General features: G+C 43.0%; 1 protein-coding gene across 3 annotated transcripts; it reads left to right on the top strand.

Moving 5' to 3' along the window:
• The first annotated feature begins 12,078 nt into the window (after positions 1 to 12,078).
• On the top strand, positions 12,079 to 40,945 carry LOC116947668 (amphiphysin-like). 3 transcript variants are annotated; one of them, XM_032963677.2, is made up of 21 exons: positions 12,079 to 12,221; positions 15,564 to 15,644; positions 16,559 to 16,613; positions 16,849 to 16,943; positions 17,166 to 17,261; positions 18,829 to 18,936; positions 20,535 to 20,620; positions 21,463 to 21,538; positions 22,965 to 23,047; positions 23,875 to 24,016; positions 24,116 to 24,235; positions 24,833 to 24,934; positions 30,096 to 30,122; positions 30,749 to 30,877; positions 31,194 to 32,009; positions 35,172 to 35,201; positions 36,842 to 36,871; positions 37,444 to 37,590; positions 37,761 to 37,886; positions 38,323 to 38,424; positions 38,709 to 40,945. In XM_032963677.2, the coding sequence occupies exons 1-21, from the start codon at positions 12,144 to 12,146 to the stop codon at positions 38,814 to 38,816; spliced, it is 2,637 nt and encodes an 878-aa protein (XP_032819568.1). In that variant the 5' UTR covers positions 12,079 to 12,143; the 3' UTR covers positions 38,817 to 40,945. The 3 variants fall into 3 exon arrangements, with proteins under 3 accessions (XP_032819568.1, XP_032819560.1, XP_032819576.1); XM_032963669.2 differs by having other exon boundaries at positions 31,194 to 32,819; XM_032963685.2 differs by lacking the exon at positions 31,194 to 32,009.
• Positions 40,946 to 63,575: the final 22,630 nt, after the last annotated feature.

Raw genomic sequence — 63,575 nt, 5'->3', positions numbered from 1 at the left:
TCTTTTGTTTGCATTTTGACTGCTTGTGTTGTGGTTATTGCAAACATGATGCCTTGAATAAAGGTGTCAATTTTTGTGCCATTTAAAAGGGTAAAACCTATTACTAAACCTCCCGGTTTGCAAGGTATTGTGTTAAATTTCCAATTAGTCATTCCAGGATCTATCATTAGTTCATGTTCAAATGTAATTTCTCACCCCCTCAATTAGGCCGTTCGTTTTCCAAGATAATTTGAGCTGGTTTTAGATGCATTTGGTTTGCGTACTTATTTTGGTTGAAAAATCCGCGTTTGCATTGTGTAGGGTCCGAATTCCCTTTAAATAATTTCTGGTTCCATTCAGATTGTCCCCGGCATTCCCTCATAGTACCCATTTTTGCAGAAAAAGGTGGCGATTTCAATGATTGTCACGAAATGTTTCACGTAAATATTCACACAATACGCGAACCCCGGTCATCGCCGCAGCAGCTTTTGGCTGGCCATCAAAGACCGTCACGCGCTCTCAGATGCGCTTCTGCGGCAATCTGGCTTCCTCGTATCGGAAGGAAGAGCGTTGCACTGGGAGCTATGTACTTTTAAAATCTAGATTGAAAACACATTTGAGAATGGCTTCGTATTGTTTGTAGTCCTACACACGCACTTTCAATTAGCATAGTTGGCTACGTATGATGCAAAAGTTCAAAATGCATACATAATTCGCCTCCCGCCACTGCATCTCAATGACATAAAAAGCCACAATCTCAAAAACTTAAGGCTCCGTGCAAAATCCAAAATAAAAACAAGACACCACTTCTAAAAACAAGTTGAGACTATCACAACCATTGTACGACAAGCAATCAAACCCAATTATCGCACATCATTTTAAATCAGATGCACACTTACCATTCAAAACACTCAAGGCATCGATGAAAACATATCAGAGCGCATGTACACATTGCACCATACCATTTCCTTTGGCAAAAATGTTTACTCTAATTTTCTCATGGTCCGGTAATACATCTCGCGGGATGCACCAATCTGTTTAAACCACAAGATGAAATGCAATCACTTCAGAAATTCTCAACTTACTGCAAACAAAAAAGACTATCACCTGTGTAGCTGGTATATGGTGTCAGGGGAAGTGCGGTTCGCAATAAAATGCATTAACTCAGAAGAAGCAATGCTTTGGCAAGGAGATTTATTCAAAGCATGTTTGTGATCGCCACAGCATACGGTGAGTGGCGATGTCAGCATGCCTGGGCATCCCAATGCACAACCATCAGTCACACAACCAAATGGCAGAATTTAAAAAACCCATAGCACTTTTGCCAAATTAGGTGCCCCAATGCATGTACACAAAACATACCGGACACTACTCATTGTTTTTTCGGTAAAGTCACATATGTAGAAATACAATAAAATTATATTAAAAGAAAAAACAATCACGACGTTTCGATCACAACGCAAGCAATCTTCATCAGGTGTCAAGAACAAATCACGGAGGTAAATACAAGAAAAAGATGAGAGACGAGAATTCAACAAACCTGTTGTATTTACCTCCGTGATTTGTTCTTGACACCTGATGAAGATCACTTGCGCTGTGATCGAAACGTCGTGAATGTTTTTTTCTTTTAATATAATTTTATTGTATTTCTACATTCGTGACTTTACCGAAAAAAGCAATGAGTATTTTTTTGCAGTCACGAAAGCTTTAATACTTTATTATACCGGACACTAACCAATGCCATCAGTTGCACAACAGCGCAGTGACCCCTAGGAAAAGGCAGTAAAATTAGTACCATTGTAGTGAGTCCAACTGAGTTGCTGTTCTGCCTCACGGCAGGTGTGAGGGTGTGTACACAGGAATTTCCTGTTTTGATGTTGAGTTTGGTTACATGACCAGGAAGTTACGATTTAAGATTCTCTCAGCCACGCGGCAGGGTGTCAGCCATTACACAGAGTACAAAATGGTGGCACAAATAGCGTCTCAGTGAAGACAAGTGCATCTGTTCATTGTGGGATTTTAAGAAGCATTGTCTGTAAGTTATTTTATGTTCTTATAATACTCGGAATGCTGTTATAATGTTAGAATGGCCGTTATAATGCTGTAAATGCCTTTATAATGCTGTTAAATTGTTATAAATATGAGGCCTAGTTAACAACGAAGCCTGCCACTTGCCTTATTGTGAATATTACTTGTAATTGAATAAGTCGAGTCAGACTTGTACCCATGTAAACTTATTGCGATCTTGAGAGCAAGGATGACGAAATGTCATCCAAAGTTCAGTGTTATGTGTCGTGCTGTACATTTAGGCTGCAGTATGGTGATTACACGATGTGCCCTTATTTAACACAGTAGCTTATTCTCTTGTATAGCTATTCAGTACTAATGTAGGTGCCTGGTCCATCCAGGATCTATTGTTGAGTTTAATGCTATCTAAGACAATGTTATGATGTTGTAGTGTTCATTCATTGTATTGATATTTCCAAGTATTAACAGATGCTGTATTTGTGCTGTGTTTTTCCATCAGTTTTACCTCGTTCAATTCATTAAATACGTTTGGAGTCGGATTTTTCACCCTGGCTCTGAAGATTGATTGAACCAGAGGTTATCTACTCGGATAGTGGTGCAACCCAGCGCACAGCGAGGCCGAGACAGTCACAGACATTGTCTTCGGAGCAACACTATTTATTCAATAAATCAACATAACATAACACAACCTACACTTGGGTGTTGAATGCTCATCTAGCCACGTTACGGCAGAACTAGACACGGTTCGCTATCCCGGCCTGGACCACAAGCTGGGTCCCGGACCGCGTGGCTTCTTTTACCTGACGTGGATCTTCATCACCAGCAACACGAAGAACCCCGAGCCCCTCACGGGGGCCCGTTATATCGGCCTGGGCTGGGGCTGGCTCCGCCCCTCACCCCGCCCACCTTCTAGATCTCTCGAGCTCTTTTCCGAAGGCTCCCCGAGAGCTCTTTAATACCACGTGACCGCCCAGCGGCCCCCAAACCCCGCTAGGGCTGGTACTACGCCCAATAAGCGGGCTACACATAATGCCAACACATTATCTGCCGGGCGAGAGAAGATGGCGGCGGCGTGCGTAGCAGCGGCGGCGTGTGTAGCAGCGTGTGAGTTCTGCGTGAGTGTAAAGTGTGCGTGAGAATGTGTGAGAATGTGAGTGAGAATGAGCTGTGTGTGAGCTGCGTGTGAGTGTGTGCGAGTGAGCCGTGTGTTTGAGTGAGCCGTGTGTGTGAGGGTGAACCGTGTGTGAGGGTGAGCCGTGTGAGAGTGAGACGTGTGAGCCATGTAAGAGAGACGTGATTATAATACTTGTGTAGTGGAGTAAACGATACGTATAGGAATTGGCCACATACAGTACATACAGACAGACAAGGAGAACGGGTCACATGAGGTCGAACAGGTGGTCGAGTCACGGGTGGCGTAAACAACCCGAAGTAATTAAGGGAGTCGTGGCACGAGGGCTGTGATTGGTCGAGAGGCTGTTAGTGTTAAGTGGTGGCGTCTCGAAGTCTGACGAAGGGGACAGGTGCGAGCTGGCGGGAAACGGCCAGCGAGCCACGTGGCAATTAATTAAGGCTAATGCGAGAGGGGATAAAACGCGAGGTGATTTGAACGGAGAGAGAGTTGTTGCTGGGGAGTTGTTGGCGAGAGGTGGAGAGATACGAAGAGGACAGTTGGAAATGTAAGGGAAGAATAGCTAGAGAGCCGAACCCAAGAGACAGTAAATAGCGATAGGGAGAGTTAGCGTTAGCGGAGACAGATAGAGTCACTGTGTGTGAATAGATAGATAGAGTCACTGTGTGTAAATAGGTAGATAGAGTCACTGTGTGTGAATAGACAGACAGGATACTGTGTGTGAGGAGATCGAAGAAGAACCACTGTGTGTGGAAGGGAAGTCACTGCGTGTGAAGAGATAGCGACGATACTGTGTGTGAGGAGATAGAAGAAGAACCACTGTGTGTGGAAGGGAAGTCACTGTGTGTGAAGAGATAGCGGCGACACTGTGTGTGAGGAGAGAGAGGAAGAACCACTGTGTGTGGAAGAGGATGTACGAACGATGCTGAGGTGAATCGGAGTGTCCGAGTTGGCGGAGTGTGAAAAGAAGAATTACTGTGTGTACGGAATGATGGAATAAAAGTGACGGTGGAAGAAAGACGGTTGTCATCCGAGTGAATTCACGGCACTACATTTGGTGTCAGAAAAAGTACGGAACACGCCACGATGTCAAGGAAGCGGCAAAGAAAAGAAATGTGCCAGTGGATTCGGGCGGCGACAGCGACAACGACGATTTGCAACCCGGCCAGATGGCCGGCAGTACTCCGGACGGTGACAGCGGTTCGGGTGGTGCTGAAGGCCCGGGATCGCCGGAGGATTGGCGAGTCCTCATGACCCAGTTGGAGGCCAGGATGGAGAAGTTGTTGGAGGAATTCCAGAACTTCTTGGCGGAGAACCGCATTCAACTACCCGTACCGGGTCCACTGCTGGAGGTTGCCACTCAGCCGGAGTGGTTGGAAGATTCTGACGACGAAGACGACCAGTCGGAGGGACCGCCACGATGGCTACACGTACAACGATTTGAGGCCAAAGTGGGAGATTGGACGGCGTTCATACGAAGATTCCGTGCGGCTTACGAGTCCCTGAATTGGACGGAGAGTGCCGCGTTACGAGCACTGCCGACGGCATTGGATGATGACTCCTTGGCGACTTTTAACGGACTCCCTGCCGCTGTCAGAAAAACATTGGACGGTGCTATTGCGGCAATGAGGAAGGTCTACGAGCCGTGGTCGGTCGCCAAACGTCGATTTCAACAGAGGAAACGGGAGGCCACGGAGTCCCCCCTGGCATTCCGCAGCGCCTTGCTGGCCCTCGCCCAGGTTGCGTACCCGGCGATGGACGAGGAGGGCTGGGACTCCCTGCTGCAAGAGAAGATGTTACAGCTGGCGAAGGAACTGAAAGTCGTCTTGTCGCTCCCGGACAAGGATGATGACGACGACGTGTCATCGTTGCTGATCGCCAGGAACATACAAGTCAACCTTGACATACGAGACGAACCAGCGGCGGCAGTGGCGCAGCCGTCGCTGACGACCCCTGCCGGGGCTGCGAGCATGGTGGCGGTGGTGGTAGACGAGACGCCGCCGATGGCAGCGGCGGCCGGGGTGTCGACCGGAGAACGACGGCGTCATCCTGGGGTATATGGAGACGGCGTGCATCGGACATGCTACGAGTGCGGCGGAGGGGTCATCTCGCCCGCGACTGCTGGAGACGGAGAGGTGGTCCTCCGTGGGCGCCGAACAACTACAGCGGGCGGTTCCCCCAAGACCAAGGATCCCGGGTGAGTCGAGATGCATTCAATACACGGCCGCTCTGTCCACATAACTCATCCGCGTCATCTCAATCGTATTCATCGGGTTCGGATAGTACGCATGGCCGGGATACGTGGGGCGCGTTGGTACATCGTGTGTTGGGGGCCGCGCCGGGATCGTCGGATGTGATGGCATGTATTTAAGGTGTTATGGTACGGGTTATTGTAGATACCAGGGTGTCGGCAACTCTCATTTCGTTGCAAACTTTTCGGTCGCTGCCGACGTTGCCTGGATCGTTAACGCCAGTGGAAGGGCCATGTGTAGAGGCGAACGGGGGTAGTTTGGGCATTATGAGCTGCGTGGTTGCGACAATTCAAATTGGGGAGGTTATTGTGACAGGAAGTGTTTTGGTCTCAACGGCCTTGGCGGTACCGTGTTTGTTGGGCACGGATTTCTTGCAAAAAATGCCAGTTAAGATTTCAGTGGAAAAAGGTTGTTTGGAATTACCGTCGGGGAGGTGTATGAAATTTTTGGGGACGCCTTCAAAATTTGCGGTGGCGAACGCTGTGGTGCAGGCCGTGGTGAGCCGCACCGTGCGCGTCCCGCCTGCATCGCAAATATTGGTACCGCTACGGTTAAAGAAGGAATTGCCTTGGGATGAGCTACAGGAGGGAGTGCTGTTGACACCCTCAAATGCTGTGTCGAGAATGCCCACCGTGGTAGGAGTTTTGACCATAATACCAACATATTGTGATCCCTTCATTCAAATTGTAAACGTGTGGCACGAAGAGGTTGTTATTCAAGGGGGCACTACGTTGGCGCACACAACGGGTGCGCCGAGTCCAGAAACAAAAACATGTTTTGCTACGGGACAGGATGAAATGTTGTCAAGGGAGGAGTACGATCCGGAATGGTTGAGGGATCTGTACAAACAAAACCCAGATTTATCGCCTGTGCAATGGTCGCTGCAGCGGGTTCGGGGGTGCCAGGGATAATCCCTGGAGCAGAAATTGGATTGTTGGGGTTGTCATTGAAGCAGTGGAAGCAACTGCAGGTGGAAGATTCCTCGCTGACCAGGATGAGGCTGCGTGCCTCTCGTTCAAGGGGATCGCCCATTTTTGATGTTAACGGAGGGGTTGCTTGTTCGCTGGGATGTGAAAGCACAAAAATTTTGTATTTTTGTCCCGAGGGTGTTGCGGGGGAAACTGATTAACGAGATACATGAGAAATTGATGCATCTGGGGGAGAAAAAGACCGCGTTGACGGTGGGGAGTGAATTTTACTGGCCGGGAATGTTTAACGATGTGAAACAGCATGTAAAAGCGTGCCAGGAATGTGCACGGAGGAAAGCACCAGCATGGCCATATCGTGTCCCTTTGCAATCGATTCAAGTTTCGAGAGTGAACGAAATTGTGGCACTAGATATTTTGGGTCCGTTCCCCGTCACCCCCTGAGGGCACAGATATTTACTCGTAGGGGTGGAATACTTAACTCGTTGGCCGATGGCATGGCCGCTAGTGGACCAGTCAGCGATGTCGATCGCTGAGGCTTTCTTGAAAAGATACGTATTAGATAAGGGGCCCCCGGAATATTTGCTTACTGATCAAGGCAGAAATTTTTCATCTAAATTGATTAAAGACGTGTGTGACTCGCTGGGGACCAAAAAGATCCGGACGTCCCTGTACCACCCGCATACTGACGGGATGGTCGAGCGGCTGCATAGGACGCTGACGTCCATGCTTTGTCACCAAGTAAACGCCGCTCAAGATGATTGGGATCTGCATTTTGCAGCGACGCTGGCCGCGTATAGATTGGCCCCGCATGCCTCAACGGGGTACTCGCCATTTTTTCTGATGTACGGACGGGAACCGGAAGCGCCGGCTATTGTAAAATTGGGGATTCGGAAACGGGAAAAATCTACGACGGTGCCTGCTCCGATGCAGGTGGCTTTGGACCGTCTAAGGGAAGCCCGAGAAGCTGCATTGCAAAATACGGCACGACGACAAGCCGCTAACGAATGATTGTTCGGCAGGCAGCGGCCACGAGAGCCGTGGAGTGTTGGAGATAAAGCCTGGTTGCACTGCCCCATGGTGCCGGTGGGAACGTCCCCGAAGTTTCACCGCCCCTGGCAGGGGCCCGTTGATATTGTGGAGGTTTTACGAGATCAGAGTGTGCGAATAAAATTCGGTCGTCGGACATGGTTTGTTCACCCGTCGCGCCTGAAAAAATTTGTGTTACCATATGATGCGTCATCCCCCATCCGAGAGCGGCCTGTATTGGATGTGTCCGACGAACCTGTGGGGAGGTCACAAGTGCGCGTGTCCCAGAGATCTGCCCCCCGTGTGCCTGCAGGATCGCTCTTTTTGGGCAAGGTTACCGACCGGACGCCGATTGAACGGCCACAGGTCCGGACTAATGACCGTTCCGACCGTGAATGACGGACAGCCCCGCCAGCTGAGTGTCACTGGGACAGGGATGGGCGCAGGGTTCATTGGCAGGATGAGCGAGGCCCTCCCTTACCGCAGGGTATCCCGTGCAGGGGAGATGGACCGGCAGCGGGAACCCGTTCCAGGAGGAATACAATACATTGACTTTGGGGGTTGGGAATTCTGTATAAAGGTGTTGTGTGCGTGTCATTGTGTGGTTGTACAAAATGGTTGTGTATTGCAAATGTGTTATGTATATATGTTTTCATCGTTCCGTCCGCTTCACTCCACTACTCCAATTCGAGTATATCGTAGCCGGGGACGGCTAGGTCCCGCCAAGACAGGAGGCTGTACCTCCTTAGGTTAGCAAGAGATCTGTGTGTAGGTCCCAGCCGGAGGACTCTAGGATAGCGGTAGACGTGTAAGTCCCGCCAAGACAGGAGGCTGCACCTCCCTAGAGTATCTGAGAAGTGTGTGTTAGCTAGAGTTAGTCAGTGGTCACCACCCTATGCATAATGTAAGAGTTAACTGTTGTGTTTATTAATAAATAAGTGTTGCCTCCCAAGAAGTTGTGTGTGTACCTAATTCGAATCCACTACAAATGCAACACCAATATCACCGTTTCCCAGTCTCCAATACTTGTGTAGTGTACGACTCCGGAGACAATAACTGTCGAGGCACTTTCTTATTTATTTATCATAACTTTACACTGTTACACTCGCTGGCACATAACACAACACTGGACGCCTAGCAACGACAGTGCTGACTGACTAGATAGCTGGCTAACTATCTAGCAGTGGCAACGTCGAGCGATGACAAGGATGGCAGCGATGACAGTGATGACGAGGACAGCCGCAACGACGAGAAGACCCCGATTCCCACGGACAGCCTCGAGCTCCCTCTCTCGCCCCCTTTTATCCTTCCAGCGGGGTCCAGCCATGCCCTGGCCGCGACCCTTGCTCCAAATCTTGCCTTTGGGTGGATATACCTGTAATTGCTACCCCTGGTCACCAGTCGGCGCTGTTACACTACACTTGTGTGACGAAAGCCTCGGAAAACGTGCCTGCTGGATTGTGTTTTGTTCATTAGACCCTGTAATTAGCCTTATTAGGCTCTGCAATGAAGTCCACTGTTAAAAGTGTATTGTTGTTACCGTCGACTGTACATACTCAATAAGTTATCTTGCTGAATATTTGTAAGTCATGTGCACGCTCCTTTTGAAAGATGACTAGACATGGCCAGGTGCTGTCTGTGTCCTGCAGAGGAAAGAGGAGAATGTGCAATATTACAGATATTGATGTTATTTATAAACATGCCAATCAAATGTCAGCATATTACACTCGAATGAGTGGGTCTGCTATTTTTGCAGTGGAAGTATTGGGACTGACAAGAGTAAGTCTTACAATCATGTTGTGTGTACCTCTAATTTTAACAAAGGCACATTGTCCCCAGAGCCAATTGCAATTTTTGCTCGAATTAGGAGGCAATTTCAAATTACCCTCCAGCTTTAGTCCTGAATTGAGTTAATTCCTATACTATATAATTATATTAAAATAATTTGTATATATTTATTATGTTAAGGGCTCGTTTTTTGTCTGAAATCCTGCGTCCTTTCACTGGAAAAACCACCTCTGCGGTACAAAATTCTACTCACCTGGTATCGACAATCAAGGGTATTTCCCTGTCCCCAGACGACCTGCTTGTCAGTTTTGATGTAGTTCCTTATTCACAAAGGTTCCTGTACCTGACACCATCGCAATCATTGAATACTTGGTTCATCAAGGACTAAACACTGAGGTAACCCCCCTGGTGAGACACTGTTTAACCAATACATACTTCACTTGGAATGGAACTTTCTACAAACAAACAGAGGGCACCCCAATGGGCTCCCCCTATCTCCGGTTATAGCTAACATTTTCATGGAAAATTTTGAGACTGACGCCATCCAGACTGCCACTCTGCGCCCAACCTTATGGAAGAGGTACGTGGATGACACTTTTGTCATCTGGCCACATGGCCGGCCTGCTCTAGACCAATTCTTCGACCACATCAATTCCATACACGCAGCCATCAGATTTACCATGGAAGTCGAAAAAGATGGCAAGCTACCTTTTTTGGATGTCCTAATCAAAAAGAAACCTGATGGTTCAATGAGCCACTCTGTCTACAGGAAAGCTACCCATACGGATGCTTATCTGAAACCGGATTCCCACCACCATCCATCACAGAAGAATTCTCTCATCAAGACTCTTTATCATAGAGCCCAATGCATATCCGACCAGGAACACATAGGCAGTGAACTCAAGCACGTACACCAAGCTCTTAAGGCTAATGGTTACTCCGACTATACATTCCGCAAAGCTATCACTCAAACCATGAAAAAGGACCCTCTTGAGGAGCCTTTCAAAACCATCACTTTACCCTACATTGCGGGGATCACAAAAAAGATCTCCAAAATCTTGAATAAACACAAGATCCAGATCCGTTTCAATACATTACATAAAATCCGTGGTCTGGTTCCGTCTGTAAATGATGTGATTCTGGACATACAGTACCCTGGTGTCTACAAACTAAGTTGCCTCTGTGGTAGTAGTTACATTGGAGAAACCAAACGCCATGTCTCGGACCGCATTGGTGAACACAAAGCAGACCTTAAACACGGTAGGACCAACACCTCGGCCATGGCAGATCATTGTTATAATTCAGTAGGCTCACATCACATTGACTTTTCCAAGACAGAGGTTCTTTGTAAGCCATCTGGCTACCATGAGAGATTCGTTCATGAGGCTATCCACATATACAAGCACAGAGACAATTTCAACCGAGAAGATGGATTATGGTTTAGCAATCATTGGAAAGATTTGATAAACTATTTCAGGTCTTAATTGATTGTTCACGCTTACAGTGGCTTTCAGACAGCATACATTACTTTTTCGTCTCCCCCCTCCTCTTTTCAGAACATAGATGGACTAGTCCTTCTAAATAAACTGCTAAATCGCTGCGCGTGGCGCCGACGTTTTTTTTATATATAAATAAATAAAGACACCGTTTAAAAATAAATTAATGCAAACCGACACACCTGATGACGACCGTTTGTGTTATGGTCGAAACGTCGTGAGAATTTGTATTGTTTTATATATATTTTATTGTTTTATTGTTTCCCTTCAACGTGACTTTACCGAAAGAGCTAAGAATATGAATAAGTTATTTTTTATTAGTCTTATTCTGTACCGCATGAATGTGTAGTGTAGCACAAGTCAGAGACGAGGTAGTTGCTGGAGGCACCTTCTTTATTCAGATCAAACACAGCATACAACTTCAATAGGTTCGCTCTCATGCACTCCCTAGTCGTCTAGCCTAGCCGAGACACAACCCTGACCGTGTTCCACTGACGGCATCGACCGAGACAGCCAACAACTATCCGGCCACGCAATGATCTAATGAAGGCGGGGCCTGGCTCCGCCCTGGCCGCGCCTCCCTTCTCGAACCCACTAGCGGGTTCCAGGGGCTTCCAGATGAGGTCTTCCGTGTCCCTCGCGCCAGTTCCTCCGCCCTGCCGGCACACCTGTGTATATGCCCAATGGCGTGAGTGCGCTAACTGTCCACCGCAGTTGCCGCTGCTGGACAGCAGTCGGCGCTCTGTCACTACAAATGTATTTTTATTTTGTAAGGTGTCCGTAAATTGGTCACCATTGCACAAGGCACAACACTTTATGTCTCAGTGGGTTTATCTCGTGGTTAAATAAAGGATTCACCAACGCATGTATATACCAAACTAAATACGGAGATACTGTATATAAATGGAGGCATTCTATTTTTGTCTGGGAAAAAACATGGAAATGATCGCCAAACTTGTCACAGCTCCCCCTTGCGATATAGTTAAACCCTGTCGAGGGAAATACATACCTCTAGACAATGAACACAACCTCGTGTATTTACGCAATTCTAAAATTATCCCACATGTCATAGATTAAAAGCCCCTTTCACGTGAAAAAGAACACGCTATTGAAAATTACTTTAAGAGTCACTTGGCAAATTTCTGCAAGGGCAGTTTAAGCTGAACGGCTGAAATGACAACACAGTACCCAGTTAAACTAATATTCGCTCTCTAAAGCACATTAAACGTTCGCATGTGTCTTAGCCTTAAGTGAAATACGAAAAAAACCCCTTTATTATAGACGAGCACAACGTTAGAACATGTTGTATTTGCGAAACGAAACATCGAAACCTGGGCAAGAAACGCAGCCCCCTGGTAAGCCTCCCGAAATTCGACTCTCGATTCCGCTCACACAAAACAAACACGCCGTCGATTCCCGCAACCTCCCTGCGGTGTATCGTTGTGCAGGAGAAGGGAATCGGTGCTCGCTTCTCTAACGCTGGATCGATTCTGGGCACGCGTGCGTGGGCGTCATGGCGGACGTGGGGAAGGTCAGCTCAGGCATTTTCGCCAAAAACGCCAAGAAACGGATCACCAGGGCCCAGGAGAAGGTAGGGCTGTCAGAGAACACCTCGCTACCGTCGTCATCATCATTACCACCGCTAACTGCTGGCTTTGAGGGAACGGAGACGGGGCAAAGGCGTGCTGGTGCTGATGCAGATGCCCGTTGTCGGTGGATGCGGCAAGCTGCTGTGGTTTGGAAATAAATCAAAGAGACGAGGGGTGGTGATGGGACAACGGGGCGCTGCCTTGCCTGCTTGCGACAATACACGGCCTCCATCGGTTATCGCATCACAACATTAATATCCCCCCCCCCATCGCATCAGTGTCACATTCTCATCACCAGACACTGCGTTAATCATCCACGTCACCTGTCATTCTAACGTCACAAGTGCAGCAGATCATCCTGTGACAATCACCCTTGCGCAGCAGCAGCAGCAGCATCGTATTCGCATTGTCACATCATCATCCTCGCATCGTGATGAGCCTCACATTTTTACATCTTCCCCACATCCGATCATATGCTTATTGTAGCTCAAGGAGTATTGATAATATACTACGGGACGGGATACCACTCACCGTACAGTGTAGATATTCTTGGTGTGTGTGCTGGGGGTGCCCAATGAAATCGTTCTTAAGCGTTTAAAAGCGAAGTGCAAATGTTGTTCTCTCTCTCATAGGTTAAATTAAAGATGGTGTCTATTGTTTATCAGAGCCTATTTTTCATGCTGTTTTTTTCATTGGTTGTTACCTTGTCAAGCACCATGCATTTGTTATGCGTTTTTAAATGTATGCCAGCTGTATACAATGATCTTCATTCATCATGACACTCCACTTTATTCCTCCTTCCCTACTCCTGCAACATCCCAGCCCCTGACCCTCCATCCTTTCCGTCACATCCCTTTCTAACAGCCGCTCCACCCCACCCGTTGCTCCCCTTTTTCCCTTTGTGTACTGCCGTTGGCTTGCGTTGTAAAGTGCCCTGCAAAGGGCGCTGTTATATGCATCCTAAATAGAATATAATTCAAGGTCCGTGCTGAAGACACGATCAATGATGTCGCGGTGCTTGGCTTGGCCCCCCATGTGCCAAAAGCACGGCCGCTGAATCGTTATAATTGTTTTTTTTATTTAAAGCTTTCGTGACTGCAAGGATTCATATTCTTGGTTCTTTCGGTAAAGTCACCACGTAGAAGGGAAACAATAAAATAATAAAAATATAAAACAATACAATTCTGACGACGTTTCGACTGCAGCACAATCAATCATCAGTTGTGAAAACCACAGCTAGAAAATTTGAAAAAAGTGGCGTTTTTTCTTAACGTTAGCACCACGGACAGCGATTTGGCAGTTGTTCAGATGGACGAGTCCATCTATGTTCGGAAAAGAGGAGGGGGGAGAGGTAGAGACTGGAATGCTGTCTGAAAGTCACCGTAAGCGTGAACACAAGACCCGAAATGGTTTATCAAATCCTTCCAATGATTGCTAAGCCAGAATCCATCTTCTCGGTTGAAATTGTCTCTGTGTTTGTATATGTGGATAGCCTCATGAACGAATCTCTCATGGTAGCCAGATGGCTTGCAAGGAGCCTCTGTCTTGGAGAAGTCAATGTCATGTGAGCCTACTGAATTATAACAGTGATCTGCCACGGCCGAGGTGTTGGTCCTACCGTGTTTTAGGTCTGCTTTGTGTTCACGGATGCGGTCCGAGACATGTCGTTTGGTTTCTACTACCACAGAGGCAACTCAGTTTGTAGATACCAGGGTACTGTATGTCCGGAATCGCATCTTTTACAGATAGAACCAGATCACGGATTTTATGTAATGTGTTGAATCGGACCTGGATCTTGTGTTTATTCAAGATTTTGGAGATCTTTTTTTGTGATCCCCGCAATGTAGGGTAAAGTGATGGTTTTGAATGGCTCCTCAAGAGGGTCCTTCTTCATGGTTGGAGTGATGGTTTTGCGGATTGTGTAGTCGGAGTAACCATTAGCCTTAAGAGCTTTGTGTACGTCCTTGAGTTCACTGGCAATGTGACTTACGGTGATTTTCAGACAGCATTCCATTCTCTTCCTCGCCCCCCTCCTCTTTTCGGAACATAGATGAACTCGTCCATCTGAGCAACTGCCAAATCGCTGTCCGTGGTTCTAACGTAAAAAAAAAACGCCACTTTTTTCAAATTTTCTTGCTGTGGTTTTCACACCTGATGATTGCTTGTGTTGCAGTCGAAACGTAGTGCGAATTGTATTGTTTTATATTTTTATTTATTGTTTCCCTTCTGCGTCACTTTACCGAAAGAACTAAGAATACGTTATAATTGTGTTTTTTTGCCATGTTCTAGAGCAGTGGTCATCACCCCTGCCTCCAACCTTTAAGGGGAAGTGTGCCCATGCTGCGGCATGGATACCGTGCAGGATAACTTTCTAATGCGCGCGGGAAACGTCAGCGCTACGTTTGCGGCGACAACAACACACTAACACGCACCACGAAACAAATGTCTTGCTAACACTACCCAACACATGTTGAAAAGCACTAGTTTAAAGTAAGGTTAGCCCTTCAAAAACCGAACAAAAACACCTTCACTTTTCCTGCGTTGCATTCTTCTATTTAACAAACTTGGCTGTGCATACAAAACGTGTAAGTGCATGTGGTTATTGTAATCCATTGTGTATACATTAGCGCATTTGTCAATAAAGAGCATGTTGGTCACTGTAAACACAATTACACCAACACCACAATGGCTAGCGTGAAGGTACGTCAAACATCCCTTGGCCCACGGGGTGGTGAGAAAAAAGGCCTTCCAGCAGTGGACTGTCAAAGGGCTGCACATGATTAAAGACAAGTATTGCATTTGTAGAGGAATTGAAGAGAACCCTGATGAGAAGACACAACGGAGATACAGTGCTCACAAATATGCGGCTGCTTTCTGCTTCAGAGGAAAGCAAGCATCTACTAAATTATGGACCATGTCAACTGAGTGGATGCACTCACAATGTTGAAGGGTGGGGATGTAACCAATGAATAATGTAGCGACTAGGAGTATTTTCCTTGGACACGTGATATGTCATGCTACATGCTAGTGGGTACAGCACGCTGCAAAGGGGGTGGAGGGAATTGTTTTTTTATTCGTTTTGCGTTGGTACAATTCAACATGCATATGCTCAAGTAATTAGAGTAGACTAATCCAAGATGTATACATGTGATCATATTACTGTATAAGATGGTATATACTGTGTAGATTGTGTGTTCTTCCGAAGTGAACAATTTTTTACAGTTAATTTTTTGTTGTTAACATGAAATGGTTTTAAAATATGGCTTACGGTGTGACTGTATGACGGAGGGAAATAAACAGTTATTTAGTGATGGTCTGATTAAAATCTGTGTTGATATATGAAGGTGCTGCAGAAGTTGGGAAAAGCTGATGAGACCAAGGACACACAGTTTGAACAGCTGGTGCAAAACTTCAGCAAGCAATATGTAAGCAACAGTAAAATACTAATGTCAACTTAATTCGCAATTGTAAATGTACGTTCATGTTTTATTGGTTCTAAATTTGTATCGACAAAGTAAACACAGTGAGCACATAAGTATAATTGTTACATATATAGGTCAGGATACATAGGATATAAATAGACAATACACACAATTGTCTTTAAAACAGCGAAGTGGGAGTGGCTCATACACTTAAATTCATTGTAAAATGGAAATTAAACTGAGATTTTTGGGTGATGTGTTTTGTTTTATTTTGCAGCTATAATAACAATTTAAACATTGTATAAATGTAAGTGTTTTCAGCAAATATATGTTTTGTTATGCTTTCATCTGTTTAGTCATTATTTCCCATAAAAGCATTCTTTAAACCAAGCAATTCCCTGTGATGTATGGAGGTTATGTCCGAGGTGAAAAGTGACCCTGTAAAGGGAAAATATAACAATGAAAGCTAAGCTGCACGTTCATCAATATTGTCTATTTCATTGTCGAGCAGTTGCTATATACTAGCAGTTCATGTGGAGTTATGAGCTTTGAGTATACCTTTAAAATATTCCTGTTGTACTAAAATAAGACCAACAGTTGGACTGGAACAGGAATCCAGATTTAGGTTGTTTGGGCCCCTTTCAACACAAGCTCCCTGAGCCTCAGTTCCCCACTTAATTAGCTCTGTAATAGTCTAATTTAATTCAAGCAATTATGTTTGCACAATAAATAATATTATTGCATAGAAATCGTATCGATAAAATGTAATAAGTGCTTATCTAATCTGTAAAAAAATGCAAATACTTAATGCAAGTATATACTATATATTTTTATACATGTATAATTTTTAAATTCCCTCTGTTTACCTTAGCTTTTTGTTGTATTTTCCAGTTGCTAATTCCTGTGTTCTAATATAGGGTGAAGGAACCAGGCTACATAAAGAAGTCAAGGCCTACCTGGCAGCAGTCAAAGGTAAATTTACTTAAATGCATAATAGGATAAATGTGAATCAATTTTCAAAACTAACAAGGTTATAAATTTAAGCGAATTGGCAGCTGGAATACTTAATTCACTGTATACACCAAAGTAATTTTGACAAAAAACTTTGCTTCATTGTCAGTATAAATTGGCAATTGTGATATTAAGTCACAAAAATAGGCTTGGCTAGTTACTTACAAGACTATGTGGTGACTGCTTCATTGCACAGCCATGCACGAGTCATCCAAGAAGTTGATTGAATCACTTCAAGAGATTTACGAGCCAGACTGGTATGGAAAGGAGCTCATTCAGGATATTGCGGAGGTATGTTTAAATATATGACACAATGATGCTGTATAACTATTATAAACATGCATTCCATTTTATGACAGTTTATATTAAAAAAGTTTTCATTTTACAGTTTTAAGCAACTAAAATAGTTTTTACTATGGAATAAAAAAAGAATCGTTGCAGTTAGTAATCACACTCTCATATGACATGCTTCAGTCAAATTTGAATGTCTGCTTCCTAATTCCTCTGTTTTAGCGGAACAATGAACTGTGGGAAGACTTCCACCAGAAGCTGGTGGATCTGGCATTACTCACCCTCGATACATACTTGGGGCAGTTTCCTGACATAAAGGTACAGTTAGTTTGGATTTTTTTACGATGTTTTGTCCATTAATAAAGTAATGACTATAAAGTTGTAAACTGCAATTAGAAATGACCATTTATGTATACCTATTTTTACTTCATAGGCAATGTACTCGTTTTTACTCATATGTGTGCTACGTACTTGCATAATTGCCTATAAAAGTGATAATTTAAATTGCTATATAGTAAGCACTCACGGATTATTTGAATTTAAATCGGACACACTTTCCGATATTATAGAAGCATGACGGGCAATCACTGGGTTAAGGAAGGGTTAGGTTCACGAAAATGATCCGTAACCCGCATTTTCCGTACGTTGGAAACTGACCAATTTTCCCCTAAAATCAAGATTAAATCCCATAGCCGGAAATAGTTGTGCCTCCCCTACCCGATTACTAGTTCGTTTTCTCTCAGTACCGTATCACGCTGTCCGTTTTCTATCGCTACCTGTATTGTATCGCTTTACATACGCTCTGAGAATAATTTAATCGAATGTCTCCCCTAACACTACCCATAATTAAACTAATGGAACATATACTGTACAGGTGACCCCCGCACCTACGACCTAATTGGTTCCTGAAGTCGAACCCCTTATTTCCCATAGGCACAATGTTATAAATTTGTGGTTCTGTTCCTGGAAACCTATTACCTACCATAAAATACCAAAATTAACCACAAAATTTAATTAAAATAACCCTACAAACATTTATTGTAATTTTGAGTAACTTTTACAATAATTTATTAAGTGAAAAAAACATATTTGAAAATTCTTAAGTACTTTTCTGCACGTGCATCACATTTCCTCTTCTCAGACATAGCGAAAGGCGAAAACAATAAAATTTGAACAAAATTTACGAAAAAGTGAAGAGCGTTTGCGAAAGAGATGCTGCTGCGTTCGCTCTATGTGCAGCTGCATACTTGTCGGGCTATGCTGTACATTTGCATACGGCAGAAGAGCAAAGCAGTGCAATCGACTCGGCGTCAGTAGCAGTCGTTAGGCGGTCGTAGAAATGAGTTTTGGTCATTACTCTGGGGGTCTTACTGTAAGAAAGGTTGTAAAAGCGGGCCGTCGCAAGTCGAGCCTTCGTAAGTGGGAGGTCACCTGTATCGAATTGTTTATGAATACCACGAAACATTTTTATATTATTTTTTTACAGAAAGCAGTCACTTGGCAATGTTTGTTTATCGTGCATTAGGCTCGGCCTGTTGGCTGAGACCATAAGTAATTGAAGTGTAATTGTGTTAAAGAAAGTAATGCAGTAAATAACTCATGAAACCCACTTACAATTAAGAAAACTAGCAATAGAAACATGGGAAAAAAATATAATTCTGAGCATAGAAAACAAACAGTTACGTATTATTAAACCGCAACCTCACCGCGCTGCACTATTTGCGCTTATCGAACTAACGCCAAATTTTTCGCAATTTTTTTTACATGTATTATGGGACCATTTAATTAATGTCGGATTTCCGTAAGTCGGGTCTTCTGAAAGCTGGGGACTTACTGTACTTTGTAGTTATATACAGTCATAACAAGAGGAATGTACCATTTACAGACACGCATTGCCAAACGCGGCCGGAAACTGGTGGATTACGATAGCACCAGACATCACTTGGAAGCCTTGACATGCACGAGGAAGAAGGATGACTCCAAAATAAGCAAGGTGATACATAAGGAGCATGAGGAGAGTGCTATTTTAGCATATTTATAATTTTGTCTGCTTGGCAGCAAATACATTAGTTACTCATTTTTCCTCGACTGTCCACCAGGCTGTACAGAGACAATCTTCTCTGGCCGGTTTCCACGCTTCTCCCATGGCTATATAGAGCCAGGCTCAATCATACCCCAACTATTTGTCTCTGCAAGAGCCAACCATGGAGAGGGTTGGCCCTTGTGGCCAACCCTGTCCAACTTTGAGGACAAACATGCCATTAGCTTGGTGATGGACAACACAATGGCCTCCTGCCTAACTTGCTGCCTATTGCTGGCACAAGAGTGGCAGCTTCAGCACAGGCAGCAGACCTGGGGCACTGACATGTGCTATAGCCTGCCTGTTGGCTCAGAGTCTGGTGATGGCCAGTTCTTCTCCCATGATCTTAGGTCGTGCGTGAGGAAGTTGGGTCAAGCTTCCACCTTTGACAAACCATTTATCAGGACAGCATTTCAATGACCATTTATTTACAAATCTACATAAAATGCAAGTATTCAAATGTATCTTATTGGTTAACAGTCGTGGCACATTATATATGAGGTGTTTAATCTCATTGTATATTATACCTGAATAATTGTGCAGTTTGAAATCACATGTTTTTCATATATTCATTTGCAAAGGAATAGTATTCATAAATGTGTAAAAGATAGTTCCCTTTTAAGTTTGTTGAATAGTGGTTTATTACACCACTCCACTACTTTCTGTTGGAGCATTATTTAACATCACATTAACCTATTGACAATGGTGTAGAGATGATGAATGCAGAGATTCAAAACTTGCCATTATAAGCCGCTGTTTGCAAGTGTGGTGGTTACTCTGTACACACGCACACACTACACAGTACTTACCAGAACACGGTCATTGGTATCCCTGATCAAGACCCTGCCTGAGGGGTGGAGGCTGTGAAGTGTGTGTGTGTGTTTGGGATCCCCCAGAACCCTGGTCCTAGACAGAAAGTGGGATCGAACAAACACAGATTGTTTGGGCTTCCTGTGGCCAGCACCTCTCCTGAGGGGAGGGGGCTGCGAGGTATCTGTGATCCCTCGGGACCCCCGCCCCTCGGCGGGGGAATCGTATAAAAGGCGGGCTCCTGCGGCAGTGGGGAGTTGGTCTCAAGCCGAAGCCGGGGAGCCGCCTGAAGAAGAAGAGACCCTGGACCCTAAGCCCCGACGTCCTTCTGAGGGCCGGGGCTCAGTGTGGTGCCAGTGGTCTGTAGGCTAGGACCCTGAGGTTCCCTCAGCCCGACGTCCTTCTCAGGGCTGGGTCTGGACGGGCCAGTGGTCAGAGACCCACCGGTGCCAGCGGTGGGTCAGCCTCCCCTAGGTCCAGCTAGCCGGAGGGCTATAGGAGTAGTCGGGCCAACAGCTAGGGTACGATAGCCCGGAGGCTGTACCTCCTCAGGTTGTGGGTAGAAGGGGCCATTACCCCTTCGTGTTAGGGACCTAGTGAATTGTGATAAGATAACAATTAAAGTATTTGCTTACCACTACGACTCCGTCTCCATCTACGACTACTACACAAGTATATGTTCTTTATATTTGTTAAGCCAGGCAGAAGAAGATTTTCTGAAGGCTCAGAAGGTATTTGAGGAGCTGAATGTGGACCTGCAAGAGGAGCTGCCAATCCTTTGGAATAGGTACAGATCAGTTTATATGGATAATGAATAATGTATATTGTGAAATGTATTCTGTTGCTAAATATTATTGGAATATGTGACAAGGAAATAATACACTTCTGCCAGCGACTTGCATGCCCATACCTACTATAATCATCCAGGAATGTTCTTAATGCTCTTGACGTCACTCCACATTGACCAGCCCCCCTCAATAATCATGAGCAGGTGACGTCCTCCAAATGGACACCCCCCCATTATTACCTACTATAATGAGCCAAGAATGTCTGTGTGCAACGCTCGTGACGTCACTCCACGTCGACCAGCCCCCTTCATTAATAATCATGAACAGGTTACGTCCTCCACATGGACCCCCCCCTCATTAATAATCATGAGCAGGTGATGTCACTCAACATCGAACAGCCCCCATCATTAATAATCATAAGGGACGTCCTCCAAATGGACACCCCCTCCCACTATTCATAATAATTAGTGGCTGACGTCACTCCACATGGGGGGCTGAGGCGCCTCCTCCCCCCTCCTCGGCGTCAACTTACAACCCTCACTACAAAGGCAGAACCCTCACGTCACGAAATCTCCGTAACGCTATTGAGACATCAAAGTAAAAAGGACGTCATGATGAACAAGGGATTATAACCTTAAAATGAAATAGGTCTGCGTCACCGCGCCCTTACAAACTGCAGACGCATTAATGCAATGAATATCACGTCGCAGTCTGCTTTTCGCTTGCAAATTTCAGATTTACTGCAATACACCCGTCCTTGGACGGGTCAAAGGCTAGTGTTTTAAAGATTTATTTAAAAGATGTATTCTAACTTTGTCATCTTTTGTTTTTATCCTTGCAGCCGTATTGGATTTTACGTGAACACTTTCAGAAGCATTGCGAGTCTGGAGGAGAAATTTCACAAAGAGATTGGTCTGGTAAAACTGAATTACTCAAAAGTGAAACTTTTTGCTGACATCACTATCAATATGGCAGAGTGATGACATGTTTTTGGAATTGAATCCTAAAAAGTGGCATGATTGCACAGATTTATATGCTGAACACCTCGGCTGTTTTCAGCCTAGGTATCTAGATTCTGTTGGTTCAGTTCCTTCGTGAACTTGATGAAATGTGAGATATTACTAAGATATTATTTTTGCCTTACAGATAAGTGAAATCACTGTGATATTATTCCCAATGTATGATAGTCCACTATAAAAAAAAATTAAAATGTTCTATCTCTTGCATTTTTCCTGAGGTTGGATTGTGTATTTATGAGCTAGGAGGGATCTTGCACTAAATAAACGGCTACAAGAAAATATATTCTTTGGTTCTTTCAGTAAAGTCACGTAGATAGAATTTTTTTTACAAAAAATAAAGTGAATACAAAATAAAAAAAATAAAAACTTAAACACTAATGTAGACTGTAGCCTGGCTATTATTTTTCTATCTACGTGACTTTACCAAAAGAACCAAAGAATATGAATTCCTGCAGTCATGAAAGTTATAGGTCAAAATACAAGAAAATAGTTGGTATACGTACAGTGTATAGACATTAATGTATGTGTGTATTTAAAAATTGGAAAACACACAGTTGGGACCTAAAATGCACTTTTACAACAAATGTACCAGGCCATTCTTATAATTGAGACTATCCTTGTTCATTGAGTTCTCACCTGGTTAAACAATATGAACATGAACGTTTCAATATCTCTTTTTACAATATAATTAAAAAATACTTTTGTGCAGATATGTTTTTATGTTAGCATTTACGGTGTAGATTGTAGTCTAAAAATAATCCACGTGTTACTAGCACATTCGTTTCACATTTCAGCATGTGTTCATTGATTAAAGAGAACACAAGGCTGTCTCATTAAAAGGAGATATGTGCTGATATTTTTAGATGTACAAAATAAAAGTACATTAAATGCTATTTTATGTTGAAATCAATGTAACACAGTGATTTGCTAATTCCAGATTAAACCCACGTGTTGTTGATAGGCAAGTCAAAATAAAAAAATGAAATTGATTTATATGCTCATCGTATATACATCAAATAATCCGTATAAGAATACATTATTTAATTAGTTATTCACATGATAAAAAAACAATGCTAATTGTCTTTAGGTTAATACAACGAACAATACAAACAACATAGAAAATATGACCCACAATGCAAATGAGAGTAACAAACAAAAACAATCAAAGGTTGGATTGAATAGTGGTCTTGAATCGTGATAATTCACCTGGAGGGTGGATTGTTAAATACGTATTTATTGAGACCTCTTTAATATAATAGGGTTGTTCTGTGTCTATACAACATAAGGTCACTCAAATTATGCTGTTTGTGTTCCTCCACTGCAGTTGAACCACGAGCTGTACGAGGTGATGGTGAAGCTGGGCGAGCAGCACGCTGACCTGGCCTTCAGCATTCGAGGTGCACCCAGGTACTAGAGATTGACACTGCCCTTGTGAATAAGGGCAGCACTTTTATTCTATTTATTGTCACAGGTTGTGTGTGTACACACTCACATTTTCGGTTATAGTGTTGCTTCATGACATTATTTTTTTGTTGACTCACAATGATTATGCATACATGATTTAGAGAATATGAACATGGGTAAGTTTTTCCTTAAAGCCCAGGAATGTACAAGTAGTTGATATTGAGTGTTTCTGAATAATTTGCCAGCCTCTTGCCATGATTTAACAAAAGTATAGACTCCAGCCCTAGATCATGTGGTTTTAATCTCATCCATCTACTTCAATATTTTTAGTAAGAGGCTTACGTTATACTGTAGTACTCCATATTTTTTTGAAAGATGTTTTTCATTTATAAAATATACATTTGTAGGCTCGGTAGAGGGCATATATTATACTGTATATAATGCACACTGATTATATTTTGTGCATGGATAACAGTTAATTTACGCTCATGATGTAAATTACCTTTCATTAATTGTATCTTAAATGATTGATTCCAACTTTTTATGAACCACTTGAATAGTGCTATGGTCGATTGATTTAATTAATTGTGTGATGTACCAAGTATTATATTTTTTGTTAATAAAGGGTTTTTAACTAATGAATGCTTATATGTTGAACTTCTTTTTCACCGTGCATAGCCATCCATGCTAATTGGGGGTGCAGGGCAAGGACAACAAAATAAAGAAAAAATCAGCTGTAATAAATGTAACTTAAACTGTTCATTTATTCTTCTTGCACTCCAAATATGTTCTTCTTTATAACCTGGTTTTCTCTTGACCCTGTGTAACAGTGATTCAGGGCCACTAAAGATAACGGAGACCCCGTGTTCCCCGCCGGAGATCACCGTGCAAGCCCCCACCTCCCTCTTCACGGGCGATGAGCAGGCACTTGGTCCAAACCACATGTCAGCTCCTCTCAAGTCTCCATCACTGGTTCGTGTAATGTTCAGTAAAATTTGTTGCAATTAAAATTGTGGAAATGTTTTACTCGAATAGTATCTGATGGGCTGTGTCTCGGCTGATTTTTTTCAGGGACGCAAGGGGCCGCCAGTACCACCACCACCCAAGCTTACGCCCAGCAAGGAAGTGCAGCAGGAAGCTATCTTCAGCCTGTTTGATGACAACTTTGTCCCAGACTTTAGCAGCGCACCGGTACAGAATATTATGTTATATCTTGCCATAATTGGCATCTTCATTCTACTGAATTGTGGTCATGATTTGCATTATCATGAATTACCCAATGTATGTAGAGGGTCCCCTTGCCGATATGCCTTTTGGTTGTCCCGCGATGTTTCTGTCCACATGCTGAGAGCTTCTTTAGGATGTAAAGAGTATATAAGTATTCCCCGTAATGTCTAAAATTGGCACACGATTATTAATTATCATACTATTTGATCATACCTGTCAACCCCTTATCAGTGCCTACCTTATTACAGACCAATTCAGACTTTATTCGTCACCCCATGCCCTTATAAATCTCAACGTTCATCCTACAAAGTCCCATCATAAGGGAGAAACACAAACAAATAGACTATTTTTTTTGTCCGTATTGAAACGGATGTATGCCGTATGGACCTGAAAACTAAATTTCCCTGTACAAAAATACAGGTAAACCGTATGGATTGACAGGTATATATAATTTATCATTAAATAGTTTAGAAGATAATTCTTACCATAATCTTATATTTAGCTTACATACTTTATTATGGTAATATACATCTTGATACTACTTGCATATTTCCTTTGTAGACAGAAGCAGCTAAGAAGCATGAGGGGAGCTTGTTGGACATCGATTTTGACCCTCTGAAGCCAGACACGGTCACAACACCCATGAGCCCTGCCATAAACCAGGTTGGTTTTAAATGCTTTATCAAGTGTTGAGATATTCTTCACCTACATTGCATGTTTGTGTAAATGGTTCATCGAACTGTCTATAAAGTATAATTTTTATACATGTATAGTGTAATATACAGAGGCGCACACACTAGAGTTGAAGGCAACATGTTTATTAACAACTTCTCTAACCTCTTCAGGTTCTATAGCTAGGTGTGGCTATATTCTTTGCTGTGTGCATGCGAGTTAACTATAACGAACGGGCCAGTCAGCACACACGCTGCCTGACCCATGATGCCGAGCTAAGACTCAACCCGATGAATGAAGAGTGAAGAGCGAAGAGACCGGGACCCCAGGACGATCCCCACAAACGAGCCCCGATCCCCGTCGGGGCTCCTCCTTTATTTCCTTGGCCGCGGCCTCACCCCGCCCTCGGCCACGACCCCTCCTGTATCAAGTCAGGAGCTCCCGGCTCCTTGTCACGTGTCCCTCGAGCCCTCTAGAGAGGTTCTCGGCGCTCAGCAGCACTCCTATGATAGTGGCTGGCGCTAACACCGTAGTGCAGTGGTTCTTAACCTGGGTTCGATCGAACCCCAGGGGTTCGGTGAGTCGATCTCAGGGGTTCGGCAGAGCCCCCGCCACGGAGGTCCGGACACACTTGAATTATTGTGTAAATTTGTGATGACACACACGGCCCGCTTGGCCATCACTGGCTGCAGATGATCATGCTACACTGCTTGGCCAATCAGCGCTGCGGGGAATTTAGTGCGTACTCAGTAGTCAACGTGTGACTGTTGTCGTACGTCGTGTGATTTCTTTAATATTTTATCCATACTAACTATGTCGGGCAAAAGAAGAAAGTGGTCGGACGAATATGTACAACATGGATTCTCATGTATCACGGAACGTGATGGGAGTGAGCGTCCTATCTGCATGATTTGCAACGCCAAGTTGAGCAACTCTAGTCTTGCACCGGCAAAACTAAAGGAACACTTCTTGAAGCTGCATGGAGACGGGGAATACAAGAACACAACACTTGCTGAATTCAGGGTGAAGAGAGCCAGATTCGATGAAAGGGCCACTCTGCCTGCTCTTGGATTTGTACCTGTTAACAAACCGATCCTGACAGCATCGTACGAAGTTGCTTACCTGATCGCAAAGCAGGGCAAGCCACACACCATTGGTGAAACATTTGTGAAACCAGCTGCATTAAAGATGGCGAATCTGATACTCGGAACAGCGGCCGAAGGTAAATTATCCCAAATTCCCCTTTCAAATGACACCGTCAGTGACAGAATAGAAGACATGAGTAAAGACATCTTGGCTCAAGTAGTCGCGGATCTGATTTCAAGCCCGGCAAAATTCAGCCTTCAACTCGACGAAGCCACAGACGTTTCTGATCTTAGCCAGCTTGCTGTTTTTGTACGCTATGTGAAAGACGACATGATAAAAGAAGAGTTTTTATTTTGTAAGCCTCTTACAACAACAACGAAGGCAGCCGATGTGAAGAAGCTTGTGGATGACTTCTTCAGAGACAACAATCTTTCATGGGATATGGTTTCTGCAGTTTGTACGGACGGAGCTCCAGTCATGCTGGGAAGAAAGTCTGGTTTTGGTGCGCTAGTAAAGGCCGATGCACCACACATCATTGTGACGCATTGTATTCTGCACAGGCATGCGTTGGCAACAAAAACCTTTCCTCCAAAAATGGCAGAAGTATTAAAAACTGTGGTGGAATGTGTGAACTATGTGCGAAAAAGTGCTCTGAGGCACCACATCTTCAGTGAGCTGTGTAAAGAAATGGGCTCTGAATTTGAGGTACTTCTGCTCCATTCTAATATTCGGTGGTTATCCCGGGGACAGGTGCTGAATCGTGTTTTTGCCATGCGTGTGGAATTAGCCCTGTTTTTGCAAGAGCACCAACACTGCCATGCAGATTGCTTCAAAAATCCTGAGTTCATTCTCATTTTAGCGTACATGGCTGATATATTCGCAGCTCTCAATCATCTCAATCAGCAGATGCAGGGTGGTGGAGTCAATATCATGGAAGCGGAAGAACACCTGAAGGCTTTTCAAAAAAAGCTACCGTTATGGAAACGACGAACAGAGAACAATAACTTCGCAAACTTCCCGCTTCTGGACGACTGTGCAAGTAAGATCGAAGATGTGTCTGGAATCGGAGATATTTCTGTATCCACGGAACTGAAGCAAACAATTGCCACGCACTTAAATGAGCTTGCAAAGTCTCTCGACGGATATTTCCCTACAAGAGAGTCATATCCAGCATGGGTGAGACAGCCGTTCACGTTTGCTGTTGAAACAGCAGATGTCAATGATGAATTCCTCGACGAAATCATTGAAATTCAGCAGAGCCAGGTTCAACAGCAACTCTTCAGAACAACAACGCTCTCAACGTTTTGGTGTCGACAAATGAACAAGTATCCAGTTATTGCTAAGAAAGCCCTGGATTTTTTTATACCATTTGTTACAACATATCTTTGTGAGCAATCCTTTTCGAGGATGCTGGACATAAAAACGAAGAAAAGGAACAGACTTTGCTGTGAAAATGACATGAGAGTGGCACTTGCCAAGGTGAAGCCACGCATATCTGAACTGATCTCTCAAAGGCAACAGCAGAAGTCACATTGATTTCCAGGTATGTAATTTGTTGTGAGTTTATGCATTGTGTTGGTTTTATTCTTTGAACAAGGTAATGTTCATGCACGGCTCATTTTGTGTACCAGTAAAAAACATATCTATGTCTTGAATTTGAAAAAAATCACATTTTATTTTTCACTAAAGAGGGGTTCGGTGAATGCGCATATGAAACTGGTGGGGTTCGGTACCTCCAACAAGGTTAAGAACCACTGCCGTAGTGACATAAATGACATCACTACACTACCCCCTCATTTTTAAAACACAGCTGACCCGGCTGTAAAACTACCCCAATTACAAAAGGGAGGGAGAAGAACTTCTGCGGCATCCCACTTAACACGCAGGCATCCCCGCAGTAATCCCACCCAGCTGATAAGGGAAGGGGAAGGGCTGTAAGCCCGGTACTCGTTAAGTCAGAAATGGCCGAAGTACAAGATCGCGCACAGCCATCCCGGCAGCAATCCCACTCAGCCGTGGAAAGGAAAGGGGGAAGGGCTGTAAGCGTGGCCAATTGAGCACGGCCAGTGCCTATGTGTGGACGACTTTTCCCAAGTCAGTGTGTCTAACATGCCGAGACCTTAATGTATGTACAGTAATCGTGAAAATCAAAAGGGGAGGATATAAAGGAAAAGAGTTTTGAACAAAAAGGGGTTTGACCAGAACCCGCCAACAAAATAAATTGGTCGAAAATATAGGCACACCGAACGTGCCCAAAAACGCGCCGCCGCGACCGCCTGGCAGCATATTGCCCCGCACCCCCCTGTACGCAACAAACAACAGCGACATCAACGGAAACGAACCCCGTCGGCCGCGAACGCGCAGGGAAAGGTCCAACAACGAATGTGGGCGCTGCGAACGCGCCAAGAACGCGCCGACACTACCCCCTGGCAGCAGCACAACCCCCCCCGCAAGCAAGTCACTACCCACGGCACGAGAGGGGCTTGGGTCAACCATGACCCCTCCGGCACGTGCGTAAGACCACAGCCGTGGTGTCGAGGAGGCTTGTCTGCTAACAAGGGTCACTTAAAACGAGTAGTTTTGGAGCGGGTCCTCGTCGCCGGGCCCCCAGACGGGGTGAAGGAGGCCTTCTCGGGGGATCCCGGGGCGGGATGAAGCTGGCCCAAGGGGCGCAGCCCCTCCCGAGAAGAAGAAGAAGGCAGTCCGGCCAGAGAAGAAGGAGCGGATGACGGTTGCACCTCCTCACGCGGTCCCGAACCCGGCGGTGTAACCGGTTGCTCCACCGACCCTAGGCACTGGGGCTCTGCGGGAGAAGAAGTCCGCTGAGGCACCACATCCACGGACACACGCCCCAGCTCGTCGGGCGCACCTGACACACAGCCCTCAGGCAATGGAGATGAAGGGACACCATTAGGCGGACAAAAAGGCTTAAGCCGCGACGAATGCACGAAGCAGCGCCTGCGACCAAACTGGATGTGTACCCTTTGTGGGCTCTTAACCTCCACAATTTCTACGGGGCCTCGCCAAGGCTTATTTAGTTTAGGGGACGTACCCACCGGGACCTGGGGGCAGTGAAGCTACGCCCTATCACCCAACAACCATTTGGTCCCTGTTTCCCGGAACCCAACCCGCTGCTCGTTAGCAGCTTGTAAGGACGAATTTCCTCGGGAAGCTTCCCTAGCTTCAGACAAGCACTGGAGGGTAAGGCGTACGGGGTTGGGCATTATCTTGCTAGCCAGTTCCAGAATTGATTGAATCTCAATTGGTGGATCTTGCACCTGCTCGCCTTGAAATGCACCCGCTGTTTGCAAACCCCGCACGTGAATGCATTCGCTATTTGCAACCCTGCGCGTGAATGCATCCGCTGTTTGCAACCCTGCGCGCGTTACGCCACTATACGTGCTAATTAACCAACCTGTCTCTTCCATAACGTAAATTATTAATTTGCAGCCTCTTAACATGTTACCAAAAATTAACTAATGCCACAGAGTGTAAACAACACCTCAGGTAATATCCATTTACAGAAAACATATGGAATTTTTTTTACTGTTAAGAAGAGTAAGTTGACTAAAGCAGGACAAATCGCGAGAAGAGATGATGGTCCAAACTGATGGCGGAATGGCAGTTCAGGGAAAGTACTGTACATGCCAAACAAAGGTTTATATCTGGAGATATAAACCGAGATGAACTCATGTACAAGAGAGAGTTGGATTGCTGCATAATGAGACCTTGAGGGAGGGTGACGACTTCAGGCCTTCATCCAGCTGTCAAGGGAGCACAACTGGAAGTGGTTGCAAAGCAGTAACAAAGCTGGTCAAATGAAATAGCGGCCCCTATGCAAACAACGTAAAATTGGGTAAAGTAATATGTTGTATTTTGTAATATGTTGTCATTTTAAATATAAGCAACATTTATAGCAATAATGGTAACTATAAGCAACTGTTTAAAGATACTAGGTAAAACATGTTTTTTCATGAAAATGTTTGCGTCACCAAGATGATCAAAATAATTATGTGTTTTTGTAGATATCGCCATTGCTTTTGTGGTTTCTTCCCTACGCTGCCAGACGTTACTGTTTGATCTTGCATGGGAGGTAAGTTTTGAGGATAGTTTTGTTACAAAACACTTGATACAACACTTTATACATTTATATAACATTTCAGTTATTTAATACGTAATTGTCGAAGAAGTATTACACTATAAATTACGTAGTACTTTGGTATTTAGCATACAGTTACAAAACCCAGGCATAGTGAGGTGAACATGTTAGACATTGAAAAAAAAGTAATGGAGAAAATGTTCTGAATAACACATTCAGTAAAGCTCAATCAGTCAGGTTAGAGGACAGCTTAAAAATGGATAGTTTTGATGCTTTGGTTTGAATGGTTGACATAACCATTTACCGACAACTACATTACCATAGCTGGCTGAGTAGCGTTGTAGTCATTACAATTGACTCACAATCGAAAGGTCGGGAATTAAAATCCTTGTTGGATATTGGCTCAACCAATTGTCTCTGGGTCTGATGCAATAAGTACTGATATGCAGGAATTCACAAGTGGTTATTGTTTGAAGATACTAGTATGCACTTGGTGAGTTGTGTGTAAAGTTCAGCGACGAGCACCTGTGTCTTTTTAAAGTACAACTATTGAACTCTGATTTAACTGTATAAATATATATCTATTGCATTACCTGTATTGGTTTTTTTTTTCACAAAAGGCAAGTCCTCAGCAGGTGCAACCTCCTCCTCCTCAGCCTGTGATGCCCGTTGAACCTGTGATTCCGGTTGAGCCTGTGATTCCTGTTGAGCCTGTGATACCAGTGCAACCTGTTAAACCAGCGCAGCCAGTAAGTATGGATTTTGATACTCAAGAGTAGTTTCATGTTGGTTAGTCTTTGTGATTATTTTCTGTCAGTTTATTGGTGTGCATTAAAATAGTTTGCATCTATCTCCATGATTTATTGTAGCCTTCACTTTAATAACTGGTACATTTGTAAAGACACATTCTTTCAATTCCCCGTTACTATAGTATTGCTGTGTATTTAAATATTAATTTCTTTTACATTTCACTTACAAAAGCTCTTTTTTACATTCTTATTTTATGTTTTGGATTTTCCTTATCTTCTATTTGCTGTCTCTTTGTCTCTCCATCTTCCTCCGCAGCAATCTGAGCCTGTGCAAGGCCATACCAGCAATTATATGTTCACGGATGACTTATTCAATGAGCAGCCAGGTAGTGCAGGTGAAAGCGAAGAAAAAGCTTGCTGGAGTTGGGATAAACAGGAGGAGCTTGAAGTTTCACTTGTCCAACATGAGCAGTGTAATTCGGAAAGCGAACCTTTTAAAGTCGTCCTTGGCTCGTATGACGGCAGTGTCAGTGCAGAGTTTTCTCTGAAGAGTGATTGTGCAGATGTAGATGTAGGAGAGAGAAGTGTAGCTTCTGCACAATTAGACGAACAGAGTGGTGAGGCTATGCAGTTTGAGAGTCAATGTGTGTCATCTGCCCCTGATAAATCTGAAAGCTGTGAACAGGATGGAGATAATTTGGATGAGCCTCGTCATGGTGCTTTGCAGTTAGCAGATGATGTGTGTGCCAATGTTGAGTCAGATCAAGAGCATGGTAAGGGTAATGAATGGTCTCTTGAAGTGATTCATGACACAAATTACCATTCAGAGAAGGAATCCAATGATGAAGGTCGAGTTGTAGGTAGTCTGTGCTCTGCATACAATGTGGCTAGCAGCTTAACATCAAACAAGTATGGAGATAAACAATCAGTAAAAGATGAAGGAGTGTTCGATGATGATCACAGAGAACACATGCATACCGCTGACGAGGTTGCAGCTGAAACTTTAGACATTATTCAGCCGAGTGCTGAAAATGAGGAGGGCTTTGATCAACACAGGAGACAGAATAGTCAACAGGAGGCAGAGCCAGAAACAGCAGCTGAAGAAGAGGAATACAAGGATTCCCATATTGCTGTGAGTACACCGCTCCATACTGATGCGGGTCAAAATGTAGATAAGGAACAGTTGATAGGACCTAGATGTGAGACAGCTGTGGGAGTTGCAAGTAATCCTGATGTGTCAGTTAATCAATCCGAAGTTGAAAAATCACACATCCCCATTGCATCTGAGGATTATAGTATTGATTCTGAGTTTAAAAAATGTATCACATCAATTCGTTTATTTTCCGATAACAGAATAGCTTGTGAGAATGCTTGTACTCTGAAACAAGAGGATGAGATGTCAGGTTGCGAGACACTTAATAATATTTATGCAACAGAAGTTACTGATGAAAAACATTTAGATATGTTAAACTTTTTTCCAGATCAGGACAGTTGGTTGAATGAGGCATTTGCCAACAGAGGGGATAATTTTCAGGAATTAAGCACTGATTTAAAAAAAGTTCTTGAGGATCCTTTGTCCTGTAAGGATTTCATTGCCTCAAAAACCCTAGTAAGTAATAGCTGGACCCAGGATGTGGACACAACCCCAGAATTTGGCACAGCTGATAAAATATACCATCAGGATAATGTGAATGAGCAGGGGCATTCGGTGCCTGATTGTATGTCAGAGGCTGTTGGGGAAAGTTCTCGGGCGGATGTTTCATACACAAAAAGTGATAATGCCAAAAGCAAAGATGCCAAAATACCTACGACAAGTACAGATAACTGGGATAGTAGACATAGTATGAAGGGAAGAATTGGACAGAAACATGAAGACAATATTGACAATATGCAAGATAGACATGAGGAGCTCCTCTTCAAATCAGACGACAAAGAGAAAGAGGTAATAACACAATTTGAATTAAACCATAAAGCTCTTGAAACTCTGGTAGAGGATTGTGGAATTGTTTGTGAAAGTGAGATAGCTTACATGCAGGACAACACTATTGCTAGAGATGCTGGAAATGTACATATTTCTAAAAAGGATGCAGAGGCACAACCTGACCATCAAATAAATGTCACAGTGACTTTCACAAGGAAAGCGCAGCCTAGCACAGAACACAGACGTGTAGCAGCCCAGGATGGGGTTAAGGCCAGGCAACCCAACGACTCCGAATTATCTGAAGATGAGGCTGCCGACCTTCGCTTCGCGAGTTTGTACGGGCGGCTGGAGGCTGAGGTACCTTTTCAGGACCCAAGATGTAGGACTTATATCTTGACCAATCCAGCAATGCACTTGCAAATCCTTTCCCTAAAATGTTCCCAATCCAGAACTGTTAAAGGGCATACATTTGCCATCCTTAGAGTAGATATGTACCTGTACTTTCCCAATGTATTGACCCATACCTACTATAATTACCCAGGAATGTCTGTCCTTAACGCTCGTGACATCACTCTACATCAACCAGCCCCCCTCATTAATATTCATGAGCAGGTGACGTCCTCCAAATGGACACCCCCCCCATTCGTATTACCTACTATAATGAGCAAAGAATGTCTGTGTGCAACGTTCGTGACGTCACTCCACGTCGACCAGCCTCCCTCATTAATAATCATGATCAGGTTACGTCCTCCACATGGACCCCCCCCCCCTCATTAATAATCATGAGCAGGTGACATAACTCCACATGCAGCACCCTCCCCCCTCATTAATAATGATGAGCAGGTGACGTCACTCCACATTGAACAGCCACCATTAATAATCATAAGGTGACGTCCTCCAAATGGACACCCCCCCCCCCATTCATAATAATTAGCGGCTGATGTCACTCCACATGGGGGTCGAGGCGCCTCCTCCCCTCTCCTCGGCGTCAACTTACAACCCTCAATACAAAGGCAGAACCCTCACGTCACGCGATCTCCTTAACGCTATTGAGACATCAAAGTAAAAAGGACGTCATGATGAACAAGGGATTATAACCTTAAAATGAAATAGGTCTGTGTCACTGCGCCCTAACAAATTGCACACGCATTAATGCAATGAATATCACGTCGCGGTCTGCTTTTCGCTTGCAAGTTTCAGATTTACTCTAATACACCCGTCCTTGGATGGACAAAGGGCTAGTTGTAAATAAGCTGTGTATTTTTCCCCTAAAAAAAATATTGTGCGTTTTCATTCCTTTGCTGTCTTTTTTGTCTTATTTCCATACCCTGTTCTGTAAATCACACTGACAGTGGGAATACTGGTCCAAAATTAATGATTGCACTTTTTAACAAAAGCACATTTCAGAGAACCACATTCACCATCGCGAAATTCACATTGTGATTTTGAAAAGCCACAAAAACACGCATTCACATGGCAGTTAAAGCAACGTAGGTCCTTGGTGTAAATCCTCTTTGCTTTAATTGTACCACTTGTGAAAAGGTACTGTAGGTCCAAGAACAGACCAAATGAATGTGACTTTAATGAGCAAGTGTAATCATTAACCAAATTCTAAGTGGTCCAGTAATCATAGATTGTCATTTTAGTAAAGCTGGGTAATAAGTCGTTTTGTAAATGAGTGGATGTTTTCATGTTTAAAATTTCTGCGATTTAATTTGGCTTTTTTACATTCAGCTTTCTTTTCAGATATACATTACCAGATTTTACTGCTTCCAGCAGGTTGTGTTTTATTTATCATTTATTTGAGTTCTGTTTTGCTTTGTCATGTTTTATTTGCATTTGGGATAAGTCGATAATACAGATTACAAGTTAACTCGAGGCTTTACTTGTTTGACAATCTTCACACCTGATAATGTATGGTGAGAACATTATCAAGGAAGCGTGCTGTCCTTAAACGAAATGTTAAGCCGATCATTGCATATGCTTTATGTGGGCATAAAACACTGTTTACAACACTACTACATTTATTTATTTTCTCAAGTATCTCAGTGCTTGTGTTGACCTTATGTGCAGTTTTGCCTTTTGAACTGTTTATCAAGTGTTAAAATGATAGCTATATATGTTTTTCCCATAATTTGAAAACTGAAGTTGATCATAATGAGAAAGTTATGTAATGCCCTTTTTAGCCTGTGGATTATTTTTGTTCACTATTTAAAACACTAAAATAACTTTTAGTATGTGTGTGTGTTTGGAGTTTTAGGATTGCACAATGTTTAATTATCACAATCAGAAGTTTATTTTCCGAGTATGCTGCATTGGCATTCAGCTCTGTAATGTTAATGACGCCTTTATTTTTTCCTATTTTGTTCAAAGAATGTCAGTACAGCAGAAGAAACAAGCCAGGTAAGATAATGCAAATGTGTCACCTTATCGAATTAAAACAAAATAACAACTAAAAAATCCAGAAAAACGCATGTCAAAAATGTTATAAATTGATTTGCATTTTAATGAGGGAAATAAGTATTTGACCCCCTCTCAATCAGAAAGATTTCTGGCTCCCAGGTGTCTTTTATACAGGTAACGAGCTGAGATTAGGAGCACACAGGGAGTGCTCCTAATCTCAGCTTGTTACCTGTATAAAAGGCACCTGTCCACAGAAGCAATCAATCAGATTCCAAACTCTCCACCATCTCACAGAAACAGAGACACACATGGGGGAGAGACACATTGAGAGACACACAAGCAGAGAGAGACACACACAGAGACACAGAGAAACAACGACTCTATGACGAGGCATTATATAGAGAGTGGGGGGGGGGCTGAGAAATTAGAATGTCAATGAGAGCGGCTGGAGGAGAGAAATTGAAACTTGACAAACATGGTAAAATTTAGAGAGAGAAATTGGAAGTTTGAGAAAACAAACCTAGTAAACTTAGAAATGTAATGCAATGCAACACAGAGTCGGTTAACACAACAGTTAACACTTTACCTGGTTTATTACGTTCTTCCAAAGATTGCTAAATTTGAAGTTGTGTGAATTTTGTGGAAATCCTCCCCTTAGAGGTGGTTCAAACTTGATTTGAAGCTTTCGTGACTGCAGGAATTACTCTTTGGTTCTTTCGGTAAAGTCACGTGAAAATAAAATAAAATAAATAATGGAATACGACGTTTAGATTGCAACACAAGCAACTGTCATCACGTATGAATGAATGAGAAAACAAACCCAGTAAACTTAGAAATGTAATGCAATGCAACACAGAGTCGGCTTCCACAACAGTTAACACTTCACCTGGTTGATGACGTTCTTCCAAAGATTGCTACATTTGAAGTTAAGTGTTAAAAAGAGACAAACACAGACATGGAGAGAGACATACACAGAAAGAGAGACGGAGAGAGATAAACATAGAGAGAGAAAGACACACATGGTGGAGAGACAGAGACACAGAGAGAGACACAGAGACAGAGAGACACAGAGACACACGGAAAGAACGACTCTGTGACGAGACATTAAATAGAGAGAGAGGGGGGGCGCAGATAAATTAGCATGTTAATAATAGCGGCCGGAGGAGAGAAATTGGAACTTGACGTGACTTTACCGAAAGAACCAATGAGTAATTCCTGCAGCCACGAAAGCTTCAAATCAAGTTTGAACCACCTCGACGGGGTCGATTTCCACACAACTCACACTTAACTTCAAATTTAGCAATCTTTGGAAGAACGTGATCAACCAGGTCAAGTGTTAACTGTTGTGTTAGCCGACTCTCTGTGTTGCATTGCATAACATTTCAAAGTTTACTAAGTTTGTTTTCTCATTCATTCATACCTGATGACGGTTGCTTGTGTTGCAATCGAAACGTTGTATTCTATTTATTTTATTTTATTTCTACATGACTTTACCAAAATAACCAAAGAGTAATTCCTGCAGTCATAAAAGCTTCAAATCAAATTTAAAACAAATATCTAACATTTAATATTTCTAGTTATAGAAGTAATGCATTTTTAAAGTGAAAAGTTTTTAAAATTATGTATTTTGTCAATCACAGAAACCTGCATCTTTGGATGAAACTAGTGAGGTGAGATATGGTATTGATTTGTATTACATTGCTATGAAAATAATAACTTAACACTGGTGAGAGGTGACTTAGACTTGCTGACCCACCAATACTGGACATCTGAAAAAGAGCTTCATAGCTCATCGGATTCCTCCTGTCTAAATAAATATTTAGATCTTGAAGCATATATATAATCACTGCTGTATTCTAAAGTGCAATAATTTTTTCTCCAATGCTACTATTTAAAATTTTATATTTCTCATACAATTAATCCATTAAAAGTGGTTATAAAAACCTGCTTTCGTCATTATTTAGGCTTCTATGGCATAGAATAGGCAGAGTATATATTTAAATCTGGTGGAAAAATAAATGGAAACAATACAGAAAAATGCCATTTTTATGCTCATACAACTAAGCAGTTTATTTTTTACTTTATTGCATCCATTTATGATTTCATACGAGTTACTATTTCACACCATGGCCATGTATAGTGAAGATCACTTATGTATAGCAAGCTGACAAGATACACGAGTAAGGAATGTCAAAAGAGGAGTTCAAGGTCTTTTTACTCTGTGTATGTTACATCTGATCAGACAATGGAAGCAGCCATGGGTCCTTTGGTTAAGAGCCCAGAATCTGAAAGTGCTGTCGTTCCCGCTGAAATGGATGTCGTTCCCGCTGAGATGGCTCCCATCCCTATGGAGACTCCCATTGTGGAAGTCACTGCCAGCACCCCCACTGTAAGGCTCACCAATGTATTTTATTATTTGCTGTTTATGATAAAGTACTCGCATTGCACATAACAAAATGAAAAATTTCTTTAAGATTACTATATAACATTATTGAAATGTGGAATCGTGCACATGGATGATAATGTAAACAATGATAACTGAATTTTGTGTTTGTGCAGCCGGTGGACTCTGGTCCAGAGTTGGACATGGCATTTGTGACCAATGGAGAGGCTGAGGTTGAAGCAAGCAAGCATGTTAACACGTCATCAGAAAGCACTGACATGCCCCCTGGATTCTTGTACAAGGTGCAATTTATTAGAACAGCCATAAGATGTGTGTTAACCAAGGCTGCTATTTGTATACCTCAAATATTTGCAAGTAACTTGTCTGAAAACATGTTTGATTTTCTTCAACAGTGGGTTCTGTAAAACTGATGATACAATGTGCTTATTCCAACAAATAACTGGTTATGCTCACCTGATTTAATTTAACACGTGAATAACCCATTTAATACGAGCGTATTAATACTCATATTAATCATTGCTTCATGTATGGTTTATTCTTTTTACCAATAAACAATACAATTTATGGGTGAAACCGTATAAACTATATCGTTATAGCATTTTTTTACAGCAGTTTTTTTTATATTGTTTTGTTGCAGAGCTTTATTACAGTTTACTATATTGAGGACTACAACTTTATGCATGGAATATTGCTTGTGACAGTTCTTTCTGCATGAAGGTGCAGGCCGAGCATGACTACACTCCGCTGGATGCTGACGAGCTGACTCTGCTGCGTGGAGACGTGGTTCTCGTGTTGTCCTTTGAAAACGCCGACGAACAGGTACCGGGACGTTCCAATATGTCCCTTGAGAATGCACCGACACAACAAAGAGCAACTGCACGACAACAAACGCTTTTGTGCAGTAAGGCTTCTTCATTTCATCTGTACGTTGCTTGTTTAGAATTATTGCTTTTCATCTTTAAGTTCACTTTAACAGTCGGAACATTACAGCAGGGTGATACTTAATTGCCGCCTCAAGCTCAACCTAACCGAGCAAACCCTGTACACTGGTGAAGGTGATCTTAAGAACTTTTCCAAAGCAGGGTGTTCTGCCCCTTCCACAGGATGCAGGATGGCTCACAGGAATCAAGGAATCTGATTGGATGGCATACAAGGACCTAATGGGCCGTAAAGGTGTGTTTCCAGAAAACTTCACTCAACGTTTGGAGTAGTTGAGTTCTTTCAATGGCTGATTTTGCTTCATACACATTCTTGTTTAACACATCCACACACCCAAAACAATATTTTTACAACTGTTTTCCTGATTTCAGAAATGGTATCAACAAAATATAAAACAGTTTAGTTTTTTGCAACTGCTTTGTTTGAAATCATATCCCGAAGTACGTGTGATTGTGTTTACATTGAATCACCGTGGAATCCTATGACTGCAGAGTTTGAAAGTATTTTGCCAGACATGCAGTATTACATACCCATCATTATTTAACATAAGACCTTGTCTACCAGTTCGGTATAGCTATTTACATGCTCCTTTAAAGCGAAGTTACAAGTGCTTAAACGTTATTTGTTAAACACTTGTTAGTTTTATATCATGATTCACTTCTCGGTCATGTTTTGAAATAATATCAAGTGTTCCTACATTATGTGCAGTTCAAAGGTTGAAAATCTTTGAAGTGTCAACTATTAGACCAGGTAGGTAAGCAGTATGTGAAGATGCTTCTTCACTAAGCCAATGTAGTACTGCAGGTCTTTTGGCAAGGAAGTTTTTTTGTCTTTTTGCGCATGCTTAAGCAATACGGACTCTAACCAATGTGCATTTGAAAAGTAGTAAGGTTTATTCATTGGCTGATTTTGCTCTCCTGTACATTTGTATAACATACACTCGCAGAACAATATTTTCACGTCTTACTCATAAAGGATATTTCAAATAATTCGTAAATGGGCTAACATCGGAGGATTTAGGCAAGGTGTGATTTGGCAACTTTCCATTGGGGGGAAAATATAGTCTAACCATCTCCATGACTGACACGGAATGCGGAGGCCTTCATCCAATACTAGATTGACAAATAACAAAATATAAATTTCGATTTAAAGCTTTCGTGACTGCAAGGATTCATCTTCTTTGGTTCTTTCGGTAAAGTCACGTAGAATGAGAATAAAATAAAATTCTCATTCTACGTGACTTTACCGAAAGAACCAAAGAAAACAAAATATAATTGCACACATAACAGGTAATATTGCCTCAATTTGTTATATACACTTTCGAATACTAATAATACAGGCATGCATTTTACCTTGGGAAGCCTCACTGATTTTTCTCAAGACTTTTTCAGGAGGGTCATTATACATTGAAATGTTTGCCCAATACCAATAATAAGTGTTTGGCTTCTTGTGGAACAAAACCACATGAGGTGGTGACATCGAGGGATTCAATGATCAATTTATCCTTATGGCAGTACCCCAGGGTACCAAATAATACAAAATGGCCGAGGCAATCAAATATTTAATTTCTGGGACATTTTTTTTCCAGGGGTGTACTTAAATCTGTGACTGGGGTACCAATCAATCCTAAACCAGTGTTACTCCGCGATGTTGAAACGCAGCAAGGACGATTGCGCTGAAACCCTGAACGCTCGTATGCACCATAGTGATGCATCGTGTACAGCTCGTCAAGATGAGTCGATTGCCGCATCGCCGACCATCAACAGACTAAAAATGACTGCATCACGGACATTATCCGAGAGCCGGGGTACTGCCATAACGTTCAATTGTCCTTCCATCTTCTGGCCACTTTGCAGCCAGCCCCAAACCTAAGCATTCAAGTATGAACAAAATCTTTGATATCCAGAGGGTGTATAATTAGCCCCCTCCTCGGGTATGATGGTTGAAAGTGAAGTCATGGGGATGAAAGGATTTCACAGAAAGCAGAGCCCTGACTATCAAATCGCATCCCGGTTGTAGATGTGGATTTCCTTATTTGGAAATTAGATGGTCATTGCCAAGGAGAATGCACATTTAGGTAATAATGTCTCCTACATTGTTCAGGTGACAATGGCAATGGAATTTCTTACTTGGTCTAAAGGTCTAACATTAAATTGCATTTTTACAAGTCGGCAAGCCATTGGTATTGTGTGTTTACCATAGTTAATGCTGTATATGTGTTGTGGTAGTTAGGGTTATGTTATTTCCATTTTGTGTCTGTATGCAAATGTGGTTATATTTATATAAATATGCAATATATTATTTGCCACTTAAATGAATAAACAAGTAAAATGTTAAATACTCCTTATCTGAACATATGTAAGACAAATCTGTCAATAAAGATATTAAATGCAATCCTGTGGATTGATGATCACTGCATTGGGTTATTTTTTATAATCTCGTGTACTTTACATTCGTTTTATATTTGAATTACAGAACCAATCACATTACTCTTAGCCACGTAATAAGAGATCCCATAAAATAAAAAAATGGCTCTGCAAAGCTAGTCAGTAATGTGTACTTCTTGAATAGGCTAATTGGTGAACACGTAAGCAAATTTACATGTTTCACACACCAACTGATGTATAGAAATTATATTGTGTACAAATGATGGATTGTGAGAACTGCCTTATTTATCATTTTTATATTTAAAGGTCAGATGTTGAAGCCTTGATTTGTAGACCGATTCAAAAATGAATAGGATGTAGCATTGCAGATTAAGCTAAAATAGACCCTCACAAAGGAATGTGCCATTTTTCTCTTGATTATTGCTTTAGGTGAATAAGGACTATCATTACATCTCATTAAGACCCTTTATAGGAGCATTTTTTTCCTTGGCAGGTTTCATCAGGTTCTTATTAAAAAGTAGGTTGGGTGTTTTTCTCCGTAATTACGAGCTTTTATTGCAAATGTCTGTTTAATGAAGACAGTGCAGTGTTTTAAACCAATTAAGGTGACAATGTAATGCACAGTGTTTAACATGTACCCAATTGAATGTAGAGTATCTCTTCCCACAGACCACTCGTAGTTATCAGTCATGATCAAATGGCAATTTTATTTTATACCTCAAATGAGAATGACATTAAAATATTTCAGGAAATCTATTAAAACAATATTGAATTTAAGATCTTAACAGTACACATACATTTGTGCAAGTGGGTATATATACTTCTGCAGATGAGTGGTATTGCCCATTGAGTACGTTGTGTCTTCCTGTAAAAAAACTGGCCAGGAGACAGCAGTACCGCCACAGGATGGCAGTATGGCAGTGAATTTCTTACATCTTTGAATACCTTTTGAGTGCTAGCTCCTCAGGTCTGTGGGTTTTCTTCTGGTGCAAGCATTTCCTCTAACATTTAAATATTATTGCAATTCGCTTACCCCGACTTAGAACCATCCTAAAAATATATATTCGTCAGACTCATCCTGTTCTGGATAAAGGCGCGTGCCTGTAATCCATCCCTGTGGAGGCTCGGCTCGGTTGAAACTCCCTTCCAGTGGTTGTTGAGGTGCCATACCCTGGCTGGCCAGGAGAAGGCAGTACAGCACAGATTAATCGCCATCTGTTTCGCATATCCATCATAGATGTTTATGGGTTACATGGCGTAAATATGAATGTCGTTAAACCCGCCACCACCAATGTATGTGTCATGTAAACAAAACATGCTAATTATTTACTCGTTTAGCACACTGGTGTGTTGGAGAGTAAACCTACATTTACAACACACTGGTTTGCTGAACTAGGAACTCATTGGTATGTTTTGTTTACGTGACACCTTACTAATTGTGTCCGGTGCACGCTTAACGACACATTTCCGTGTTAAGCTTTTTCTCTGTGTTTTCTCTCGGTGCTCCGATTTTCTCCCACATGTATAATAAACACTCACCAACTGGCTGAAGACATTTGGGGAAAAAAAAGCTAATGCGCGACCCTCCTGAGAAAAGGTTCCACAACTCAGTCTGGCATTCCTGGATAAATACGTAAAATCTTACAGGTGTAAATACGCTTCTGGCACTGCTTGTGCCAGAACACTCAGTACCCTAGAGGGTGCTGTTAAACTACCGTATTTTCCCGCATATAGCCCGCATACGCATATAACCCGCAGACGCATATACCCCGCAAAAATAGCATCTTGTGTAAAACAAATTTCAGATAGCCCGCACCGCCATATACCCCGCATGCATTCATATATTTAACGTCGTTACCGCAGCTTAATTCCATCATATTAATACGAAGTTTACATTTATAATACATTCCACTATCAATTGTTAACATTAAAAACATAACGTGCACAAAGAAAACAAACCGTAAACGAGTGAACTTAAAACAGTAAATAAGTAACAAAAGTAAATAGCCAATAAATAACACATAACTGGTAGATAAGTACAGTTTTAGCACTGGTAGAGTGCGCACTGCGCAGATAATAGCAGCACTACGGTAACGCCGTCGCCTCGCCCCCCCACCCCTCTCTCTCCTCCCAGCTGCCCCACCCCCCAACCCCACACCTCTACCTCCCCCCAACTGCCCCACCCCCCAACCCCCACCTCTCTCTCCTCCCAGCTCTCTCGTCGCCGGTAAACAGTGCGCACTTCAAAAATTGTCGTTTAATTGTACAAACAATTCATTTAAAACGTAATAACGTGCAATTTAGTGTGAGTGGTTTATTCAGCAGTGCTTTAGTCAAAGGTAAGTGTTGCATAGTGGATAGTCCTACCATGAAAAAATGTAAACGAGTCATGACAAGTCACACGTGTAAAATATTTTTGGGATAGCCCGCACCTCCATATACCCCGCAGGGTCTTGTTTTGTTTGTAAAAAGTGGTATACCCCGCGGGTTATATGCGGGAAAATACGGTAATTGGTGAGCAATCGTAACGCTAAAAGCGTTTTGCCTTGGGCAGCGCTGTGAATGAGATTTCAAGAAACAGCTACATGTAATGGGTATGTATGCCTGTTCTCTTTTGTTCAAGATGGTTATTTCACCGATTTAAAGAAGTGCCCGTGTGTAAAAGTGTGAATGTGGTACAAGGAGTACATTTATTTATCCCAGTCACCATTACACTTGACATTCCAAATATAATCACGTGGTAATTAATACTGGGGTATTGATAAATGTTTTTATGACAATACTATACGAATTTTATTTTTCTTATATATGGCGTTTAAATGCTTCAACATCTGAAAGTTCCTTATATTACGTCACATCTCTTCTCAGCCGTTTGAAGGGGAACGCCATTAGCAGCTGTCTCTGTATATCGGGCATTGGTCTACTTGTAGGGTGCGATTATTACTTTGTGTAATCTCAATGGAGCAATCCCAATATGATTCCAAGTGGTTTGACCTTGGGTAGGTTTCCTGACTGGTGCCGCCTATGAGTTGTAATAAGTGCGTCTACTACACTGAAAACTGTCGATGTGTAATGAGTGGCTCCGACATGGTAAAAGTTCAATTTATTTATTAATAAATTCTTCGGTACAGCTTCGGTTCCTCTCTCTCTGTGGATGTTGACCACTCGGGTGGCTGCGCTGCCCCGCGGCGCTCACCCGCTCACCAACAAGCCACTGGCTGACGGCGCGCTGGGGAGCGGCTGGAGGTGGCAGGGCAGCAGCGACAGATACCTCCTCTTGATCTTCACACACCGACCCCGCATGTTGCTGCGCCCCCGGCTTATATTTGCTCCCCGGCGACTAAGCCCCGCCTCTGGCCACGCCCCTCCTGGAACCTTCGGGAACGTTCAGGAGGATTCCCTGGTGGATCCGCCCCATCACCTTTACCCCAGATATTATCCCTACTCTAGATAAACCGTAACTGTAAAAACAATGTACGCCCCACAATAATACAGTAGATGGCGCTCTTATTACAGATGTACACAAAAACAAAGATATCCTCCGTTTAGCCTTACCAGACTGTTGGGGCCAGTGCTGTTATCGAGCACCTATGAAGGCCGACACGGCACACACTGGGGTGAATGGCCTGAACCACACCTGGCCGCCTTTGTCTCCCCATTTTTCAATGTTTGCACACTGCACCAGGTACTCATTTGAGGCTCAGTCAACCTAAGGGATGCCCAGAACCAGTTCAGATAATCCTACATGGAGAATTTCCACACAACTCACACTTAAATTCAAAATTAGGCAATGTTTGGAAGAACGTAATAAACCAGGTCAAGTGTTAACTATTGTGTTAGCCGACTCTCTGTGTTGCATTTCATAACATTTCGAAGTTTACTAGGTATGTTTTCTCATTTATTAATACCTGATGACGGTTGCTTGTGTTGCAATCGAAACGTCATATTCTTATTCTTAGCTCTTTCGGTAAAGTCACGTTGAAGGGAAACAAAAAAATAATAAAATATATATAAAACAATAAAAATTCTCACGACGTTTCGACCATAACACAAACGGTCGTCATCAGGTGTGAAAATAGCAACGGCAAGAAACGTTTGAAAGAAGTGTCGGTTTGCATTAATTAATTTATTTCTAAACGGTGTATTATTTATTTTACAAACGTCAGCGCCACGCGCAGCGATTTGGCAGTTTATTTAGAAGGACGAGTCCATGTATGTTCTGAAAAGAGGAGGGGGGAGACGAAAAATTAATGTATGCTGTCTGAAAGCCACTGTAAGCGTGAACAATCAATTAAGACCTGAAATGGTTTATCAAATCCTTCCAATGATTGCTAAGCCAGAATCCATCCTCTCGGTTGAAATTGTCTCTGTGCTTGTATATGTGGATAGCCTCATGAACGAATCTCTCATGGTAGCCAGATGGCTTACAAAGAACCTCTGTCTTGGAAAAGTCAATGTCATGGGAGCCTACTGAATTATAACAATGATCTGCCACGGCCGAGGTGTTGGTCCTACCGTGTTTAAGGTCTGCTTTGTGTTCACGAATGCGGTCCGAGACATGGCATTTGGTTTCTCCAATGTAACTACTACCACAGAGGCAACTTAGTTTGTAGACACCAGGGTACTGTATGTCCGGAATCACATCTTTTACAGATGGAACCAGATCACGGATTTTATGTAATGTGTTGAAACGGAGCTGGATCTTGTGTTTATTCAAGATTTTGGAGATCTTTTTTGTGATCCCCGCAATGTAGGGTAAAGTTATAGTTTTGAAAGGCTCCTCAAGAGGGTCCTTCCAATTTAACGTCGTATTCTATTATTTATTTTATTTTATTTTTACATGACTTTTCCAAAAGAACCAAAGAGTAATTCCTGCTCTCATGAAAGCTTCAAATCAAATTTAAAACAAATATCTAACATTTAATATTTCTAGTTATAAAAGTAATGCATTTTTAAAGTGAAAAGTTTTTAAAATTATGTATTTTGTCAATCACAGAAACCTGCATCTTTGGATGAAACTAGTGAGGTGAGATATGGTATTGATTTGTATTACATTGCTATGAAAATAATAACTTAACACTGGTGAGAGGTGACTTAGACTTGCTGACCCACCAATGCTGGACATTTGAAAAAGAGCTTCATAGCTCATCAGATTCCTCCTGTCTAAATAAATATTCAGATCTTGAGTAATGAGTCTCCCCTGGCCTACCACAGCGCTTTGCTAACGCTGGCTGTGGCTGCTTATCCTGATGCTAAGCCTGAAACGCTCGATCCTCTCTTCTTGGGTAAGATGCTGGAGTTGTTAGAGGACATTGGTGTTTCGCTGCCTGTGTGCGGTCATGAGTCGCTTACGTCCCGGTGGGCCACCAAATGCCTCAACGCGCAAGACAACTTACAGCGTTGGGCCCAGATGGCTGCTTGGACGGGAGACCCAGCTCGTGACGGTGTGCCCAAAGGATGGTCGGCATTGAAGGTCATCCACATCCCATTTGACGCGGGGGATGGGGATCTAGCAACCGCCGTTCCTCATTGGGACCCGCGGTGGGGTGCTGAGTCACGTCGCCGGGGGTCCTACGGTTCGTGTGGGGGCGAAGAAGGGGCTGCTGTTACGTTCTTCAAGTGTGGCCACTTGGGCCACTTCGCCCGGGATTGCCGGAATTGTCCTCGTTCTCCGACACCTCCCACAGCCCCAGCTCCAGCTCAGGCATCTCTTGATGCGCATAAAAATTAATCACATCGCGAATCCCATACTGTTGTTGGGGATTGGCCACTCTCGATAACACAATGGAGAAAGCTAGCGCGTCGCGTCGTGGCTGCAGCGGCGGGATCTTCGACGGTGCACAGTTCCATACAGGGGGTAGATGTCCGGGTTTTGGTAGACACGGGTGCATTCGCCACTTATCTCTGATGTGATTTTCCAGCTCCTATCTATCCCTGTTTCACGGGTTCGGCTGGCTTTTGACTCGTGCATGGCTGCAAACGGGGGAAGTATGGGCATCATCGGTCAGGTGGATGCCCATATTGCCATTGGAAATGTCGTGTGTCAGGGCCGGTCTTGATTTCCAGATCCTTGGCGGTGCCCTACTTGTTGGGCACTGATTTTCTCTAGAGAATGCCTGTTAAAATCCTCATCGATAAAGATTGTCTTGAGTTGCCCACAGGACGTAAATTGTTTTTTCTGCGGTCCCCGCTCTGTCGTTCGCCGCCGTGCGCTGCCATTCAGGTGCTGGCGGATGTCACGGTCGAAATCCCTCCGGGGGCCCAGATGCTCGTTACATTGCGGTATCGAATAGGGTTCTGCGGCGCCGATACGGCGGCGGGAATACTCTTGACCCCCTCCAACACCGCTACCAAGGGTCTCTGTCTTGTCGGCACTAAAACGATTGTCCGTTCCGGGCAGGCCCCATTTTTACAGGTTCTAAATGGTGGTCTGGAAGGGGTTTTGGTCCCTGCTGGTACTGCACTGGCTTATGCCACTACCGCTTTTATGGACCACAACGAGGACGTATCCTGTAGGTTGGTGGGTGCGACTCGCCCGGCCACGTTGTCGGACGATTGTTGGATTGCCGAGCTATGCCGGGAGAATTTATCATTGGCCGCTGATCAACGTGGGGAGCTGTGTGCGCTGCTGACCGAGTTTGCCGACATTTTTAGCAAGGATGATTTCGATTTAGGTCGTACGTCGCTTTTGTCCCACCACATTGATACCGGGGACACCAGCCCTATTCGGCAGAATTCCCACCGGTTGAGCCCCACGGAAAAAGGACGGGTGCAGAGCGCGGTGAATGAGATGCTGGCTGCTGACATAATCTCCCCGTCTAATAGCCCGTGGGGGGCACCGGTTGTTCTTGTCAAAAAGGACGGCAATCTCAGATTCCGTGTCGATTTTCGTAAACTTAATAAGGTGTCCGTGGCTGATGCATACCCTCTGCCATGGATGGATGACTCCCTCGATGCGCTGTCGGGAGCGCGGTATTTTTCGACTCTCGACTTGTCTTCCGGGTTTTGGCAGTTGTCCCTGGACGACTCTTCGAAGCCGAAAACTGCATTCCGCATGGCTCAGGGACTTTTTCTATTCAACTGTCTTCCCATGGGACTAAATTCCGCTCCCACCACATTCCAACGCTTAATGGAGCTCGTTTTGGCGGAATTGCATTTGGACACGTGCCTCATATATTAGGATGATATTATTGTGCTCAGTCGCACATTCGAGGAACACCTTCGACAGTTACGGGCCGTTTTTGACAGGATGCGCTCCGCTAACCTGAAATTTAAACCAAAAAAATGTAACCTTTTGCAACATTCCGTGCGTTACTTGGGACACATTGTGAGCTGCAACGGTATCGCTACGGAGCCTGACAAAACATCTTCTGTTCGTGACTGGCCGACCCCCACTTGCGTTGGGGACGTACGCAGTTTTGTCGGGTTCTATCATACTTCCGCCGGTTCGTTCCACATTTTGCTACGATCGCTAAACCTCTGCACGTACTCACTGCTAAAAATCTGAGATTTAAATGCGGACCCGAGGAGGAGGCTGCGTTCGTGGCCCTTCGCGATCACTTAGCGGCTGCACCAATGCTCGATTACCCTAATTTTTCCTTGCCGTTTATATTGGACACCGATGCCAGCGATACGGGAATTGGCGCCATCTTGTCCCAATTTAAGGATGGTGTAGAAAAAGTTGTTGCGTATGGCAGCCGTGTCCTGTCGCCGGCTGAGAGCCGCTACTGTGTGACGAGAAGAGAACTGTTGGCAATCGTCCGCTTTGTCCGTCAATATTGGCCTGACCTGTATGGCAGGAAATTCGTCGTGCGTACTGACCATGCAGCTCTCCAATACTCTTTGAAAATTTAGCAACCATCTGGCCAACTGTCTCGCTGGCTTGAGACCTTACAGGAGTTCTCCTTCGACGTCATTAACTGTAAGGGCTCTCGGCACCGTAATGCGGACACACTCTGTAGATTGTCACACAGTTCCCCGTGCGAATGTTCGTCGGGCACCAGTCGGTGCACACGGGTCCGTCCGCCTCCTCGTCCTGTCATGTCCGCGGTGGCTGATTCCGTGGTGCATGCCAGTCTGGGGCCGGCTGACGGCGTCTTGCATCTTATGCGCTCTGTTTGGGTGCGCGAGCAATTTGTGCACTTGAAATTGTCTGGTGGTAAACATAATTGTTGACAAAAAATGCATTTGTTTCTCAGCAAGTCGTTACAAATAAATTAGTTGACTTTATTTTTGTCACACTATTACTGTACTGTAATATTTGAAAATGTATAAATTCTCAATTCAGACGTGGTTCATGCACTTCGTACATATTTTAGCGAATTTGGCATTGCAGAATTGCAAGCACGTCCTGATATATCGGTAGAAGTACCACTAAGCACAGGGGCAGTGACATGAGTCAGCCATAGCATGTTTGCCACTGGTTGTAGAGGTTCAAAGTTAGACGGTGGCAGGCCACCCTGATGAAAACTGTAGGTTTTCAACCAGAAAATATAAAATAAAATGCGTTGTTTAGCCTCACAATGGACGTTAAATATGCCGTTATATCATAAAAAGCAGTAGGCTAATGTGTGCAGAAAATTATGGTCGAAATTAGAAAAATTGCTTTCAAATTACTTCACTAGGGAAACACATAACAATTCTCACCTCCAACAACGAAAAAAAGTATTGAGATGCAGTGAGGCTTTCCTGGGCAAACAATCACAGTTATAAAAATATTTCATTGAAATTCACATATGAACGAGATACGTTGTGTGATCGTGGGCTTCATGAGCCCACCTGATTGCACCATGAGTTGTTCCTGCTATAACTGTTATTTTCACTTTAAACTTTGAATGTGACATTCAGTGGCATCGAAGGTAAATGCAATTGTATTGATCCATTTATGACTCCGGCCATAGAATATGCTGATAGATTGTTTATCGCGATCAGCTTGACCATAATCATGCATGAAAATGCCACAGCTCTAATTTAGTCACGTGTGGGTTGTATCGCATAAAAGAGCCCAAAGCTAATTTTCCGGAAATATTTATTCAGTATGTAGCAGCATGCCAAAGCGAAAAATACCCCAGATGATTGCTCTTGTAATGTTTTTGTAAGTAGCTTCGTGAAAATTGCCTTTTGATGTTTTCTGTGTAAATGTGCAACATTTTAGAAACAGTTTTTAGTCTTTTCCCTGTCTATTGATACCAGGATCAATGTATAATATTACAGTATTTAATTTTGTTTTAAAAAGCTTTGTGCATATAGAGATGACAGATGAAATTCACTAGCTCCAAATTAAACTGAGTAGATATAATTTGATGCAGCCAATATGTGAATATTAATGCTGAAAATGTATTTTTTTTACTTTTCAAAACATTTAAACATCTAACAGTGACTTTGCAAAGTTATATTTTTCCACACGCATTAGTTTGGTAGCTAATTGCATTTTATTTCATCATCATTATTACCATCTCCACCAATTTTAGTACAATTATCTTGGTCATATGTTTTACTCCTCTGCATGAGCACGGATTATACTGCACTGTTGTATTTCCGCAAGAGTGTTGCATCATTGAACCGCCTCTTCTGGGAGGGTTTCCACACATAGTCATGACATTAAATAAGATTTTGATTTAAAGCTTTCGTGACTGCAGTAATTCATATTCTTAGCTCTTTCGGTAAAGTCACGTAGAAGGGAAACAATAAACAATAAAATATATATAAAACAATAAAAAAAATTCTCACGACGTTTCGACTATAACACAACGCCATGTCTCGGACCGCATTCGTGAACACAAAGCAGACCTTAAACACGGTAGGACCAACACCTCGGCCGTGGCAGATCATTGTTATAATTCAGTAGGCTCACATGACATTGACTTTTCCAAGACAGAGGTTCTTTGTAAGCCATCTGGCTACCATGAGAGATTCGTTCATGAGGCTATCCACATAAACAAGCACAGAGACAATTTCAACCGAGAAGATGGATCCTGGCTTAGCAATCACTGAAAGATTTGATAAACCATTTCAGGTCTTAATTGATTGTTCACGCTTACGGTGGCTTTCAGACAGCATACATTAATTTTTCGTCTCCCCCCTCCTCTTCTCAGAACATAGATGGACTAGTCCTTCTAAAGAAACTGCTCAATCGCTGCGCGTGGCGCTGACGTTTTTTTTATAAATGAATACACCGTTTAAAAATAAATAAATTTATGCAAACCGACACACCTGATGACGACCGTTTGTGTTATGGTCGAAACGTCGTGAGAATTTTTTTATTGTTTTATATATATTTTATTGTTTTATTGTTTCCCTTTTACGTGACTTTACCGAAAGAGCTAAGAATATGAATATTAAATAAGATTTTATTTTATTTTTCTACCAACGTGACTTTACCGAAAGAACCAAAGAGTATAGTGTTGCATCATTCGATCAATTAGTGCCAGGTGAGTTGTGTTTCCTGCGAGTCATGTTTCGGGCGGACAAAAGATTCAGCGACTCCCTAGTGTCTGCGCGATGACATTTATTTATTTACTTACGTGCAAGCTTGCCCCCTCTAATCCCACAAACTTCCCTCGGGAGTGCTGGCTACTTTAAACAATATAGATCACAGAGACCTGCTCAGTGTGTGTGTGTTTCTAAGTAGCGGTGTTCTGGTTACTTCACGGCTAAATTGGCCATTATTTGGTTATTTACAAACTTTGTGGACAGCTTATATATACGCGCGATAAGACATGTAATGGGTCTGTGACTTATCAAATTATTTTTTGCTTCCGTTTTATTTTCTAAAAAAAAATGAAGGCATGATTCCACAATTGAGTTGTTTCCATTCTGTGTAAACATTTAGTCGATTAGGAGACAGATAAGGGTGGAATCAGAATTGGTGAAAGCATTAAGCATCTCAAAGTCGCTGATGCCATTGTCATTGCAATGCACAATGTAAATTAAGTGAAGGAAATGACTGAATAAATGAACGACGACTGCAAAGCAGGGTTTAAAAATATACGTTTGTACGAGCAAAAGAAAAACAAGTCACATAGAACAAGTTTACCGACTCACATGAAATAATTGTTGGAGGGACACAGATGAAAATATAAAAGAGTACGGTAATTGCTGTAGGTGCATGGGATCGAAATTACCAAGTAATAATGTGAGTGAGAGCAGGATTGAATACTATGATAATGAAAAGCAGCAAAGAAGAGCGTTTTTAATGAGAGTGCATTACCAGCCTCGATATGGATAAGAAACATGGCCTCAGGACGAAATAAAAATGGAGCAAAAGCTGAACATTGTACAAAGAAGCATAGTAGAGATGATTGATGAGAATTATACAACCGGAGATAAATAGGAACACATGTATCTAAGAACAAATGGAAATTAGAGACAGCATGTTGACTGTTATGCACAGTGATTGAGGATTGGGCAGGAAGTATCAGTGATGAACGAGACTGATGATGAAATGGCAACCGAAGAACAGAACGCATCTGAGAGGATTACCTCTGCGGAGATGGAGTAATGAGATCAGCTCATCTGCAGGAGCAAGACTGATTGCGGAATCGCAGGTGACTATGAGAGATGGTGACAGTGTGAAGAGGCCTTCATCCAGCAGTGGATACAACCTGGCTACTGGCGATGATGAATTAATCAAATCATACAAATACAAGACAATACATAATGTATTCGAAAATACATAAATATTTATGTGGTGTAATTAATAATGTATTGTGCCCAATATCATGGAACATGGCTAGCAGGCAAACGGTCATAAAGTTGCTAGTGATTTAACACCGTCTTATCCTGCACGGAGTTCTGCTCCACCTTATCCTTATAACTCTTCCTATATTCATCAATACACACAATGTACTTGACCAGAAACAAATTTGCAACCCCTTCAAAAGCATAGACGGGCTTGTCTCAGATGCCAGATCATGAAATTTAAAGGTTTGACCTGTCACATTTTGCCTCCGCCTCACAGCGTATGAGTTATGGTGAAAGACTCCTCAAACTAATATCCAAGTAATACTGTACTCCAAATAGTGCAAAGTATTGTGAACTCAAATCCTCTTCCAAAGTACTGTCAAGTGGAACAGCGTTTGCTACTGGCGGTGCTGTGAATACTTGATGGTCCAGATACATTCTACTCAAAAATACCAACCAGTTAACAGTGCTGTTTATAACTTTTCAAATCAATTCCATATGTATCGGGACATGGACATTTTTTCTCTCTTCATAGCAGGAAAATATAGATAAAGGCTACTGATTTGTTGGTAGTAAATAAAATGAGGATAATTATTTTTAAAGACATTCCCTTTTAAGACAGTTTAGAGAAAACGTATTTAATTTATTTAGCCCAAAAAATGCCAGTTGTGACAGTGTGTTAGATTAGAAATATGATGCATCATGAAATTTGTTTCAATAACATTCACTTTTTTATATAAAGGGTTAAATTTATGAAGGGTTCCGAGGCACAACTCAATCCATTTTTACGGAATGTTGTCTGATTTTGCACAACGTTTACTCAATACCACCTTCAGACACATGCACTAAACACACTCATACGCAACAACAATAGAAAATAAAGATTCCCTGTATTGCCTTAATAGACCTTTTGAGCAAATACTGTTTGCGAGCACCTATGAAGGCCGGCATGGCACACGAGGGGGTGGGTGGCCAGCACCACGCCTGGCGGATTTTGTCTCCTGAGTGGCGATGTTTACACACTGCACCAGGTACTCATTTGAGGATAAGACGACCTAGTGGAGGCACAGGACTTAAAATAGTCGTCACGGGTGTTGGCCATATGCATGCGTCGAGCAGGCTGACCCTCGCTCACGTGGGATCCGCTGCTCCCCTCTTCCGTGGCCTGGGGAGGGTTACTGCTCACCGACTCCCCTCCCTTCGCCGCGGCCCCTCGGGGCATGATTCGCTGCTGGCGCTTAGCCACCTGGGGTCAATTTACACAATCTCTGCGCACACTCACTCACACCCACTCACTCGAAATCCTACGTCGCTCCTCTCCCGTGCCACGCACCAATCGCGCGCGCGGGACTGGGGGTCGGGGGTCAGAGGGCAGGGACGTCACTCGCACACGTGCAGCCGATTGGGGGGTTGCCTCGGAGATTTATTTAAAGGGCTGTATGAACAATATCATGGGTACGCCGTCCGTTTGCCTCACGCACACGCTAAACAAAAAAGCCGCACGAATAATCTTGCATGTACGCCGCCCGTTTGCCTCACACACACGTTAAACACAAGGGCATATGAGTAATCTCACGTGCCCCTGTACGAGTCCGCCGCCGCTCACCACACGCACACACTAACCACGAGCTACACGCATGGGCGAGCGCAAACACGTGGGTAAATACACACTCGCGCACAAACACAGGATACAACGACGCACACCATGCATCCATTCCACCCTCGCAGAGACCACACAACAAGGTTTATTGATCACCAACAGTTTATTTTCAGCGAGTCCGAGGCTAAATTACCCGAGTCAGTTTGAGTCAGCAGGGCAGGTCTAACCTATCTTCCGATGGTCTAAGACCCAATCTGCCCCGCCTCTTTCGAATCACTCTCCTAGGAAAATCTCATGATGGCCTCAATGTCTCACTCTTGGGTACTCACGGTTCGACTCGTATGGAGCTGCTGGGTTGGATCCTCGCTGCACTTCGACTCGTCACACGGACGTTCGAGTGGCTGGGAAGTCGACGACCCCGAGCGCTGGCTTGAGTAGAACACGAACTAACTTACCTTCTCTCTTTTTATTGTCCTCTACATCAAAGATAAATCGGCGCTAATCCGCTGGCCTCCCGTCCAATCAGGTGGCTCGGATTTCCCGCCACTCTCCCCGGACCGGTGCTCTCTCAGACGTCTGATTTTTACCCTCTAAACAGGCGCATCTGTCCTACCGGCCATGTTTTTCCCGCCGTTCATGACTCCGTCCCTCCCTACCTACCTGCTGACCCGTGTGTGTTGTGTGTGCTTTCTACCCGCGGTGGCTCAGCAGCCCCGTCGTGACCATGTAATTACAACCCAAGTCACGGCGCCGCGGTGCACGTTAGCCTTGGGGGAGGTCGCCCAATTCCCTGGTCGCAGGAAACCGTGAAGTTTGATCCCATGAGAGCTTCTGGGTGAAAACCTGTCGGCCAGGTGACCTCCCCTCGGGCTCTATGTGGGGTGTGTGTGTGTTAATGTGGGGGGTGGTAAAGGAAGAGCAGCATCGGCCCCGTCGCTCGGAGGTGGCGGCGTCGCGGCCATGGCGTCGGCAGGATGGCTTCGCTAATGTTCATGTGCAACATGCACATGAACATTATTGTGTGTGTGTTCTTGTGTGAGATGGACTGGGCTTGTTTGGTCAGCTTAATGTGTGGCAAAGCGAGCTCGCTTACAGTGACACGCACGGTCCCGATTCACAACGTTACTGCATTACTTTCATGATTGGCTTCGGATTCTTTTCTAATGTCGCTCCACCCACTCAGAATGCCGAATTGGGCCAAAAACTGCTTAATTAACTTGACAGGATCACTTTTCAAAAACTCTGGGTAATGCTGCAATTCTGCAAAAATGCGAACACAAATTTGGTGCTAAAGTGTCTCTATGTTCAAATGAGTACATGAATATAGATGAAGCAGTTGTGTATAACACTCGGGGATCTAATTTATGTTGAGTTTGTTTATAACATGGAATCCTGGTGTTAGCTGGATATTCCGCCCAGCGTGGGCTGCTTAAGGATGTGTTCTCAGGACCAGTTCAGAGCTCATTCACCACTGACTGATATGGCAACATAAAATATGGATGTGAATTTGTGCAGAATGGATCGCCAAGTCTTCTTATAGCGCTGTGTCTACAACTGACTGATGGATATTTGTGAAAACATTGTGCCATCATTGGCTCTGCCCTAACCCTGTCCTAGCCCCGCCATTCCACAATTTTGGCATGAGAAGTGACAGAATGTGTGTTTTTTTGTTGTTACATGAGATGAGTCGCGTGTGTATCCTAAAACTCAGAATATTTTCCAAAAGTTGTTCAGGAGCCCCCTTGGCCATGATGTAGCCGTGCAAAAATGTGTCCGCAATGGATGCGGCCAATTGGTCATGGCAGAGGCCATGCCACTAGCCACTGGGACAGGTATTCCACCCCGACCAGGATAAATGTATTACCCCTCTGAGTAGCAGGGAACAGCTCGAGAATGTTCAAAGCGACTAGCTCGTTGATACGAGACACTGTAATAGATTGTAACGGAGGCTGGACCTGCCTCGATGGTGGCTTGTGGCGTGCACAGGCAGTACAACCTTTTACCATGTGGTATACATCGTCCATCATCCCGGGCCAATAGAAGTCACGCATCAGCGTTAGCAAGGTTTTACGGGCTCCGAGGTGCATTCATTTCTTATGGACTGCCCTTGTGAGTTTACCCCGCAGAGCACTTGGCACCACAATGCAATAACGCTGCAGCTCTTCATCGCATCAAAAGTCCTTCATGGAGAACTATAAGGTACATCCCTGCTGGCACGTTTTTACTGCCTCTCTCACCAACGCGACGCTGCAATTTAAACAAGGAGGCATCCTCCATCTGGAGGCGTCCCCATTCAGCGTGCGTGAGACCCAATGTGCCATCACTATGTACATCCGCCGTGAGTGGTGGCGCATCGGCAGACGCCACCACAGTATGTGGCGATCCCGCAGCAGATGTCTTACATCGACCGGCACCCATTAAGCATGCACACTGGTCACTCGGTGGTAAACGGGACAGCTCATCTGCATTGCCAGTGCCGCACACCCTTCCTGTAGGTGACCGTGAAGGAGTAATCCTGCAAAATTTCTAACCAGCAGGACAGTTGGCCGGAAGGCTGGTCAATTCGTAAGGAATATTGAAGGGCCGCGTGGTCTGTGCGCATTACAAAGTCCCGTCTGTAAAGATACGGCCTATATTGCTGCACAAAGTGAACTATGGCCAGCAGTTCTCTGCACGTCATGCAGTAATGCTGCTCTGTGGGGGTTAACACATGGCTCCCGTAGGCCACCACCTTTGCAGTGCCGTTCACGACCTCGGACAGCACAGCACAAATTCCGGTGTCGTTGGCGTCCATGTCCAACACAAAGGGCAGAGAGAAATCAGGGTAGACGAGGGGAGGCGTGTTGACGAGGCCATCATGCAATGCGACAAACGTGGCCTCCTCCTTCTCCCCCCACCGAAATCTCTGGCCCTTAATAGTGAGCGCGTGGAGCGGTTTTGCGATCGTCACGAACTTGGTGACAAACCGGCGATAATACGACGTGAACCCGACAAGGGGTTGACTATGTGCGGATGCACACCGTTTTGTCGGGATCCATGGCTATCCCGGACTTGCTAACAATGTGGCCCAAATACCGCACCGATGTTTGCAAGAGACGGCACTTTTGCGGTTTAAATTTGAGATTGGACGCCCGCACCTTGACAAACACTGAACGCAGTCACTGCAGATGCTCCTGAAACGTGTGCCTGAATACAATGACGTCGTCCAGGTAAATGAGGCACGAGTTCCATTGAAGACCTGACTAGACCAATTCCATAAGCCGCTGGAATGTGTCAGTAGCGGAATGAAGACCCATTGGGAGGCAATTCAATTGGAACAACCCTTGTGGTGTTCGGAACGCGCTTTTAGACCTGTATTCTTCATCCAAGGGCAGCTGCCAAAACCCTGACAACAAACCGAGGGTCGAGCAGAACCGCGCACCTGACAAGGCGTCCAAGGAGTCATCCATCCGAGGGAGTGGATACACGTCCGCCACAGAAATGTTATAAAATTTGCGAAAGTCAACACAAAAGCGCAGACTCCCATCCTGTTTTTTTTACCAAAACAATGGGAGCCCCCCACGGGATTTATGCAAAAGTACACACACTAGTAGAGAAAAACTACGTGGCTAAGTTTGAGATAAGATCTCCCTTTCTCCAACAAAGACCAAATTTGGGCATAGTTGTGAGTTGTTGTTCAAACTAGCAGTCTGCCAAGGGCCTGGAAGCTATTAGATGAAAAGCGTGTCTGTCTACTCCCCTGAGTCGCAGACTAATTCAGAGCAGCCTCTAGATAGCTCATTGGCAACTTACTTTTGCTACAAAATAACCACAGGCTATGAAACTCCATCAAAGTGGGTCCTTAATATATATTTATTTCTGAAGTTTACGTTTTAAAATTAGCCTCAATAAAAATGGCACATAAGAAACTGCATTTTCTGTAGAATATTTGACTAAAAACATGCAACGTTAACCTGCTGTGGTTTTCACACCTGATGATGATTGCTTGTGTTGCAGTCGAAATGTCGTTGAGAATTTTTATTGTTTTATATTTTTATTTTTATTATTTTATTCTTTCCCTTCTACGTGACTTTACTGAAAGAACCAAGAATATGAATCCCTGCAGTCACGAAAGCTTTAAATCAAAAGTATGTATTGTTGTTTTGATTTAAAAGTATGTATTGTTGTTGAACTTATTTTGCACCATACGTAGCCAACCATGCTAATCGGAGGTACAGGGGAAGAACAACAAACAAAACACAAAAAGCAGTTTGAAAAGAACAAAACTAAAAAAGTAGTTCTGCAATGCATCAAATACTTTGACCTTGTTCACTGCTGACATAGACCTTTGTACAGCAAGAGTATAGAACTCGCCATGATGTGTAAAATACAGTAAGTAATTTTTGTAACCAGCAATCTTGGGAAGAAAGGGTTTATCTTTGTTGTTCTTCGCTCTGAATTGAGACTAAAGTAGTATTGACCATAAGGTACAATTGGGCTAATTTTTGGCATAATTTTGGAGAACCATGGTCGAAATGGTAACAGCTAATGTAAAATGCGACTCACAAAGCACTCACAAATATTGAGTGGCGTAGGGTGAAATCAATGCAAATCAACAATGAAAATCAACAAAGCACTGCCCACCACTCCACTCTCAACAGAGACAGATCTGCAACATAATCACTGCTGTCACAGTGATTTTAACACGTAGGCTTTCGCGACCAATATTCATAATAAAGGTTTTTGGGTTAGATCGCGTTATTTATAAATGTGTCGTAACCCTCCACCACCCGACACGGCCAAACAGTAAAACATGTGTCACGTTTACAAAGGACAAATAGTTCACTACTTTAGGCCACCGGTGTGTTGAAGAGTCAATCAACATCATTTAAAATTTGAGTACGACGTTTCGCTAGTAATTACATCCAGCATCATCGGGCAATTCGCCAGAATGGTAAAGCCCTCACTTGCTCCCGGTCTTAAATAGAGCAGCAGGGTGACGTCATCATTTAACTCATTCAGGTGCAGTGATTTGAGGTGGGGGGGGGGTATTGTAATTATATAGTCGATTGGTAATCAGTCAATGGTTATGAATAGTAATGAGTTGTAGATTAGTAATTAGTTGTAATGTGTGTTATTGTTATTATATGCTACGTTATTAATCCGTTAATTAGTGTTTCCCCTTTAAGGAATTGTAGTATGTATTATTTAATAATACGCTTCCAAGCCGCACTAAGCCTGTAGCTGTCAGAGCGATTAAAGTTATTTCTGTTTCTCTCAATTTCAATGGATTCTCTAATTAGTCTTTGCCAGTAATAATTAGTTTTACACAACACTTCAATGTTATCAAAATCAATTGAGTGTCCTTGTTGACAAGCATGTTCTGCCACTGCCAACAGTTGTGTTTGAGATAATTTAATATTTCTTTGGTGTTCTTTTAGTCCCGTCTGTCTAATATAGCATCTGCCACATAAACAGTTAATCCGATATACACCTTCTGTTGATAATTTAGGTAATTCGTCTTTAGTGCAAGATACTAGGTTTTGAATTTTGTGTACTGTACCAAATCTTACTGTAATATTTTGCTTTTGCAAAACACGGGCTAATGTGTCAGTTACTCCTGAGATATATGGAATTTTAATTGTTTTAACAATCTGATCGCTTTCAGCAGTGTTGCTTTACGATCGTGATTTGGCATTCAGTGCTCTGTTAATTTGAGTATTATTGTAGCCATTCTGTCATGATGCTTCTTTAACGTGTTTGATCTCTCTCACTAGACCTTTACCATCTGACACTGTTTTAGCCCGATGTATGAGCGTCTTGATAAGAGAGGATTTCTGAGCTGGATGATGATGCGAATCTGCATTCAGATAGGCATCAGTGTGCGTTTGCTTTCTGTGAACGCTGTGTGTTATTTTACCGTTAAGGCCATGTCCAAGCAAAATATCTAGGAACGGGAGTGTGTTATTCACCTCCATTTCCATGGTGAACTGGATGGCCGGGTTTTGTGCATTGAGATGATTTAGAAAATCATTAAGTGTATCTTTACCATGTGGCCAGACAACCAAAGTGTCATCCACATATCTAAACCAAAAATATGTTTTTTATGTGCTCGAGGCAAGTGCTCTTATTTCAAAGTTTTCCATGTACAGATTTGCTATAGCAGGAGATAAAGGAGAGCCCATTGCTGCTCCTTCCTTTTGTTTAAATAAATCCCCTCTCCATAAGAAGTAAGTGTTATTTAAACAATGGTCAGCAAGTTTCAGAATATCTTTTGGTAAACCTCTATTCTTTACTAGTGTATAAAGTAATTTAAGCGATTCGTTCACTGGAACCTTAGTGAATAGAGAAATCACATCAAAACTTAACAGAATATCATTAGGATTAAGTTTAATATATTTAATCACATTCACAAGATGTTCTGAATTTCTTGTGAATGAATATGTCCTACCGACGTAGGGCTGTATTTGTTTAGTTATATATTTTGCTAATTTATATGTGGCAGAGCCAATTGTACTGGCTATGGGTCGTAATGGGATGCTGATTTTATTAATTTTTGGTAGCCCATACAGTCTAGGTGGTTTTGAGACCCTTGGCTTAATTTGGTATTGCTCATTCTTAGGGATTAATTATATTATTGCAGTAGTCTTACGTTCTAAAGTATTAGTTGGATCTCGTTTAATTTTAATGTAGGTACTTTCCTCTCGTAAATTTCTTATTATCATAATCAGCTCGTGACATCACTACAGTAGTGCGGCCTTTATCAGCTGCCAGGATTTGGATATCTTTATTTACATGGAGCTCTCTTAAGGCTTTTGCTTCGTTAGAGCTAATATTTACTTTTGGAACTTTGCTATTCTCAATTATTTTGGCAACCTCGTGTCTAGTCACAGTGATGTCTATCCTTTGCCTGTTTCGGGGACATGAAGCTTACGGTCATGAATAGATATCCTGATTTTAAATGCACATACTGGACAAATTGGACTTGTGTTGAAAGTTGTATTTTTACAGGCTGGAGGTAAACAAAATCATATTTACTTAAAAGGTTATTCAGATATTGTCTTTATTGTAATTTCAGGATGCATAGTCCATAAGCTCAAAATATAATTTATTTCTAAGAATTAATTTATGGAGAGATTACATTGCAATTTCAATTTCTTCCTGTAAGACTATAGAAAAAGAATAAAAAATATAAAACAATGTATGCATTGTAATACTAGAAAATGGTTTAAAATGGCAAAAAAATAATGTAATTGTGCACATCTTTCTAATAACACAAGTCTCGTGTTAAATTAGTTTGCAGTTGTGTTTCCATTTTATGAGTTTTCTCCACTGTGTATTTGGGTAACTGACATGTTAAAAGAGCAAAGCTCCAAATTACCATTTAAATTGAAACACTCCACTATTTAACATTGTAATTGAGCCTAAGCCAATGCATCCTGTACTACATCCTGAATAATTGAAGGATGTAAATGTTATTAGTGGTCTGTTTTTGCATATTTAAGCTGTGATGGACACTTGACATTAATTGAAAGTTCAGTGTACAGTTTGAATGCTCACCTCAATGACCTCTTTATGGATTTTAAAAAAAAATATTTTCGTGATGCAAGAGAAACCACAACTATAGGGTAGAGTTTCATTTGTATGTAAACATAGAAAATAGGTCCGCTGGTCCCGCTTCTTTGTTGATGTCCACAGTCATCCCATCTGGGCCAGGGGCTTTCCTTTTTCCCAGGCTGGAAAGTTGGGTTAAAAATAAATTAGCAAATAAAAAACAATGCCCAACAAAAACGCTTAACAACTCGAAATATATGTTGTATTGGACATTGAGTCACATTCCGATCAGCTAATCAGTGCAAAAGCAATTTTCTTCATTTCATTACTGAAAATATTTATTATTAATGCATTTTTTTACCGACATAAAACGTATTTAGTCCACTTTTTTAAATTAAAGGTTGGGTAAGTACAGTACATTTAAAACATTGTCTCGTAGTCGACTGGCTCTGTAGACAAATGGGTTGGGTCATTAGGGGGACTCACTTGACGGGTGAAGATTGCGTTCCAAACCCTGTTTCGGGAGATGATTAATTCTAGTGCTGAATGTAGATATTGCAGTGACTTTATAACATAGATATTAAATGGCCAGTGCCCAAATATATACGAACTTAATAACACTGATAGATATTTTATTTCACACGAAATGTGCACACCCCGTTCCCTGAGTTCAGGTCTCTCCCGAAAGGGAACTTCCCTCAATGACAAATGTGCATGCAGTGGTCTGTTCCAGTCTGGTGCATGAGGTTATCCAGTCACTGTGGGGCAAAGCGGCATAAATCAAACTCAACTTAACACGACCAGTGACCATCGAGTTAATCCAATGCAGTTAGGGTTTTATTCAGAATTTAATTTGACATATCAAGATTTTGTACCAACAGGGGGAAATTAGCATCGAGGACATTTGTTTTCAATTGGGGGACATGTTTTTTTTCTCAAAGACACTGGTAATCATTGCCTGCCATGTATATATGTATTATAAATTATTTCAATCTTTTTTCATTAAGCCATTTTATGCATTCATATGAACACTACATATGTTAGATAGCCATCCTTTAATTATACCTAACATGTTTTTATTCATATTATACAGCCTTTCAGACAATGTTTACGGAGCACAGAGTTGTATTGGACAACATATAAACACCTCATACGTTGCGTGTGTGGGTGACGGTGTCTTGTTAAATGCATAGAATAATGTTGTAACTTCACTTGAGAATTGGTGAAAGCGAGGGCTTTACCATTCTGGCGAATTGCCCGATGATGCTGGATGTATTTACCAGCGAAACGTCGTACTCAAACTGTAAATGTGGATTCACTCTTCAACACACCGGTGGGCTAAAGTAGTGAATTATTTGTCTTTTGTCAACGTGACACTTTTTTCTGATTGGCCGTGTCGGGTGGTGGAGGGTTACGACACATTTATAAATAAACGCGATCTAACCCAAAAACCTTTATTATGAATAATATTGGTCGCGAAAGCCTACGTGTTAAACTAATGCGGCCTGATAGTTTCTTTATTTTTCCTCCTCTGAGCCCAATTAAGGACACCTTTAAATCTCACTGAGAGACAAGAGTGCAGTTTCTAAAAGGACTTGCGCTGGCAATTGTGATCATGTGCATATATATCACTTTGTTGGAGGTGCGGTGACAGCCAAACAGATCTGCAGAGAAGGTGTAACGAGATATACTCACACAGCAACATCGCTATTTGTGTGTGTGGCAAAGTTACTGCGTCTGGCCACGCGGCTCGTCTCTTTTTTTCCCTCAGAGTGCGTGTGCCTGTTTCTGAAAACAATGAATGGAGGTAATTGTGACTGACAGCCTAT

The sequence above is a fragment of the Petromyzon marinus genome, chromosome 2 (assembly GCF_048934315.1).
Source record: "Petromyzon marinus isolate PM22_M1 ecotype Great Lakes invasive population chromosome 2, UKy_Petmar_22M1.pri1.0, whole genome shotgun sequence".
NCBI classification, from domain to species: Eukaryota; Metazoa; Chordata; class Hyperoartia; order Petromyzontiformes; family Petromyzontidae; genus Petromyzon; species Petromyzon marinus.
This window is presented reverse-complemented; position numbering and strand designations above follow the sequence as displayed.

Excerpts from the sequence above, each read along its gene's own strand:
- LOC116947668 (XM_032963669.2), top strand. The coding sequence starts at position 12,144 with ATGGCGGACGTGGGGAAGGTCAGCTCAGGCATTTTCGCCAAAAACGCC. Across the intron at positions 16,614-16,848 it reads CTACCTGGCAGCAGTCAAAG|CCATGCACGAGTCATCCAAG; the intron begins GTAAATTTACTT and ends TTCATTGCACAG. Across the intron at positions 37,591-37,760 it reads TCACTGCCAGCACCCCCACT|CCGGTGGACTCTGGTCCAGA; the intron begins GTAAGGCTCACC and ends GTGTTTGTGCAG.